Source organism: Manihot esculenta, chromosome 11, assembly GCF_001659605.2.
Source record: "Manihot esculenta cultivar AM560-2 chromosome 11, M.esculenta_v8, whole genome shotgun sequence".
Taxonomy (NCBI): Eukaryota; Viridiplantae; Streptophyta; class Magnoliopsida; order Malpighiales; family Euphorbiaceae; genus Manihot; species Manihot esculenta.
This window is the reverse complement of record NC_035171.2, coordinates 6,464,999-6,537,087: the sequence shown is the minus strand read 5'-3', so window position 1 is coordinate 6,537,087 and position 72,089 is coordinate 6,464,999. Positions and strand designations below refer to the sequence as shown.

At 35.6% G+C, this 72,089-nt stretch overlaps 6 protein-coding genes and 1 pseudogene across 10 annotated transcripts; 2 read left to right on the top strand and 5 right to left on the bottom strand.

Annotated features, from left to right (window-relative positions):
* The first annotated feature begins 26,773 nt into the window (after nt 1–26,773).
* LOC110607836 lies at nt 26,774–30,579 on the top strand. 5 transcript variants are annotated; one of them, XR_002486787.2, is made up of 4 exons: nt 26,774–26,871; nt 27,455–27,887; nt 28,414–29,984; nt 30,252–30,579. XR_002486787.2 is itself a non-coding variant. In XM_021746998.2 (4 exons), the coding sequence occupies exons 2-4, from the start codon at nt 27,492–27,494 to the stop codon at nt 29,807–29,809; spliced, it is 1,035 nt and encodes a 344-aa protein (XP_021602690.1). In that variant the 5' UTR covers nt 26,774–26,871; nt 27,455–27,491; the 3' UTR covers nt 29,810–30,497. The 5 variants fall into 5 exon arrangements, 2 of the variants coding, with proteins under 2 accessions (XP_021602690.1, XP_021602691.1); XR_002486786.2 differs by having other exon boundaries at nt 30,156–30,579; XR_002486785.2 differs by having other exon boundaries at nt 30,147–30,579.
* Nucleotides 30,580–31,237: 658 nt separating this feature from the next.
* On the bottom strand, nt 31,238–44,362 carry LOC110607835 (peroxisome biogenesis protein 1). The gene is made up of 17 exons (XM_021746997.2): nt 43,970–44,362; nt 43,710–43,883; nt 42,990–43,089; nt 40,859–41,347; nt 39,935–40,675; nt 39,384–39,475; nt 38,917–38,990; nt 38,508–38,730; nt 36,851–36,944; nt 36,587–36,741; nt 35,283–35,513; nt 33,761–33,961; nt 33,008–33,133; nt 32,865–32,926; nt 32,153–32,270; nt 31,709–31,990; nt 31,238–31,627 (listed from the first exon to the last, which is right to left on the bottom strand). Exons 1-17 carry the CDS (start codon nt 44,168–44,170, stop codon nt 31,589–31,591), a joined length of 3,402 nt encoding a protein of 1,133 aa, XP_021602689.1. The 5' UTR covers nt 44,171–44,362; the 3' UTR covers nt 31,238–31,588.
* Nucleotides 44,363–49,653: 5,291 nt separating this feature from the next.
* On the top strand, nt 49,654–52,086 carry LOC110607830 (stress-response A/B barrel domain-containing protein HS1). Its single transcript, XM_021746992.1, has 2 exons — nt 49,654–49,872; nt 51,644–52,086. Exons 1-2 carry the CDS (start codon nt 49,733–49,735, stop codon nt 51,831–51,833), a joined length of 330 nt encoding a protein of 109 aa, XP_021602684.1. The 5' UTR covers nt 49,654–49,732; the 3' UTR covers nt 51,834–52,086.
* Nucleotides 50,334–51,029, bottom strand: LOC110607829 (annotated as a pseudogene).
* A 4,920-nt stretch (nt 52,087–57,006) lies between the features above and the next one.
* Nucleotides 57,007–60,878, bottom strand: LOC110607831. Its single transcript, XM_021746993.2, has 3 exons — nt 60,720–60,878; nt 57,917–58,429; nt 57,007–57,806 (listed from the first exon to the last, which is right to left on the bottom strand). The coding sequence occupies exons 1-3, from the start codon at nt 60,787–60,789 to the stop codon at nt 57,268–57,270; spliced, it is 1,122 nt and encodes a 373-aa protein (XP_021602685.1). The 5' UTR covers nt 60,790–60,878; the 3' UTR covers nt 57,007–57,267.
* Nucleotides 60,879–65,762: 4,884 nt separating this feature from the next.
* Nucleotides 65,763–69,812, bottom strand: LOC122724996. The gene has a single exon (XM_043961391.1). The coding sequence runs from the start codon at nt 69,810–69,812 to the stop codon at nt 65,763–65,765; it is 4,050 nt and encodes a 1,349-aa protein (XP_043817326.1).
* On the bottom strand, nt 69,809–70,973 carry LOC110607833. Its single transcript, XM_021746994.2, has 2 exons — nt 70,079–70,973; nt 69,809–69,960 (listed from the first exon to the last, which is right to left on the bottom strand). Exons 1-2 carry the CDS (start codon nt 70,971–70,973, stop codon nt 69,809–69,811), a joined length of 1,047 nt encoding a protein of 348 aa, XP_021602686.2.
* Between the last annotated feature and the right edge of the window lie 1,116 nt (nt 70,974–72,089).

Below are 72,089 nucleotides of genomic sequence, written 5' to 3'. Positions count from 1 at the left end.
ATATCCAAATCCACAAACAAGAAGGAAAGGCTAAAGGCAAAAACCAGACATACTAGTCGCCATTAAAAGGTATGAAATTTGATCTCTCAGACTATTAGCTAAGAGCTGAGCTCGCAACTTAAGATCAATTCAGAGCTTGTAAATGAGAATACGTAAAGTATGTTACAAATACAAAAAGTAGAGATACATTCCAAGATATATGAAGAACAAGAGTAGTCTGGAAAAAGAAAACTGACATTTCATTAACATAGATATTACAATTTATCTTTCTAACGAGGTGGGAGGATAAACAGTCCTTAAAGGACTTACATCAGTAGGAATATCCTCGCCTACATTATCTCTATTTACAGCCACATCTGAAGGAAGCTCGGTATCCTTTGGATCAGAGCCCTCAACATTAACAACAGGGGCAACCTCTGACCCAAGGTGGAGGTCCTCCTTCTCAGAGTCCGGGTCATCTTCCTCTGACCCAAGGACTTCCACGTCCTCCCCCTCTAGCTCGGATCCCTCTAAGGGAGACTCAGCTGGCCGGCATATGTCCCTCCGGCAATCTCCTCGGGGCATAAGGAAATCATCCTCCCCATACAGCACTGGCTCGCCATCTGAGTCCACTTCGTACTTGCGAAGCTCGGCCAAAGGAGTATCAGGAGCGTGTCTGGCTTCTCTTAAACCGCGATTGTAGCCGGTCACATACATACGGAAGGCTTTCTTAAGAATAGCCGATTTCATTTCACCAAAAGCCTTATATTCATCGAGATGCTCCTCACAGGCCTCAGCTACAAATTCCTGAAACTCAGAAGAGTCCTTGTAGTCCTGAAGGTGAACCTCACAGGCCTGCTCGATCTTCCTTTTCAGCTCGTCAGACTCCTGATACTCCGCTATACATTGTTCGCGCACCAGCAAAGCCTTGTCCTCACCATGTTTTACTACCTTGAGCAGGGCTAAACACTTACTTTCCAGGGTCCTGACTTCATGGTTGAGCTGTTGATGGCGAAGCTTGAGCTCTTCAGCCGATGAAGCCAGGTCTCTGATACGATCAGAGCTCGTACTCAATTCCTGCTCAAGGACCTCCACCCGAGCTAGGGCCCCTTCCTTCTAAGCTTTCTCCTCCCTCAAATGAACTTGAAGCTCTTCAAAATCAGCCTTTAAGGCCTCATAATGACGCTGCACCTCCGTCATAGAGGACAGCTGCTTCAAAACTTCTTTACAACGAACCTCCACCGCAGCTGCCCTCTCATCAGATACTTTGAGAACCCTGCGAGTCTGAGACAGCTCTGCTTCTAAAGACTTGGTATGCTCTGCTGACTCAGCCGCCTTCTCATCAGCCTTTTTAAGGGCCTCCAGCGCAGAACGTAACTCCACCTGGAGGGACTGGATCTGCTCCCGAGCGGCTACCAGATTACCCCTCGCATCATTGGTTGCAGATAAGTTCTCCTCCAGACGCGCCTCTTCAATCCGGCGGTCTACAGACTCCTGGAGGGAGCGATCACGGACGTCCACCTCCATAAAGAGGCCCGTCACCTAGTACGGAAAAACAACTGTCAAGAAAAGGAAACAAAGCAAAACTGAAAAGAAGTGAAAAAAGTAATTTACCATCAGAAGCATTTCCCTGATTGTGGATCCGAGCTCCTCACGAGAGCGAGATCGGAAGGATGCTTGCTCCTTGGTAGAACTGGCTAAGAGACCAGTCAGGGCAAGAAGGCGTGGATCCGAGGCCTCTGTGATTCCGCCGAACATTCGCTCCCGGAGAAGTTCGGCAACAGCACCGGCCAGAGACTCGGAGGTAATGCCTGACGCATTCAGAACATTGTCAGTAAGAGATAACGAAGGCATAGCAGAAACACCTTTCTCCTTCCCAATGGGAGGAAGAGCTGGGGAAGATCCTGCAGCAGTCCTGGACTTCTTCCGAGCAGGAGACAGGGCAGATGTTCCGGAGGGGGCTGGACGCTTGTCCCCGGTCTTTGATGAAATGCCCTCAGATCCCTCAGGCTCAGTCCTCGCAGGGACAGGGGCATCTTGAGTAGAAACCTTTGAGATTTGGTCATCTAGGAGGATGATCTCCATCCCTGTCCCAGAGGCCTCCTTGTCTTCAGCAGCAGGGGATTTAGATTGTCCTCCTGGCACACCTCCAGGAGAATAGGCAATATCCTGCTCCACTTGTTCAGCACCTTGGGTCTGCTCCACAATAGCTAGGGAGGCTTCCCTCACGACCTCTGAGGAGGCTGGAGCAGACCTAGACCCTTCAGCAGGCCTCGAAGTTGAGCTCGATCCACCCCGGCTAGACAGCCGAGATGACTTGGTGCTGCGAGAGCTCGGCTTCAAAGCTCTAGAAGAAGCTTTGGCGAGAGGTCGGCTAACCTTCTTGGAGGATGCAGCTTGAACCATCTCCGCAGCAATCTCAGTCACTGAACGCCCATCCCCAAAGGCGTCGAAAATAGCATGCATATTATCCCGAGACAGGACAAAGTTCTTGGGGAACTTGATGTCATCCATTTTTACCTCAGAAGCTGCAAAAGAAACGAAATTATAAAGAATCAGCATACTTTCCGATATCATGAGCAAAGAAGGAACAAAATAGTCGGACAAGGCATTATACCCGTGTCCCGGATATCTCTAAGATTGGCCGCGAACATACACTTCTCGACGTCATACTTCCTCTCAACGGAAGTCAGTCGAAGCAGCCCGACCTGCTCAATAAGACTCAATGGGGGCAGATCGTTGCAACCCGGAAGGATCTCCCCCCAACTTAGATCCACCTCCCATGTTCGGGCGGACCCTAATTTTAACTCCGCCACAAGGAAGTTCTCCATCCATCCCTTTATGGAGTCCTTGTACCCTGTGAAAAGAGATAACCCAATACGAGGGGAGAAATAATAGAAATTTTGAACCGCCCTAACCAGACGGAAAAAAGTGACAAACAGACAGGCTGTAGGAGTAAACCCCCAACTCAGGCAGATAGACTCAAAACAGGACATGAACAAAATGGAGTTTGGGGATAACATCCGAGGGGTTACCCCGAAGTATTCAAAGACCTCAATAAAGAAAGGGGTAAAAGGAAATGGTAGACCGAATTCTCTCTGCTTCAAGAAAAATACTATGCGACGACCCTCTTGGGGATCTACTAAACCCGGAGGGGGAGGGTAAGGAAGGACTATCCTTTCATTTGACAGAGGTGCTCGAATGAAATACAACGGAGCATCTAAAAGTCTCTGGGAAATATACCTAGTTATGTTGGAGGGTGTAATATGCGACTCAAGGTTAACAATATCAGGAAGCTTTGAACTTGCCATGGAAGAACAAGGAAGCGTACCTGAGAACACAATAAGGTGAAAAATGCAGAAGGAATTGCAGGAAGACAGAGAGCAGAAAAGAGCTAGTTTCTTCAGAAGACAGAAGGAATTCGTGATGAAAGGCAATAATGAGACGGAACGCTGATCTGAACAGTTTTGTCTTGGAGCGGCGCGATCATTAATTACTCTCGAAGTTTACCCTCTCAACGGTTAGATAAATAACCGGTGAGAAGGTAAAGGGGCAAAAAGATGATCACTGGGCTTCTCCACATCCGTCAAGGGCCAGATCCGTGATTACAGCCCATCAATCAAGAGCCCATTCGCCACCTACATAATACAAGCCCAACTCGCCAGTCAGAGCAACTTAGCCCGCAAGAACAACTCAACCTGCAAAATTCACCACTTCACCACCTCCATGGTAAATACCAAGGAAACAGAGGGGCAAGTCATAAAAAGACTTAAAAGTACAAGCAAATGGGAGCATGATAAAGGTCAGACTTGTTTATCGCTTAAAAAGTTATAAGATTTGACTTATCGTTATTGAACAAAGGCTGCGAGATCGGAAAGAGGTGATAAGGGCACCTCGGAATCATACATAGCTGAGAGCTCAGAAATCAACTCAAGGATTAAAGACCGAGCTCACAGGTCGGATTAGTCCAGCTCGGAAAACATAACTTGAGAGCTCGGTCGGCTAAAGGAGGTTCAAAGCTCAAATCCATCAAGTAACGACCGAGCTCACAGGTCGGATTAGTCCAGCTCGGAAAACATAACTTGAGAGCTCGGTCGGCCAAAGGAGGTTCAAAGCTCAAATCCATCAAGTAAAGACCGAGCTCACAGGTCGGTTAGTCAAGCTCGGAAAAGTAAACCGACCGTCCAGTTGGTTAAGTAAGCCCGAAGCTCGGCTCATCGACTAAAGGCAAGAGTTCACGAAATATGGTCAGTTCAGCTCGGAAAAAATGAAACAACATTTAGTTGGCTAAAGCTACGAAGAACAGCAGTATCAATACTTCATCCATGACAGAGAAAGAACAAGTATGAGTAAAAAACAAGAATTTCATTAAAAGAAAAGTACATTACAGCACGTTACAAAGGCCTACACTACGGGAGGAAAGACTACCCTTAAAGGATTTACATAACCACATACATCATCATCTACGTTTACATCACTGACATCTGCTCTACTATCTTAGTCTTAATTCCGGGGACTATCCTAGTACGGAAAGCGAGCTCTACAGGTCGGCTGAGCTCTGTCTCGTTATTATAGGGGAACTGAACAAGTTGATTCCCATAAGCATTTCTCACTGTTCCCCTGGGCAAACGTTCGGTTACCCAAGTGTGATGCACGGTACATTCGGATAAGCTCAGATATTATATGCCGGCCGTGCACCACACATGAAAAACATAAGTCTTCGAGTTACGGCACCGAAGAGATCACAAAGCATACATTCGAAGAAATCGCTGGAGACTTGACTGAGTGCAGCTGATCTTAGTCCCTCATAACGTAAGCACCCCACACTGAAGGAAACAACAAGCTGATCTTTCTCGCCACTTCCATTTATATCAAAAGAAGATAACAGGGGCACCGGAGAAATTTCTTTCTCCCTCTTGAGGGAAGGCAAAGTTAGAGCAAACTCCCCAACAGCCCAGTGTAACGACCCGAAAATCGGACCGCTACCGGCGCTAGGATCCAGATCGGCTTAAGGCCGCCGGTGTAACGACCCCAAAATGGACCGTCACCGGCGCTAGGATTCAGGTCGGCTTAAGGCCGCCAGAACCCGTAGCAAGCCTGCTATACTCTCTGTGTACCTGTAAACCTCATACATGATCATACATTTTCATGAAAATAAAACTCTTTTCTGAACCAAGGCTTAACCTGTGCATGCACTATCTCTGTACTCTGTACTCATGTACTCTGTACTCTGTATCCCTGACTAGAGCTTGCTCTAGATGGGTAATTCATACCTGTTAAGCCTGGTTTTCACATACAGGAAAACATATATACATATACAGATCATGTACAAAACATACATCACTAGGTCAAGCAACAACTATTACATCTCTTTAATATTACATGTCCACTCTAAGCTATTACAGATCTCTTTTCTTTTCCTGTACTCTGCTGGACTGTCCCTGTACACTGTACACTGAACCTGCAAAACTGGGGTTAAGGGAGTGGGATGAGCTCTATAGCCCAGTGAGTAGAACAGTAAAACATCTCAGTAAAATATGATCTCATGGAATGCACCATAGCACAGACAAGCCACATCAAGAGTAAACCTGTCACCACACAGTCCCAGTAACTCTGTGCCAGGGCGTAGAATCGAGCACCTGGTCTTCCTGTCATATATGTATATGTGTATATAACACCTCTGTACTTACCATTGCCAGGGCGTAGTCAAAGGCTCCTGGACTTTGCTTTACCTGCCAGGGCGTAGTCAAAGGCTCCTGGACTTCACTATACCTGCCAGGGCGTAGGCAAAGGCTCCTGGACTTCCTGTCTGAGACTATTGGATCATTCAGCATTCACTCACATCACCAAATAACAATGCAATGCAACATATTCGTGAATACTAATGCAATCAACCTATGGCACAAATATGATGCATGAGATATGCTAAAAGCAGTTTGTGGTTCAATTAAAAGTCATAAGTTTAGTTCCACTCACCTCCGGCTATCTGGACTGACTGACTCTGCAGGCTCTGAAGCAGTACTCACTGCTGCTCTCTCTGGTTCCTCTGGTCTGTACCTATACAGATGGACTCAAATGAGGGACCAAACAAGCGTAGCAATAACTCTCTTAAACTCCCCAAGAAGCCCCTTAAACTCACTCAACTATCCATGCAAAGCATGCAAAAGAAAACTGGACAGGACACTTTCGGCGGCAGGTTCGGCGGCCGAATGTTCTCTCCAGAGACGAAACTCAAGCACCTTCGGCGGCACCTTCGGCGGCCGAATCCCCCAAACAGAGCCGAACATGCAAAAACACTCGGGGGCAAGCTGTGGCAGCCTAAGCCACCATGCAAGAGGTTCGGCGGCCGAATGAACCTTCGGCTGCCGAACCTGAGTTCATCCAGAACTCAGCTTCAACGGCAAACCATCTTCTCCTTCCCTTCAACCACTCAAACCATATATACTCCAACTCCTCACCACACATATACTCATGTATATGATCACAGGGGTCCAAAACTATCTAACAACCCCAAACAACAAAACAAACATAACACATAAGCAGGAATACATGCATAAATCATCAAATCTCCCATTAACTCCCTAAACATGCATCTCTCTCTCTTAACTTCCATAAAACCTTCAGAAAACATAAAACCCTGGTCAAGAGCATCACTTACCTCCTGAAGCAAGAAGCTAAACACTCTGAACAAGGGAAAACGGACCAACTCTTCTCACACTCTCAAACTCTCTCAACCTCACGTTTTGCTTCAAAACCTTCACAACTTGGTAAACGAGCAAACTCTTGCATGAGCTGCTCAAACTTAGCACAGAAAGCATAGGAGACGTGGCCAACTTCTGGACATGATCTGGTGATAACATCTGTCCAAAATGCTGACTAAGGATGCCCAACAGCTGGCTGGCCAACTCAGTTTCGGCTGCCGAATCGTATGCAAAACCATGCAACATTCGGGGGCCGAACGTACCTTCGGAAGCCGAACATTGGGCACTTTCGGCGGCCGAACTTACCTTCGGCGGCCGAACGTGGCTCCTCTGCCTTGGTTCATTGCAACTCAAAACTCACTTCCATTAACCTTAACACAAAACTATAACACCATAAACATATCAAAACACTTAGAAACCATAACTCCTACCCGTATAAGAATCCCAACACCCCGGATGCCACCAGACAACAGGAATTCCGGTGCCGGATTCTAGCCGGGTATTACATTCTCCCCTCCTTAAGAACATTCGTCCTCGGATGTTCCTAAAACACACAATTAACACATGAAATGGAGAAAACTAACCTCAAAACAAATATGGATACTGCTGGAGCATAGACTCCCGCGTCTCCCAGGTGCACTCTTCTAGATTATGGTGGTTCCATAGAACTTTCACCATCGGAATCTCCTTGTTTCTTAACTGTCTGATCTGCGTGTCCAGAATCCGCACGGGCTGCTCTATATAGGTGAGATATGTATGAATCTCCACCTCAGGCTCACTCAGAACCTGATTCGGATCTGACACAAACTGTCGGCGCATAGAAACATGAAATACCGGGTGAACCCTCTCCATAGAAGCAGGTAAATCCAGCTTATACGACACATTTCCGATCCTCTGCAACACCTCAAAGGGTCCAATGTACCGTGGAGCCAATTTACCTTTCTTCCCAAAACGAACCACTCCTTTCATTGGAGACACTTTCAGCAATACCCAATTACCCTCTTGAAATTCTAACTGCTTTCTGCGAACGTCTGCATAACTTTTCTGTCTACTCTGAGCTGTTTTGATTCTCTCTCTGATCATGGGCACCATTCTACTGGTAATGTCTACTAACTCTGGCCCTGCAAGAGCCTTCTCTCCTACCTCTTCCCAGCAAACAGGGGATCTGCACTTCCTCCCATACAAAGCTTCATAAGGAGCCATCCCAATGCTAGCATGATGACTGTTATTGTAGGCAAACTCCACCAAAGGTAGATGCTGCCTCCAAGAACCGCCAAAATCTAACACACATAGTCGAAGCATATCCTCTATGGTCTGGATGGTCCTTTCTGACTGTCCATCAGTCTGTGGGTGGAAAGCAGTACTAAAATCCAATCTCGTGCCCATTGCACTTTGCAGACTCCGCCAAAAGCGGGAAGTAAACTGAGGTCCTCTATCTGAAACTATAGACACTGGAACTCCATGTAATCTCACTATCTCATTCAGATAGACCTATGCCAGCTTATCCACAGAATAGTTACTCCGTACTGGAAGAAAATGAGCAGATTTCGTGAGTCTGTCCACAATCACCCATATCGAGTCTATCCTGTTGGACGCTACTGGTAAACCCACTACAAAATCCATGGCTATGTTCTCCCATTTCCACTCTGGAATCGGTAATGGGTTAAGCATTCCGGCTGGTTTCTGATGCTCTAATTTCACCCTCTGACAAACCTCACAGGCTGTCACGAACTGCGCCACTTCTTTTTTCATGGCTGGCCACCAATAGACTCTTTTCAGATCCTGATACATCTTGGTGGCTCCTGGGTGAACACTATACTTCGCATTATGAGCTTCCCTCATAATGTCTTCCTTCACACTGCCCCTAGCTGGTACACAAAGTCGACTCCCATAGCGAAGGATCCCTTTGCTATCAAAACGAAACTCTGCACTGGTGCCTGACTGAACAGTCCTGGCAATTTTCATCAACTCAGGGTCCTCATGCTGTCTCTGAGCTATCTGCTCCAGAAACACAGGGGTCACTCTCATCTGTGCTATCAACGCACCTGTACCAGACAACTCGAGCTGTAATCCCTCGTCAAAGAGCTTATAAAGCTCCATCACAACTGGTCTCCGCTCTGCTACTATATGGGATAAACTGCCTAGTGACTTCCGGCTTAGGGCGTCTGCGACAACATTCGCCTTACCCGGATGATACTGGATCTTACAATCATAATCACTGAGCAATTCTACCCATCTCCTCTGCCTCAAATTTAGCTCTCTCTGACTCAAGATGTACTGTAAACTCTTGTGATCAGTGAAGATCTCGCATTTAACCCCGTAGAGGTAATGCCGCCACATCTTAAGTGCAAAGATAACTGCTGCCATCTCTAGGTCATGGGTAGGGTAATTCAACTCGTGCTTCTTCAACTGTCTAGAAGCATAAGCTATTACTCGATCACTCTGCATCAATACACAACCCAATCCCACTCGAGATGCATCACAGAATACTGTGAACTCTTCATTATTGACAGGCAGAGCTAACACTGGTGCTGATGTCAATCTCCTCTTGAGCTCCTCAAAGCTCTCTTCGCACTGGTCGGACCAGATAAACTTCTGGTTCTTCTGAGTCAGTTTGGTCATAGGAGCTGCTATCTTTGAGAAGTTCTGAACGAACCTCCTGTAGTAACCTGCCAGTCCCAGAAAGCTTTTAATCTCCGTCACTGTCGTGGGTCTGGGCCAGTTAGCTACAGCCTCTATCTTCTTGGGGTCTACCTCAATACCCTCTGCGGATACCACATGTCCCAAGAAGGCAATGCTCCGTAACCAAAACTCACACTTCGAGAACTTGGCATATAAACCATGCTCTCTCAGTGTCTGCAATACTATCCTCAGATGCTGGGCATGCTCCTCTGCATCTCTGGAATACACTAAGATATCATCGATAAACACAATGACAAAGTGATCCAGAAACTCACTGAAAACTCTGTTCATGAGATCCATAAATGCTGTAGGGGCGTTAGTCAACCCGAACGGCATCACTAAGAACTCATAATGCCCATATCTGGTCCGGAAAGCTGTCTTAGGCACATCTGCCTCTCTGACTCTCAACTGATGATACCCAGATCTCAGATCTATTTTCGAGAAACAACCTGCTCCAGCTAGCTGGTCAAATAGATCATCAATCCGAGGTAAGGGATACCTATTCTTGATAGTGACCTTGTTCAACTGTATGTAGTCGATACAAAGTCTGAGGGATCCATCCTTCTTTCTGACAAAGAGCACTGGAGCACCCCAAGGTGAGGTACTAGGGCGGATGAAACCCTTATCTACCAAGTCCTGCAACTGTTCTTTCAACTCTGTTAACTCAGCTGGCGCCATCCTGTAGGGAGGAATAGAGATAGGTCTAGTACCTGGTAGTAATTCAATTTCAAACCCTATCTCCCTATCAGGAGGTAGTCCTGGCAAATCGTCTGGGAACACATCGAGAAACTCTCGGACTACTGGTACTGTGGCTGGTTCCCTCACCTGACTGTCTAGCTCTCTCACATGAGCTAGAAACCCCTGACAACCCCTCCTAAGCAAACGACGAGCCTGAAGGGCTGAAATCATACCTCTGGGTGTACCTCTCCTGTCTCCTCTGAAGACACACTCTGACCCATCCTGGTCTCTGAGACTCACTAACTTCTCTCTACAGTCCAACGTAGCACTATATGCAGATAGCCAATCCATCCCTAGAATGACATCAAAATCTGTCAAATCTAGAACCACAAGGTCAGCTGGAAGGCATCTACCCTCTATAAACACTGGACTGAAATGACAGACTGACACTGCCACTGATGGGTCACATCTAGGTCCACTGACCCAGAGAGGATACTCTAACTCAGAACTGATCAAACCCAATCTCTCTATGGCTCTCGAAGCAATAAAGGACTGAGAAGCACCGGGGTCCATCAAAGCATACACATCTGAACACCCAATGATGAGATTACCTAACACCACTGTGTTCGACGTGTTAGCCTCCTCCTGTGTCACTGTGAAAATCCGTGCTGGGGCTATCGGATTTCCACCTCGGGAACCTGCTGCTGAAGTAGAGGCTACCCCTCTCCCTCTACCTCTGCCACTAGTCTGAGGCATGACTGGAGCTGCTGGCCGTACAACTGGCTGTACCACACTGCCTGAACTCATCTGCTGGGATGGTGCAAAAGTCATCTGCGGACAATCCCGAGCAATATGCCCTTCCTGTCCACATCGAAAACAGGCTGTAGATCCCAACCGACAAACTCCTCCATGTGGTTTACCGCAGCGTCTGCAGACTGGAGCTGTGCCAGAGCTTGAGCCACTACCTATTCCCAGACCTGACTTGACTTTACTCCAGAACTTACTCTTTGTTCCTTTTGCTCTATCCCATCTTTTACTGCTTGGTGTGGGGACTTTAGAACCCGAAGCCTGTGCCTGTTTCTGAATATTGGCACTAGCTTCCATTTTCCTGGCTGCGTCTACTATAGTATGGAAACTCTCCTTTTCTGCTGGAAGAATCAAGGAAGCATACCTGGGATGAAGTCTCATGGTATATCTCCTTGCTTTCTTCTGATCAGTATCATAGGCTTGACCCACGTACTGAAGCAAATCCAGGAACTTATCTGTGAATTCATCAACAGTCATCTCATCTGTCTGTCGCAACTGTTCAAATTCAATTACTTTCATTTCTCTCGAACTATCAGGAAAAGCCCACCCTGCAAACTCATTGGCAAACTCTTCCCATGACATACGGTCCATTCTAGGCTCCACATAATGCTTAAACCAGTCTCTGGCCTTCTTACATTTTATTGTGAAACCTGCCATCTCAATGGCTCTCCTATCATCTGCTCCCAATTCACTGGTTATCATCCTAACTGCTCTGAGGTAATCAAATGGATCATCTCCCGTATTGTATTTAGGAGCATCCAATTTCAAGTATTCCGTCATTTGGACTTTACCTCCAGATGAGCTAGGTTCATGTCTGTCAACAACAGGGGCTACTGGTTCTGTTTGTGGTGGTGGAGGTGCTGGTTCATTTATTTCTGGGTGTGCTGCACTTGGATGCATAGGGGATGGTGGATACATAGGATATGGTGGATATGCTGGGTAATAATGAGGATATGGCATATATGGCATGTATGTAGGATATGGGTCAAAGCGAGAGTATTCCGACATACCCTCCATCGGATACTCTGGATCCTGAAACACAGCTGGATAATCAAATCCTGAGGCCTGACCACCTCCCAAAGATTCTCCCATACCTTCATCCATAGACGGATCAGTCTCCATAGCCTCCCTCTCTTCTTCTGATCTACCTCCCCTAGCTGTTCCTCTTCTGCTCTCGTCGACAGACCTTCTAGGGTCTATTGACGTACCTTCCCTGCTAGATCTCTGAGACCTTGCCCTTGGCAATGCAGGAGGACGAGCAGCTGGTCTCTCATTCTCTGGTGGGACTCCAGTCAATCGAGCTGATCGACGAGTTCCTCGCATCTTTACTCTGGAAACACAACATATAACATACCACTTTAGCACATAAACATCACATATCAATCATACACATACATCACTCATAGCAAATCATAGCAGATAGGACTCAAGACCCTATCCTAGTGGACATGATTTCCTATTGTGCTTGACCACTTCTAACCTGTCTGAGCCCAACACTGTCTCTATAGGTCCGATCATGTGAACCTAGGGCTCTGATACCAATCTGTAACGACCCCAAAAAGGACCGTCACCGGCGCTAGGATTCAGGTCGGCTTAAGGCCGCCAGAACCCGTAGCAAGCCTGCTATACTCTCTGTGTACCTGTAAACCTCATACATGATCATACATATTCTGTGAAAATAAACTCTTTTCTGAACCAAGGCTTAACCTGTGCATGCACTATCTCTGTACTCTGTACTCATGTACTCTGTACTCTGTATCCCTGACTAGAGCTTGCTCTAGATGGGCTATCTCATACCTGTTAAGCCTGGTTTTCACATACAGGAAAACATATATACATATACAGATCATGTACAAAACATACATCACTAGGTCACTAGGTCAAGCAACAACTATTACATCTCTTTAAGATTACATGTCCACTCTACGCTATTACAGATCTCTTTACTTTTCCTGTACTCTGCTGGACTGTCCCTGTACACTGTACACTGAACCTGCAAAACTGGGGTTAAGGGAGTGGGATGAGCTCTATAGCCCAGTGAGTAGAACAGTAAAACATCTCAATAAAATATTGTAACATCCTCAAACCCATAGCTAGAGCAGTGACATCACTAGGTATGGGTTAGGCTATTTCACTACTAAAGTAAGTGGCATTAGGGGAGGTGCTAGCTTACCCCGAGCTACTTAGGGGAGGTACTAGCATAACTCTAATCTGCTACTAACTGAATTATAGAAAACTCAAATATAGAAACGGACATATTCAGAAATAAAGTAGACAGTGTGATTAGCGAGTCGGGAACGAGTCACTTTTGGGAGGTGCTTAGGGTTTTCTGACGTGCTTGCTTGAGGTGTTTGTTTTAAATCCGTCATGCTTGCTTAAGTGGAAAGGACTTCTAAAGGCTAAAAGCATATTTTAGTAGGTCAATCTATGATTATTGAAAGTTTAAAAACTAAATTGAAATATGGTAAAAAGTTTAGTGGGTTAAAGTATAAATATGGAAAGTTAAAATATAAAAGTCAAATTTTACTTTCCATGTGTCACCTAGCTATTGGATGAAGAAATGACCAAGCAATTTGAAAAAGGGATTGTCATCTTCTCCATTTCACTTTGCCGTAGCTCACACCATAGGAAACCAAAGAATTTCTTTTCTTTCTCCCACCAAAGCCAAGCCAAAACCTCACCAAATCAACTTCTTTCTTTAACCAAAATTCATCCTAAGATCAAGATCTAAAGGAAGAGCCATATATTGAAGGGATTGAAGAAGAAAAGTTTAGGGTTCCATATACACCAAGCTTGAAAATCAAAGGTAAGTTTAGAAATGAGTAGGAAATAGCATCATCTCATTTCTTCATGCATGGATTTGAATTATAAAGCTTTAATTTATAGTTTATTCAATCCTTTCCTAAGACATAAATTGACCTAGGTGAAGGAACATCAAAGGGAAAGGAGATAGCTAGAGATTAGAAGAGGAAAAGAAAGGAGGAATTCAAGAAAGGTTTGGTGTTTGTATGATTTTTCTGTTTTTCCTTTGATTCTGCCATGAATAAGTGAAATTAGGGGTTGATTTTACTTGCTGGAAATGTTGTTTTGATTGTATAAATATGTTATATGAATGTTAAAATGATGTTTGAAAGGCTTAGAGTAAAGAAATTTAACATGAGAGCTAAAAGTGCAAATCTGGCAGAATAGGTTGTAACAGGACAGCTTGTGTTGATATTCTTATAACTTATTGTGTAGTTATTGAAATTAGGCCTAAGATATACCAAATGAAAGCTAAGACAAAGAGCTAAAACTTTCATGAATTAACCAAATTCTGAATCTGTAGGTAAGATGATGAAAATTTGAAGTGAACCTAAACTGGATGCAGAGTTAGTGCATCCGGAACAGTGTGTATTGATTATACTATAACTAATTATGTACTCAGTGAAATTTGTTAATACCAGTGCCAAATGAATCCTAAGAAGTATACCTAAAACTTTGTAGAAGACACTTAAGCTTGAATTTGTAAGGAAATGTATGAATCTGATAAGTTTTTTGATACTATAAACAGGTACTAATACTGGACTGATTAAGACCTGATTGAGCAGCTTGTAAAGAAAAATTCATAACTTAAGTTAGGATGATCAGAATTGCATGAATCATACCTTGTTGGAAAGATAAGACATAAATGTACATTTCTTATGAAGAAAATAAAGTTAAATTATAACGCTAAACTACTTGAAAAGTTGATGCAATATATGGCAGAATGTAGTTTTCTACATTAATTCAATAAAGTTTTGCACTATTTGCCATGAGTTTTCCATATTGTAAACCTTGGCATATGATATATGTACTTTGGAAAATGAATTCAAATAGCTTCAAATGGCATGCATTTTACATTGATACATTGAATTAATAGTGCTTGGCCCTGGTAAACGTAATAGGAGTCGAGGTTAGTATAAGGGTATGGCATGCCATATAAACATACAGAGTTCGCAGTACTGCTACCGATACATGATCTATATTTGAGGTTACATATCTGGTACCTCATAAGCATGGCCACAGAGCCCTGCTATCACAGTTTTGGCCTCTGAGCCTACCGTTCGGCACCTTGTGCCTACCGTTATAACTCCTTATCTACCTAGTCGATCCTACTATGTGTTTATAAGGGCTAAGATCTTAGTTAAGATTGATACTTGATTTTGTGAACTTATTAGTGAGTGTTAAAATGTTTGCATCTATTACATGCACTAAGCTGTGGTGATTTGCTATAAATAGAAAATGTGCAATAAAAAGGAATAAAAACAAATGTTTTTATTCTGATTATCTGTATACGTGAACTTGTTTGTTTTATTCTGTTATTGTTGCTATCACCCACTGAGCATTAGCTCAGCGTGTTGGTTTTTACCTCACGCAGGTTGTAGATAAAATAGGGGCAACGGAAGTTATCAGAGATCTACATCAAATATCAAAGCCATCATCATAGCTGGTTGTTTTGAGTCTCTGAGTCATAGTGCAGTTATATTTTGGCATGTACATATTTAATAGAGTGAGTTGTAAAGGTTATGTAATCAAAGAATAGTAAGATATCAAGTGACAGTTGTTAGTGTTATTATAAGTGTGATGTTCATATGTATTACAGGTTAAAGTGCTAATGAAACAGAGAAAACTCTGCCGAAAATTTTGGTGTAAAAATCTCACGCTTATTTTAATCTTGATGAAAGTTACTTACATAACTAAAATTGGTATTTACAGATAAAGGTAATTGTTTAGTCTTGATATGTCTAAAAGGTATAGTTTGTGACATTCCTTGCTCTGTCTACTCTTTGATAGGGTAAGGGGTGTTACAATTAGTGGTATCAGATCGGCAGAGTTTTCTCTGTTTCATTAGCACTTTAACCTGTAATACATATGAACATCACACTTATAATAACACTAACAACTGTCACTTGATATCTTACTATTCTTTGATTACATAACCTTTACAACTCACTCTATTAAATATGTACATGCCAAAATATAACTGCACTATGACTCAGAGACTCAAAACAACCAGCTATGATGATGGCTTTGATATTTGATGTAGATCTCTGATAACTTCCGTTGCCCCTATTTTATCTACAACCTGCGTGAGGTAAAAACCAACACGCTGAGCTAATGCTCAGTGGGTGATAGCAACAATAACAGAATAAAACAAACAAGTTCACGTATACAGATAATCAGAATAAAAACATTTGTTTTTATTCCTTTTTATTGCACATTTTCTATTTATAGCAAATCACCACAGCTTAGTGCATGTAATAGATGCAAACATTTTAACACTCACTAATAAGTTCACAAAATCAAGTATCAATCTTAACTAAGATCTTAGCCCTTATAAACACATAGTAGGATCGACTAGGTAGATAAGGAGTTATAACGGTAGGCACAAGGTGCCGAACGGTAGGCTCAGAGGCCAAAACTGTGATAGCAGGGCTCTGTGGCCATGCTTATGAGGTACCAGATATGTAACCTCAAATATAGATCATGTATCGGTAGCAGTACTGCGAACTCTGTATGTTTATATGGCATGCCATACCCTTATACTAACCTCGACTCCTATTACGTTTACCAGGGCCAAGCACTATTAATTCAATGTATCAATGTAAAATGCATGCCATTTGAAGCTATTTGAATTCATTTTCCAAAGTACATATATCATATGCCAAGGTTTACAATATGGAAAACTCATGGCAAATAGTGCAAAACTTTATTGAATTAATGTAGAAAACTACATTCTGCCATATATTGCATCAACTTTTCAAGTAGTTTAGCGTTATAATTTAACTTTATTTTCTTCATAAGAAATGTACATTTATGTCTTATCTTTCCAACAAGGTATGATTCATGCAATTCTGATCATCCTAACTTAAGTTATGAATTTTTCTTTACAAGCTGCTCAATCAGGTCTTAATCAGTCCAGTATTAGTACCTGTTTATAGTATCAAAAAACTTATCAGATTCATACATTTCCTTACAAATTCAAGCTTAAGTGTCTTCTACAAAGTTTTAGGTATACTTCTTAGGATTCATTTGGCACTGGTATTAACAAATTTCACTGAGTACATAATTAGTTATAGTATAATCAATACACACTGTTCCGGATGCACTAACTCTGCATCCAGTTTAGGTTCACTTCAAATTTTCATCATCTTACCTACAGATTCAGAATTTGGTTAATTCATGAAAGTTTTAGCTCTTTGTCTTAGCTTTCATTTGGTATATCTTAGGCCTAATTTCAATAACTACACAATAAGTTATAAGAATATCAACACAAGCTGTCCTGTTACAACCTATTCTGCCAGATTTGCACTTTTAGCTCTCATGTTAAATTTCTTTACTCTAAGCCTTTCAAACATCATTTTAACATTCATATAACATATTTATACAATCAAAACAACATTTCCAGCAAGTAAAATCAACCCCTAATTTCACTTATTCATGGCAGAATCAAAGGAAAAACAGAAAAATCATACAAACACCAAACCTTTCTTGAATTCCTCCTTTCTTTTCCTCTTCTAATCTCTAGCTATCTCCTTTCCCTTTGATGTTCCTTCACCTAGGTCAATTTATGTCTTAGGAAAGGATTGAATAAACTATAAATTAAAGCTTTATAATTCAAATCCATGCATGAAGAAATGAGATGATGCTATTTCCTACTCATTTCTAAACTTACCTTTGATTTTCAAGCTTGGTGTATATGGAACCCTAAACTTTTCTTCTTCAATCCCTTCAATATATGGCTCTTCCTTTAGATCTTGATCTTAGGATGAATTTTGGTTAAAGAAAGAAGTTGATTTGGTGAGGTTTTGGCTTGGCTTTGGTGGGAGAAAGAAAAGAAATTCTTTGGTTTCCTATGGTGTGAGCTACGGCAAAGTGAAATGGAGAAGATGACAATCCCTTTTTCAAATTGCTTGGTCATTTCTTCATCCAATAGCTAGGTGACACATGGAAAGTAAAATTTGACTTTTATATTTTAACTTTCCATATTTATACTTTAACCCACTAAACTTTTTACCATATTTCAATTTAGTTTTTAAACTTTCAATAATCATAGATTGACCTACTAAAATATGCTTTTAGCCTTTAGAAGTCCTTTCCACTTAAGCAAGCATGACGGATTTAAAACAAACACCTCAAGCAAGCACGTCAGAAAACCCTAAGCACCTCCCAAAAGTGACTCGTTCCCGACTCGCTAATCACACTGTCTACTTTATTTCTGAATATGTCCGTTTCTATATTTGAGTTTTCTATAATTCAGTTAGTAGCAGATTAGAGTTATGCTAGTACCTCCCCTAAGTAGCTCGGGGTAAGCTAGCACCTCCCCTAATGCCACTTACTTTAGTAGTGAAATAGCCTAACCCATACCTAGTGATGTCACTGCTCTAGCTATGGGTTTGAGGATGTTACAACTCTTCCCCTCTTAAGAAATTTCGTCCTCGAAATTTTACCTACTTTGAATAGCTGTGGATATTGTTGCCTCATCACTTCTTCACTCTCCCATGTAGCTTCTTCTGCCTTGTGATTTCTCCACAACACTTTCACTAAGGGAATCTTCTTATTCCTTAACTCTTTTATTTCCCTTGCTAAAATTTTCACTGGTTCTTCTTCATAAGTCAGGTCAGACTGTACATCAATGGTTTCAGCTGGAATGACATGTGATGGGTCAGATCTGTATCTTCTTAGCATGGATACATGGAAGACATTATGTATTCGGTCTAACTCTGGAGGTAAAGCTAGCCTGTAGGCTACTGGACCCACACGCTCAATTACATCATATGGACCAATAAACCGAGGGCTTAGCTTACCTTTCTTGCCAAATCTTAGCACTTTCTTCCATGGAGAAACTTTCAAAAACACTTTATCCCCAATAGCAAATTCTATATCTTTTCTTTTCAAATCTGCATATGATTTTTGCCTATCTGTTGCAGCTTTCAATCTTTCTTTGATAATCTTCACTTTCTCCTCAGTCTGTCTTATCAACTCTGGACCTACAAGTTTAGCTTCACTGAGTTCTGTCCAGCACAATGGGGTTCTACATTTTCTGCCATACAAAGCTTCATAGGGAGCCATTTTAATACTAGCCTGATAACTATTGTTGTAAGCAAATTCTACTAGTGGAAGATATCTTTCCCAGCTTCCTTCAAATTCAATTACACAACTTCTGAGCATATCTTCCAAAACTTGAATTACTCTCTCTGACTGGCCATCTGTCTGAGGATGAAAAGCTGTACTAAAATTCAATCTTGTCCCTAGAGCTTCATGTAGTTTTTCCCAAAATCTGGATGTGAATCTTGGATCTCTGTCTGATATGATAGAGATAGGAACACCATGCAGTCTCACAATTTCATTAATGTACAATTCTGCATACTTCTCCAATGTGTAATCCATTCTGATTGGCAAGAAATGCGCTGATTTAGTTAACTTGTCAACTATTACCCAGATGGCATCTTTCTTCCTTGGTGTGAGTGGCAATCCTGTTACAAAATCCATGGTAATTCTATCCCATTTCCATTCTGGTATAGCGATAGGCTGCAATAATCCTGATGGGACTTGATGTTCTGCTTTTACCCGTTGACATGTCAAACATTTTGTTACAAATTCAGCTATATCTCTTTTCATACCTGGCCACCAATAGTGCATCTTCAGATCTTGATACATCTTAGTGCTACCTGGATGCATAACATATGGACTGTTGTGTGCCTCTGTAAGAATACTCTGTTTCAACTCTCCAATGTTAGGTACACATATTCTGTCACCATAGTACAAGTAGCCATCATCACTTATCACATGCTTCTGCTTCTTTCCCTCTTGTACTTGTCTAGTCCATAAAGCTATTTCTGTATCTTCTTTCTGTGCTTCTTTAATTTGTTGCAGTAAGTTGGGTCTAACTTTCAATTCTGCTACAATAGCTCCATCATCTGCTATAGTCAACCGCGCATTCATTGCTTTTAATGCAAATAAGGATTTCCTGCTGAGTGCATCTGCTACCAGATTAGCTTTGCCTGGGTGATAATCTATAATGCAATCATAATCTTTCAGTAACTCTAGCCATCTTCTCTGTCTCAAGTTTAGCTCTTTCTGTGTGGGCAAGTATTTCAGACTTTTATGATCTGTATAAATGTAACATTTCTCACCATATAAGTAATGTCTCCATATCTTTAGTGCAAAAACTATGGCAGCCAGCTCTAGATCATGGGTAGGATAGTTCTTCTCATGTGGCTTCAGTTGTCTAGAAGCATAGGCAATCACTTTACCTTCTTGCATCAAAACACATCCAAGTCCATTGTGAGAAGCATCACTGTATATCACAAATTCCTTGCCAGAAACAGGTTGTGTAAGTATAGGTGCTTCAGTGAGCATAGTCTTCAATCTGTCAAAACTTGCCTGAATCTCACGCTTATTTTAATCTTGATGAAAGTTACTTACATAACTAAAATTGGTATTTACAGATAAAGGTAATTGTTTAGTCTTGATATGTCTAAAAGGTATAGTTTGTGACATTCCTTGCTCTGTCTACTCTTTGATAGGGTAAGGGGTGTTACAAATATGATCTCATGAAATGCGTCATAACACAGACAAGCCACATCACGAGTAAACCTGTCACCACATAGTCCCAGTAACTCTGTGCCAGGGCGTAGAATCGAGCACCTGGTCTTCCTGTCATATATGTATATGTGTATATAACACCTGTGAACTTACCATTGCCAGGGCGTAGTCAAAGGCTCCTGGACTTTGCTATATACCTGCCAGGGCGTAGTCAAAGGCTCCTGGTCTTTGCTATACGTGCCAGGGCGTAGTCAAAGGCTCCTGGACTTCCTGTCTGAGACTATTGGATCATTCAGCATTTACTCACATCATCAAATAACAATGCAATGCAACATATTCGTGGACTAATGCAATCACCCTATGGCATAAACATGATGTATGAGATATGCTAAAAGCAATTTGGGGTTCAATGAAAAGTCATAAGTTTAGTTCCACTCACCTCTGGCTCTGGACTGACTCACTTTGCAGGCTCTGAAACTCTGGAGCAGTACTCACTGCTGCTCTCTCTGGTTCCTCTGGTCTGTACCTATACAGATAGACTCAAATGAGGGACCAAACTACTGTATCAATACCTCTATTAAACTACCCAAGAAACCCCTTCAGCTCACTCTAAAACTCATGTAAACATGCAAAAGAAAAGCTGGACATAACACTTTCGGCGGCAGGTTCGGCGGCCGAAAGTCCTCTCCAGAGACGAAACTCAAGCACCTTCGGCGGCACCTTCGGCGGCCGAAACCCCCAAACAGAGCCGAACATACAAAAACACTCGGGGGCAAGTTGTGGCAACTACGCCACGATGCAAGAGGTTCGGCGGCCGAATGAACCTTCGGCTGCCGAACCTGAGTTCATCCAGAACTCAGCTTTAACGGCAAACATCTCCTCCTTCCCTTTAACAACTCCAAACATGCATATACCAACTCCTCAACACACATATACATAAGTATATGATCACAGGGGTCCAAAACTATCTAATAACCCCAAACAACAAAGCAAACATAACACATAAACATGTATCCATGCATAACTCATCAAAACTATCATGAATAACCTAAGCATGCTTCTCCTTCCTTTAACCCTTCAGAAAACATATTCAAGAACATCACTTACCTCCTGAAGTAAGAAGCTACACACTCTGAACAAGGGAAAACGGATCACCTCCTCTCACACTCTCAAACTCTCTCAAACTCACTTTTTGCTTCAAACCCTCAAAACTTGGTAAACGCGCAAACTTTTGCATGAGCTGCTCAAACTCAGCAAATAAACCAAGGGAGACGTGGCCAACTTCTGGCAACAAGTTGGACATAACACCTGTCCACAATGCTGACTAAGGATGGCTCAAAAGCTGGCTGACCAACACAGCTTCGGCTGCCGAATCGCATGCAAAACCATGCAACATTCGGGGGCCGAACCTGAACGTCGGAAGCCAAACATTGGGCACTTTCGGCGGCCGAACTTACCTTCGGCGGCCGAACTTGGCTCAACTGCCTTAGGTCCTTTCAACGCAACACTCACTTCCCTTAACCTTAACACATTTAAACACATCATAACCCTTAGTAACACATAACTCCTACCCTTAGATAGAATCCCAACACCACGGATTCCACCAGATAATAGGAAGTCCGGTGCCGGATTCTAGCCGGGTATTACAAGAACAATCTCGCTGGAGGAAAGAAGCAGACAGAAAAACGGAAAGGAAGGACCCCTTGTTCCAGCAGAGGATTAGAGAATGAAGAAAAGTTAGCATTGATATATACCCGGAGCCTGAGGCCTTAGCGCGAGGCAGAGCTATGCTAGACTCTAAGCTAGCGGTGTCAGAATTTTAAAAGATATTCATGGAAAAGGAAAGAAAGGACATGTCCAGATAATGATGACAGGAAAGCAAAGACAGCAAAGAACACGAAGAATGAAGAAAAGTCAGAAAGGGGAAAGAGCAGATAGGATTCGGAAACTGCACAACGACAGAAAGATGAAAGGATGTTATTAAGGCACCTGAACACGAACAGGCGCGGTCATAATGGTTCTTGATATTCACCCCCTCGGCAGTGGGAGCAATAACTACCGAGAAGGTGAAGGGGCAATTGATGACCGCTGGATTTCTTCACCCCGGATCAGGGGCTTGACCACAGCCCAAGGCCCATAACGTAGAGGCCCACGCACCTGATATGCACAACAAGCCTGGCTCATTCAACCTTCAAGGCTGGGCTCAACCAAGCTTCTTCACTCAGATCGGCCCAGTCCGCGACCAGCAGGCCCTCTCCTCTCAGGCTCCGCGTCCGGCCCGACTCTCGGCCCAGTCCAGTATCCAGAGCCATACTCAGACAGCCTAGCAGATCCGCTCGAGCGTACGCACGAGGAGAATCAGAGGCCGTTACGCATGGAGCAGGCGGCTGATACCCTCGTACGCCCGAATCTGTATGTCAGAGACGCGTGTCCCAATCATGGAGAGGTCTTTACACGTCACCAGCAAGTCTAGCGAAATGGATAAAAGGGGAACCCCCTCCCCAGAAAGTTTAAGTTTTATCTTTCAATACAAAAACCCTTGTAAAACCCTACTCTATTGGATCTCAGATCATCAGGAGTCTAATTTTTTTTTTTAAATAAATTGATTATTGTTAAAAAATTAATAAATTTAAATAAATCAATTTTAGTAATGTTATTAGGAATTTTTTTTTTAAACTAAATGTTATTAGGATTTAAAAGTTTATAAAATGGTACTATATTTTTAAAATAATAAATTATTTTTTAAGTAGTAAAAATTTGTTATTAATCAATTTTTCTCAACAGTCCGAGTATTAAATCCTCGTACAAAAAAAAAAAAAAAAATACGGAGCTTCCACTTTTAAAGAAAACAAAGTCACTTTTGAGGATAGGAGCTTCATCTTAGGAATAAAGGCAAAATATATTTATATTTTATATTTTTATTATCAAATATTTTAATTTTAATTGAAATTTAAAATATTTAAATTTTAAAAAATATTATTTTTAAATATTTAAATATTTTAAAAAAAATATACTATTAAACACAATTTTAAAATAAATAAATTTAAAAAATTCCTTTTGAACCTAATTTTAAAACTATGGATTTTAAAAATTATTTTTAGATATAATTTTAAAATTATGAATTTAGTAAAATTGTGTTTAAAAATAATATTTTTTAAAATTTAGATATTTAATAGATTATTATTAAAATTGAAGTGTTTAATAAGTAAAAATATTAAAATATAAATGTGTAAATATACCTTTAGCTAAATATAAGCTTAGAAGATTTATGTATAATTTAATTTATTATACTATTTTCATCTCGTAATTTTTATTTATTTACTTTTTTTAATTGTTTTGAAATTATTATTTATTTTTTTAAACCGTAATAATATATAAATAGTTTAGTATAACCTTATTTATTTTTATTTTATTTTTAAGTAACATTTTAATGTATTTAAAATGAATATAAATAAAAGTTAATAAAAAATATATATTTTTTAATATATATGAAAAATAAAATAATAAAAATTATAAAATGGAGAGATTATTTTATAAAAAATAATTTTACCTTTAATTTAATTTTTATATTATTTACCTTTAAATTTTTATTTATTAAATAATTTATTTTAAGATGCGAAAGCAAATAGATAAAAACAAATTATTCCAAAATTTAAAAAGTAAATAGTAAATAAAATAAATATAAAGTTTATAGACCAAAACTAAATAAGGAAAAAATCATGCAGTTTACCAATCTCTTCTTTAAACTAAATTTAAATATGATTAATGTGTGGAATATTTATGTCAATCTCAAACATGACTAAAATTATTCTAAACCACTCAAACTCCCCTCAAATTTGTTATCATTACTAAAACAATACCCCAATCTGTCTATTTTTATATATTTTATTAATAATATATATAAAAATATATTTTAAAAAATTAATATTCCTATAAAGTTATTTAAATATAAAATTTAAAATGAAAATATATAAAATATTATAAATTATATAGTTTATATTAAATTTACTATTTACCTAAATATATTTAATAATAATTACATGTAGAATTCAAATTCATATATTAATATCAAAATTCCATTCATTTTAAATTCAATTATATATTAATCAAATTCATATAATTCTATTTGATATTTTAAAATTTAGAGAAAACTGAATTTATAAAAATGTGTTTAAATTTAGTTTAAAAACTGTTATTCTACTGTAATTCTATTTATTCTTATCACGCAGTCTTATACATACAAATTTACCTTCTAATTCATGTTCGTCAAGCAGTGATTCTGCTCTCCATTATATTATTGATGCTAGTCTCTCTTACGAGAGGTTTAAATTTTAATCAATCCGACTTGCTTCAATTACGAACTGAATGATACAATGATAAATTGACCTAGGGATGTCAGTCGGGCGGGTTTTTGCGGGTACCCGATCCGCCCAAACCCTATTAGGACGGATTTGGATTTTTATAAAACGGATTTGGGCGGGTTCGGGTTTGAAAAATGCTACCCGTCTCGGATTCGGGTAGGGTTCGGGAATAGGTGCTCGGATACCCGTTACCCGAACCCGATTAGCTATATTAACAAAACTAAGTGAAGTAACCCTAATCCCTAATTCCTTTTTTCATTTTACTCTGCTTTTCTCTCTTCGTCGGCGCCTCTCTCCCTCGCTTCCCTTCCCATAGTTCCCAGTCAGCGATATCTCCTTCTCTCTCTCCAGCGGCGACATCTCCGACTTCCCAGTTGGAGACAACTCTTCCCTCTCCCCGGTCGGCATCGGCGATATCTCCTTCTCTCTCTCCAGTCGGTGACATCTACTCTTTTCAATTGACGCTTCTCTCCTCCACTTCACTGATGCTAGAGACAACCCTTCCCCTCCTCAATCGGCGTCGGCGACATCTCCTGGAACTCTCTTCAGGTTTACAATCAAATTTTTTGATAATCAAGATCTTTTGTGTGTATGTTCTTGAAAAATTTTTAGTTGCTATTAAAGATTTTTAGAATTTAGGAACTATTTATCTAATTATTTGGATACTGTTAAAAAATCTAATTATTTACTATTTGATTAATGTAATACTGTTGATTTTTAGAATTTATGGAATTAATCTGATTATATGATTATAAATCATTATTTGCTGGGTTGCTGAGTTACTGGTTCTTGTTATTGAACACACTGCTGGGTTTGCTGGGTTGTGCAACTGTTAGGTGTAGTTTATTTGGCAGTTTTTCTCATCGAATTGAATTAAAAAAATCGGGTTCGGGTATTGTGCGGGTATTGCTAAACGGGTTCGGGACGGATTCGGATAGTAAAAATAAAATATTAAACGGATTTGGGACGGGTTCGAATTTTGTAAATATAATCGGGTTCGGATTTGGGTACCCTGAATTTCGCGGGTACCCTACCCGTTGCCATCCCTAATTGACCTGCTTGCTGAATTGGATTTCAAATTTGTTTTCCTTCTCCCAAACCGGCCTCAATTCGAGCACAAAAAGCTCGGCCATCATTACATCACTATTGAATGGAATCCTTAAAAATATCTGTCGCTAATAATATAATATTAACTATTTTTTTTTATTTTACAGTTATATTAATTCCTTTTTAAGTACGTTATTACTTACTAATAATCTTCAAGAAATTGTTTTGAAAAGATAGGACAGGTAAATAAAATTGACAGAAAAAACAAATTGCATGACTATATGGAGGAACTTTTTATTTTTTTTATATATATTTATTTTATTTGTTCGCAATAAAATTATAATATATTTCTTAAATAATATTTTTTAATTCCATTATTTATATATTTAAAGATTTTTATTTTTTAATTAATTGGTTTTAAAAATTAATATACTAAAATATATTATATTATATTATTGTATAAAAAATTTATATAATTATATAAAAAATTATAAATTTACAACAAATACAAAAAACATGAAAGAAACTTTTAATAAAAAAATAGCACTCATATGCATAATTTGATGGTAAATATATCTGAGAAAAATATGAAAAATCTCAGATTTTATTCTCCTAATTTTTATTTTTTATTTAAAAAAAATAAATACATATATTATTTAATTTTTATTTACTTAAGTTTCAGTCTATTATTCTATTTTGCTTTAGATTTCTTTTGATTAATTTGTTTTTAACAGGTTTTCTAAAGACATTTTTTTTAAATAACGTTATGTGTGCTATAACTCGCTAGACAAATAAATTCCAGGCTGGAAACTCTTACTATACCAACGTGTAGAAACCTTATTAGTTCAACAAACACCACTAGATAAACCGCCTACTGTCTTAACTTCCACGTCATAACCCTATAACCGTCGGATAATCGTAAACCCTAATATAAATTCGTCTGAAGAGCCCAATGATCAGTTGTAACTCAAATCAATCACTCAAATCAATCTTTCAGAATCCGATAAACCTAATTTGAAGCACCGGAACATCAAGAAGCTGTAGACAAGGTAAGCTCTCTATTTTTCCCTGCATATTCAAGTACTTTTCCCATAGATTTCGAAAATTAAATTGGTATTTGATGCTGTATGTGTTGATTTTTCGTTTTTGCCTATCATTGTAGTTTCTCTTTGCGGGGTTCATATTGGATGATTTTGTTTGGGGATAATAGATGCTGTGTTTGGTTTTTATTATGCTCTTCCGATCTGAGTTTGTTCCCGTTTCTGTTTTTCTTTTTTCTTGACTTACTGTTTATTTTGAAGCTTTTATACAGTGTATAATTAAATTTTCCACAAATCAAATTGTTGAGTTTTCTTTCTAGGGTTTACGTTGAATTATTATTAATATTATTATTATTATTAGTAGTAGTAGTAGTTTTGTTCTTCCGCTGCGATTTTTTGTTTTAAACTTTGTTTTATTTTTTCTCTTTCTCAAATATCGTATATCGTAGGGATCAATATACTTAGTAACATGCGTATAGAGAAGTAATTTCTTTAGATTTCTCTGCCTTCTTTTTTATATATTGCTATAATATTGACAAGTTTCTATTTTTGTGCATTAAGCATCTAATTTTGAATTGTTTTGACATGGCAGGTTGGTGATTCCTGCTTGTGCTTAAATCATAGTAATCATGAGATTCAAGAAAGGCAGTAAGGTGGAGGTGTTTAGCAAAAAGGAGGTGTCCACTGGTTCTTGGCTTTGTGCTGAAGTAATTTCTGGGAATGGGCACACATATAGCGTGAGATATGGTTGGTTTCCATCGAGTGACAAAGCAGTTGTAGAAAGGGTGCCTAGGAAAGCAATTAGGCCCTGTCCACCTCCTGTGCAAGGGGTAGATTGGGTTTGTGGTGATCTTGTTGAGGCTTTTCAGAACCTCTCTTGGCAAACAGCAAGGATAATGAAGGTTATGGACAAGAACAGCTTTTTGGTTAGAATACTTGGAAAGTGTGAAGCTTTGCGTGTTCATAAATCTCATTTAAGAGTACGTCAGCGCTGGCAAGATGGTAAATGGATTGTGGTTGAAAAGGTAATTCTCTAATTGTGCATTTGTTTGTTACCTATAGTAGCATTGAAAGACCCACCCTTGCTAGTGCATGGGGAAAGCAGCTGCCTCGAACAAAAGTGCTGAAGTCTAGGACTCTTTGGTAGTTTGTAGGCCTTATGAGTCTGGCACTTCAGAGTTGTGCGATAGTCTTCCCCCCCCCCCCCCCCCCCCCCTCTCTACCTTACACCTTGATAGTCATTATCTGGGAAGTATTCAATGTTTTGATTTGTTGGTTGTTGATCATGTTAGTTGTTTGATACTTTGACTCTGAACTGCACTGAACTTGTGGGTCACTGTTTGTTTCTGGCCTGAAGTTCAAATATTTGCAACTCATTAATGGGTTGTAATGCAGCTTTTGCCATGAGATCATCCATATGGAGTATTATATCTACTTAATAGAATGTATTCATTGTAGTTTTTGGTTCAAATTTAATGCATAATTTTTTTTTTGCATCTTGTTGTCAATTTGCAATACCTAATTAGGCTCTATGTTGGGCTTTTGAAACAGGGTTTGGAGATTTGGCGCATGATTTTGGGTAAAAATCAGCCAACTATGGGGATAAATCAATACTTTGGAGACAATCATGGTCTTATAGGGAGAAGTATCGAAATTCAAAAGCATCATATGGTTTCAACAAGAAAATTGAAGAGAGGATCATCACTTGGCTTGTATGATCTTGAAGCTCATCCGGTAACTGCTCAAAAGAAGAGACTGGTTGAAAAAGATGGTAGCCATCATCCAATTTGTTCAGTGCATCCATCTCCGACTCTTGAAAAGGTAGACACTGATGTTTATCCAAATGTAGTATTGGGTAAAAATCATGTTCTCTCTTCCTTTAATGTTGGAACGGCTGAGTTTTCTAGAATGGATGAAAGTAGGGGAAATGATAATTCTCTTGTTGAGTCCTCAATATCTGTGCATACTGATACTTGTGCATCCTCTGTTGGTAGTTGTAGTGAAATGGGCAGGGATTCTCAGAGCTTGCCTTTTAGGTTTTGTTCGCCACATTTTAACTGTATAGAAGATTACTGTAGTGATGCTGAATCCTCATCTGGAGTGGATTATGAGAAAGAAAGATGTTCTTTGGATGCACAATTGGGAGTGGAATTCCATAGGTCAGAATTACGTAAGTATTGTGCTGTTATTGAGGAATTATATGCTTTAGGGCCTTTGAGTTGGGAAGATGAAGCAAAGTTGACAAATCTACGTCATGTTTTTCATATTTCAGATGATGAGCATTTGATGGTGCTAAGAAAATTGATACATTCTAATAGCATGCTTGTCAGCTGACTTGATTTAGTCTCCATTTTTTTTCTCCTCTGTATATTCTGTCATTGATATCGAGAGGTTGTACAGGACTAAATGGCATGATAGAAATGTATAATGAATTTAACAAGTGTCAAGTTATTCAGCTTATTCCTTTTAGTTTTCCTAAAATTTTATTTTATTCCATTGCCTGAATTTTTATTAAATATCAGCAAAATCACAGTAGTCATTTGTCATCATTTGTAACATTTCTTTGTGTATGTGGTAATTTCCACTTGTTCAGTTCATTGAACTTGTATTGTGGAGCAGTTTGTCAAATAGATTTTAAATAAATCTTCCGCTTACATGAGAAGATGATCATTTGCTAAATTAGTAAATATCGTACTATCCAAATATTTTGAGGATATGAGATAAATTTTTTTTTTTTTCAAATGTCAAATTACATTTCCAGTGCAAGTCCTCCAAAGTTTTGTGTGAGGTTAAACATTTGTGAATTGCACAACGTGTGGTTTTTTTATATGCAAGAACCAGAATTGTCAGGAGTTCTTTTGATATGATCATTTTACGGGATTTTCCATCAAACCTTTTTCATATCTCCTGTAATGTATGATGTTTAGCAGCATGGAGATTAAGGTGATGAATATGCTGATGCTTCACCCGAGCATATCATGGCCGATATTGGAGGCTTGCTTGTTAGTAGAAGCCTCATGATGATGGATGTTTCAGAGTTACCCTCGTACTCAGTTGGACCTTGGGGCAGCATCCACACTTGATTTCTCGCAGAAACTTGTGACTGGCTGCCCTGGCCATTGGTATGATGTTTTTTTATTATTTTATTTAAATTTACATTATCATGTTAATGAATATGAACATGCTTTATTCTGGTGGGTCAAAGGAAAAATTGGATTTATGAAAATTAGAAGCACTCTGTTGCATTAAATGTTTCATTGTTATGGTAAGTGCTTCTGTTGTAGTCTGTTCAGGTTTCAGAATTTCATGAACATCCCACTATCGGCGTTATTCATTAGATGCCGCTACAGAACATTTTTAAGCTGATAGATATACTGATGCTTCCCCAGGAAATCCAATGGACAATGTCCAAGGCTTTTACACGTGTACAGAATTCACCAGATGATGATGCATAATGTTCATCACTGTACGTCATGTATTTCCTACTGAAGTTGTTGTACCTATCAGCCTTGGCTGTTGTGATAAGTTTTTCCTTCTCTAATAGCACTAGCTTCCTTTGATGTTTTATTTCGTTGATGAAAATTTATGAATTTCATCTTAAGATTCCTTAATAAAAATAAAAATTCTGAACTTCATATTTGGCAGGGTACTCAAATATTAAGTTCAGTAGCTTGCTGTTCTGTGTATTCTGTTATACAAAGTTTCTTGTGGATTAGATATTCTGCATTCTCCTTTTTAAATATCTTGCTATCATGATGAAATTGCTCAAGGGCAAATCCTTAGCATAAGCGTCATGATTAATTAATTTAGCTTTCCCATTCGTTTTCAATTTCTTGTCTGATGGAAAAAAGCGAGTGAATTGTATGTACTGATAGGAAAAAAGTAGTGATTAGATTGAATTGAAACTGGTGTAGAGCTGCCAAACTCAATCCATTAGTTATGAGCCTGGTTCAAAAGAAGCCTGTATCTGACACCTATTGCGTGATTACGGGTCAATTTCTGTCTCTTGATCCGGTTTGCAGGTCAAACCGAGTAGGGTAGTTGGAGAAAAACAATTTTCTAAGTTACATTAAAACTAATACACGTATCTCAATTCTTAAAAGCACAGTAATTAACCAGTTTCTTTTTAAACCTTAGAACTAATAGTATTGTTTTGAAGTTGCCTAGATATTTTAATTATTTCGCTCATTATTTACTGCTAAATAAATAAACCAAGTAGTTAGTAGTTTGAAAAGATGAACTCTGCCCGTCTTTTCCGGAAGCGGAGGAACTACATATTTCGTTTCAACAAACCATAAAGTTTAGTAAATTTTTCATAAAATTGGAAATTGATTGACTAAAATTCACAACAGATAAATGTTTTTAAGTCGTAATACACACGAAACCAATTGTGTCGTATTTAATTTGATTCTGGTTCATCCATGTTTGAACTAGCGATGCCACATTTGTAGTTAATTTGGGAATTAACCAAGTTTACTTAATTATCCTTTACGTTTGCGTTATACGAATTCCCTTGACAATAAACGAACAAACCCTATACATAGCCTGATACATCAAAACAAGTTCCAAATATTGGAAATGAACGAAGGCTATACCTACTCAGCATGGAGGGAGGAAAATGCGGGTGACGGTATGTTCTCATCTTTCAATTAACGTGGCTTTTTCTACTAATCATTTGGGAATTCCCAACTCATTGAGTGTGACAGAGAATCGTTATGTTCATTTGTCATGCTAGAGTAGCTCTTTTGCCTTTTGCATCCCTTGACTGCAAGCAAATAATTTGTTAGCACTAAGCTCAATGCAGAGAAAGAGAACAAAAATGCATGAAAGTGTGAGAAAGAGGGACCTGAGCAGCAGCAGATTTCTTTGAATCCAAGAATTGGCTATATATGCTATATAGCCTCTGCTTCTCAGATTCAGAAGTGGACGGTCTTGCTTTGGAAGCAACAGACTTCAACAAGGCATCAGTTATAATTGGCATTTTCCCTGGTTTACCGCTATCTGCACTCAGGTGTTCATGAACTGCTGCAAGCTGTGCGTCTGACAGAAGAGCTTGGAGGTCAGCTCCGCTAAATCCTTCTGTTATATAAGCTATGGCATCCAAGTCAACATCATCGTCCAGCGGCAGCTGCATAATGCAGAAACAGAACATGAGATATCTTTTTGGACTCCTCAGAAGTCTGGAGAAACAATAACTCTCTAAAACTAGCACCAGAGCATGTAGAAGATGGTTGCAGTAAGGGAGAGAAAGGAAAGAGGAACACATTTATATCTGGGCTGTACCACTGACCTTTCTAGAAAGAACAGAAAGGATGTCCAGCCTCTCCTGCTGAGATGGAAAATCGCAGAAAAGAAGTCTATCCAACCGACCAGGTCTAAGCAATGCAGCATCCAGTAGATCTGGTCTACTGCTTGACAAAAGGGCATGAGCATGTGAACAAGTATGGGAGAGAGAGAGAGCACAAACAATAAAATTTTAGTTAAATTCATCCAATGGTTGTATCTGTTGAAGGAAAGAGATAGTAGATAGAATTGTATTGAGGTTTTTCTTTTGCAATGCATTAGTTCTGGCCTTTCTCTGTGTCACTTTCTTTCTTAAGTTTACTGAGATTTGAACATAACATCCATGTATCTGTTGTCATTTAAACTGAAGCTCATTTGCTGAATATCACCTAATAGGTAACATCACATGTATGATAAAAGAATCTGGTACACAACGATAGCAATGGACTCTATACCGTAGGAAAGATTAAATTTTCCTCCCAGCTGGATTTTTGTTCCCTAAAATACAGGCACTCAAGTGTTGTTATCAAAGAGCTACCCAAATCCAGTACGAGTTATGCAATTGAAAAGGAGATGAAGTGCTAATTGCAGGGTAATATTCAAATACATGTTTTTTGTTGAACTACAAAGAAAGGAATCTTCTTCCCTTGCATCAATATGCAGTAATTAGTACCAAGTGAGGAATTTAGATAACAAGACAATTCTACAACGAAACTAACCTTGTAGCAGCAAAGACGAAAACACCAGTTAATACTTCAACACCATCTAATTCAGTGAGAAACTGAGAAAGAAAAGGGATGTTGAAATCAGGAACTTAAATCATAAAAGAACTCAGGAAACGACAAGCAAATATGAGACTGACTTGATTAACAACACGATCAGTAACTCCGGTATTGTCATGCCCTCTTTTTGGGGCAATGGAATCAAATTCATCAAAAAAGAGAAGGCATGGTGCCGCTGCTGTAGCTTTCGCAAAGATATCACGAACCTGTAACCAAAGCGAGGGCATCACTAGCAAATTTTGAAAAGAATTTATGCCAGAAAACAACCAAATAAATCCCAGCAAAGGACACGCTAGTTAAGCATATTGCGGTTTCACTAATGGAATCACATGATCAATTGTCGAACGGTACGAAAAAAGGATTATAAATTTAACTGATACTAAACATGTGGTCAGAATCCTTATTTCCCTCGTACATATTGCATATATGTACATACCTAGCACCTTAGCACACCCTTGAACATGAACTCTTCTTATGTCACACATCATAACAAGTGCTTCACAACTTCATTTGGATTGATGCATCCAAAATGAGATCATGTCAAACCAATAATAATCAATTCAGTTCTACAAACCCTAAACCACTCCAATACACAAGTTGCACCCCCTAATTTATGACAAAACCTCAACTGCACTGTTTCCTTCAAACAGTCTCCTATCACAAAACTGATAAAATTCAAAACCATACAGGTCAAAGCCATATATGTTATGCAAGAAACAAAAGCACAGATAAATCAAAATTAAAATACTTAAAAAGCTTATGGACTAGAATAGGCATGAGTAAAACAAAGCACCATCGATATATATCCAAAACTACATTAACTAATCTCTTACAGCTTGCTCAGAAGCACCAATATATTTGTTCAACAGTTCAGGCCCTTTCACTGACATAAATCGTAACGAACAAGCTGCAGCAGCCGCACCAACAATGTGAGTCTTGCCACAACCAGGAGGACCATATAAGAGAACATTTGATCGCAATCTTAAAGGAGCTTTAGCAAAAATGTTTGGGAACTTTGAAGGCAATTCAATCATCTGCCATTGGCATACAGTAAAAAACGTAAATATAAATGAGTACATAAAAACAAGAACTTCAAATCCAATATAAATCAAGAAAAAAGAGAGACAAGAGGAAAAAAATCAACTTATTAGGCTCCACTTTTTCTTGGAAAATATTTTCCAACAAAAAAATTTACGCATCTGGACTTGGGACACTCAGTAAAATTGGTCAATAGAAAATATTTTCCTTGTCAAAAGAGAAAATTATGTCACCTTTAAAGAAAATAACTTCCTCTTTTGAAAATAAAAATAACTTCCTCTTTTGAAAAGAAAAAAACATTTTCAGACTTTTAGAATTTTACCAACACTGTTGGACTTCCTATACATGAATCTTATTATCACTCTTTAATTCTAAAAGTTGCAATCAAATAATGGAAAATAAGTTGCTTTCCTGAAATCTTTTTTATATATAAGTTATTTTCCGCAAAACAATGGAACCTTAATGGACAAAAATATGTTTCGGAACTGGTAAAAGTTAAAACTAACAGGACCAATTTTTATTTTTATTTTTTATTTTTAAAACTTCAAAAGCCAATCATGTAATAGAAAACCAACTTAAGAGCAACATACCAACACAATTCAAAACTATCCCTAAATAGATAGCAAGTAAACAATATACAAAATATAAAAAGATCAATTACAAAGATAAGAAAATGGAACCTGTTAAAAATGAAAGAAAGCTAAGCAATGAACCAAGCAAAAATGGAAAAAAGCATATAAAAATGGCCAACTCATATTTTTCTTGAGAAAATGAAAAACAGTTCACTGATAGCATTAACAGTTCCTTAAGATGTTGAAAGATAAAAAAGTAACTTTAAACTAATTTTTAGTACCTGAACATATTTAAGAAGGTGCTTTTCTTAACATCAACTCTAACATCAATACCAAACACATTCAATAGCAATTTATAATGAAGAAACTCACCAGGACTGGGAAGAATCAACAAGAAAAGTAAAAAGAAATTAACTATTTAATGGCTAAAACCATTACCTATAAGAAATTCAAATAAAAAAGATTACTTTATGAAAGAAAAAGAAAATCAAGAAGTATAAATTTCTTTGGAAATAAGTTTTTAAAAAATTAAACAAAAAAGTTTGACGCTATTGCATGTATATCTTTTTTTCCCACAATACCAACCTGACTACATATTCAATTTGCAAATGAGACAGCAGTTGTATTCAACTTTGCAGGTTGGCCCAGAATGCAAATAAGGTTTTGGCAACCAAAAGTACTTTATATGCAATACTTGAAAAGTGGGAAAACATGCACGCAAACCTTTTTAATCATTAATTTATACCTCTTTAATAGCACTTCTTATGTCTTTCAGACCGCCAACATCATCCCACCCAGAGCGACCACCTTCAGGAGCAGATTTAGTAATGTCGCGCATGGCAACAGGAAGGAAATCATGCATTGCCCGAGAAAAATCATCCCTGACCAAAGTAGGTACCTCGTGCTTTTCCAAAGTACAATGAGAAGGCAGAAAGCGTCCAATTGCAGCATGTACAGTTCTATCAACCAATATTTCCTGATGAAACGAAACTGACATGTTTAAAACTCAAACTTCACATGTCAGGAAGTCATTAAGAGAACAACTTTTAACTGTAAGTCCTCCTCTAACAAGCTTTACACTTAGGGTTCATTACTTCATAGTGTTTATAATACACCCGGAGTTTTCACTTTTCACCATAATTACTAGTAGGTCACTGTTTTTAGACTAGAACTATGACATCTTTGTATTTTGATTTTATTTGCTGTAAAGTCCATCTGTTAAGATTTGTAGTATTTTTATGTTAATCGACCTTAACCCTCTCCATTATTTTCCTTTCTTCTTTCCTTCTCTACCATTCTCATGTTTCCTACCTTTTTTCTTCTATTTTTCTCCTTTAAATTCTTTGGATTTGCTTTTTAACTCGTTGTAATCTAGTGCTTCAATGGATTTTCAGCCAGTACTTGTTCATTTTTTTCTATAAACAATTAATTTAAAATTATAATTTAACTGGAATAACCATGGCAATGTACAAAGAGAAAGCCAACATTCAGATCTACGGTCTACCAGCCAATTTTAGGGGCAGTGTAGCACTCCACTTTATATGAGAAGCAATCCATACTCAGAAGCCAAATATATGAGAACCAAATCATTTTACATTGATGATTCATCAACCAACTTGATGTGCAAGAGTAGTTGTGTACTTTCTTTTTCTTATATTTCTTTTGATAAGTAAAATATTTCCTTAACTTTCACCAACAGCAATCTGAGAAAATCAAATATATGAACAGTTGTCTCATGTCACTGCATAAAGATGCTTCTTTTTGTTCATGACCTGCCCCATGCTTCTTTCCTACCACTGGCCAATGGTCAACGTTTTAACTAACTGTTCCAAAAAGAGGCCTTAAAGTTTGTGAACTTTTAGTACATATCAAAAGAATGGTATACACATTTTTTTTTTGAAAATTGTATAAGCAGCTTTCAGAAGGCACAAAGCAGGGAGAATGAAATCAAGGGGAAAATATTCAGCTTGAAAATAAATTAGCCACCATCAAGGAAATTCGAAGAAAAAAAAAATCATTGTAATTTGAATCAGAAGTGAAAACCAATACCAGATCATATGCATCGTAACCATCACATTTGGAAGCTACATCTAACAAGATATTTTCAGAACATTGAAGGGAACGCCTCCGGATTTCATGCCTTAGTATAGCCTGGCGTTCTGAGGCAGCAGGAGCGGGCAATTGTACATGAAAGTCGAACCGACCTGGTAACAACCAGTCAATACCAGCATAACAAATGATTAAAATAAGAGAAAAAGGAAACATTAGTAACTCAATTTCTTCCATGTGTGAGACTGGGCCAAAAATAAACACCTGAAGAGCTTAATGACTGTGGAATATTCTCCAGAGTCTGCGCGGAAGCTATAAAAGCAAGGGGTCCAATTCCGCATGAGTGCTTCCTTTTTTCCTGTTTAACAAAATGTTAACTAATGAGGATTGAGGAAAAAAAATTGAAACTAAACAAAATCATGCCATACTAACATCCAGCATCATAAAGGTTTAAGTAAAAGCATAACTGAGAAGTATCCTTTATGTTGTAACATATGTTTGCACCAAATTCATAAACCATTACACATAAAAACAGACTATGTCCCATCAAATGGTAAAGTGGAGGTCTAAATATAGTCACTTGAATTTGGGAAAATTCTGATGGATAAAGAGTAAGAGATTACTTGAACTCTATTATCTTAATTATCATTACAACGTTTGCACCTTTGTTTTCACCCCCCCCCCCCCCCCGGCACAAAAGAAAAAAGAAAAACATAAGGAGAAGAAAACGAAAAGAAAATAGTGAACTGAAGGTGACCACTTATGTGGTTTGTTCATCATCCACTGCCAGAAAACTAACATGACAATATTGACAACAATATCAAAGAACAAAACTTGTAACTTCCAGTGAAGTGGAAACAAAAAGGCCAAGATAGGATAGAGGCAGAAAAAGAGAACAAGAAGATAAAATAAGAAGCAAACAATGTGCATGAAAATTTTGGAAGAGCAAAGTACATCCATTTTGCAAGACATTCAGTGTAAAGTCATCTAGAAGATAGAAATAATTTACTAGCTATTCTTGCTCTATCATGTAATTGAACCACCTAGTCCAGCACTATAACTTCAGGTTGAAAAGGTGCTATTATATTTGGCAATCCACCATATAACAGTTCATTTACTTAAGTTGGGTGTTGGGCAAAACCATTTCACAGCAAAAGAGCCTCTAACTAATAACAAACCAGCGTACAATCACTTTTGCTGCTTCAACAAGAATCTACCAATTTTCAGACAAAAAGAGGATTCAATTAAGGATAGAAGAACGAGAATTATAAATAATAATATTAGAAATGTTTAGAGTGTCGGCTCAAAGAAAGCAAAATGGTTGAAACAGGTAGCGTCTACTAAGGTTTGCTCCAGAGTTGTATTGAAGTAAAAGAAGATCCACCATTAAGACCTAGAGCTGTACTGCACCCAATTTAGGTTTCTAAAAAAGTCAGCTAGTCAGCTGCCACAACTTGTAGCTTTCTTACAAGTTACAACCTTTATGCAAAAATACTCCACTAAAACCTAATCAAATTCTTCTACCCAAAACCCAATTTAAGTATGACTATATTTGTAGCGTTTCATAAAAGAAGCTTAAAAATGTAAAACTAAAGTTTCAAGAAATGATCTCGAAATTGTGCTTCAATGTTTTCTATTCTCTTGAATGCTTTGCTTGAGGATTCTTTTTTTCTTTTCTTTTTAACTTATTCCTGTAGAAGTAGATTATGCAACCAAAAGTGAGAAAAGATATCAACATATTAAATTTTTGCAAAGAACCGATTTCTCTAGAATCATTTGAATGTCATGCTGGCATTATCAACAAAACTGGATATATCACAAGCAACAGAAAGTACAATTCAATAAACCATCACTTGCAACAGCTTCAGTACTACCATTCCAAGACTAAAGGGACTACACTACAACCAAGACAATTTATTACCCCATATTCGTCCATAATGTCTGTGAGAAATTTTGTAAGAGAAACAACGGAGGTTAACGATTGATGCCCTTCTGTGTCAGAAGGGGATGAAATAATGCTATCAAGATCATCAAAGATAATGAGAGATGGTGCTCGATCCAAAGCTTCAGATATGTAACCAGAAAGCGCTTGACGAATGGTTGAGGCCTTTTCTAGAGCAAGGCCAGAGCAGCCTACAAACACTCTGCAAGAGCCACATATTAGAGTAACATATAACCCAAGATTTTACCCTCACCGACCCTGTTGTAGATAAATAATTTCACACAAAGCAACAAGATTAGCACTTGATTTATCAGCAAGGGAAAAAAACAAACAACAACAAATAAGAGCAAGAAAGGAATCACACAAATGTTCTGAAATGATTACTTACATGTGTGCTAAAAGCTCTTGACATTCTTCAAGGGACTTTGCAACTGCTCTTGCTAAAATAGTCTTACCAGAACCCTAATAGAAAAACACCACGAATTTGAATTGCTAACGTATTAACAATACATTTGTTTTTAGTTGTGAAGAGCAAAAAGATAAAATGAGGATTTCACCATATATTGCTTTTGTGCACAAGAAGAGAGAATCCTTAGTTTAAGGAGAATATTTAGATAGAACATATCATGAATAGCCAATAAAAAGGCATATGCATTTTAGACCATATAAGATATTTATCTGCAAAAATTGGATGGTAATTTGTTTGGTATGATGCAGATAGGTTAATCATGTGAAGGGATCCATTATTTGTCCATGACATCTAAAGTACTGATAGATAATGAGATTCTTTTCCATGCGAGACATTGAAAGACATAAAAATTTACAAGTTTACAACTAGCACAGAAATGAACTTACATGAGGTCCATAAATCAAAACATGTCCAGGGAGAGGAAGATTGTAATTACTGAATAACATCCCAGAAGCAGGAGACAGTAACACCTTAATTCCTGCATTTAAATCAAAATGCAATCAGGGAAACTAAAAGTTTTTTTCCAGGGGAAGGACTAAATATTGTTTCATTTAGTCTACACATGATACACTAGTATTAGGATTTCCTTTTTCTGTAACAAAAAATTTTATTGAAGAAAAAGTACAAAGCAGCAGTCCTCTTTCAAGTACAACAATATGTTGGCAAATGAATTTAGTGTACTGATAAAACACCATTTCAGCCACAACACTGGAAGTGAATCTAAAGCAAGAATAAATAAGTCGATTTCTAAATCTTGAACCAAGCTTTCAAATTTCCTAATTTTCATGTTTATTTAGTGTTTGTCAATAGGTGGACAAGAAAACTAATGAATATATATTTGTACATTTGATGCTTATTGATTGTTGGAGTTTCATTTCATGAGTATTTCCCCAAAATCTACAAGCAATTGCAAGGAACTTTAAAGAGAAATACCTACTATTAATTACATCAGTAGCAGTTGTTCCCATCCAGCTTAAAGAAGATATATTTGTACTAAAGCCTTTGACGGGGCTTCTCTCCTTGAGTGTATACAAGGATACAGGGTCACCCAACTTCAGTTTTCCAAACAACTCCATGCCTGCTAAAATATCCCTTTTGCTTTTGTCAAAGGTAAGCTTGTATGAGTTAACTTTTCCAGCATGTAGAGATTCCCCAGAAATGGTCAGCAAAAATAGAAATTCAAGTGGTACTTCACCAATGTTTTTTCTGTTCTCAACTGATTCATTTGAAGCCTGTACCTTAAACTTATCAAAGTCACATCCTTTCACTTCAAAGTGTAATACAGTTTCTTTTCCTAAAACTAATGAATTAGCTTCCACTCCAGAAGTTGAAACAATAGCATCAAGTTGTGCAAGAAACCAGGCTTGAAGAAGTCTTCTTAATCCCTGTCTATTATCAGACTGAGAAGTGGTATCTAAATCCTCTTTACAATGCAAGTCATGTGAAAGAGCAGTAACAATTTTGTCATGGATTGAAACATCTACAGTACCCACATAGGTGCCTGAGATGGTTTCTGAAAGCATGTTTCTTGGCTTTCGACCTCTATGACTATCAAGCACTTCAAGACCATTCTTCTCAATAGACTTATCCTGTCCAGGCATCTTAAAGTAGCAAGGAGAAAGCGATAGAGAGGCAATATCTTCCCTCAAATCTGATTTGCACATCTTTAAATAAACCCCTGCAAGCAAGAAAATAGTATCAATCCAGGAGCTGTACATAGCAAATGAAATAGCAAAACTAAATTACTCAAGTATGAAAAATTAGGAAAAGGACGCCTCTCCTTCCTTTAAAACATTTCAAAAGTCAATCAAAATAACAAACTAAAAGGAATTCTCATTAAATGCATTAAGGGAGTACATACATGAGTGCAGGCTCACTCTCAAATACAGACAAAGAGACTGTGCTATCATTAGATGTCCTTTAGCCACTGAATCTGAAAACAAAATGCGAACAATTGCTTGGCGATATTCTTTCTTATCAGTCAAAGTATCATTATTAATTTCCTTAAGGGTAGAAGAAGTTTTTGTCCTCATAACATCATTTTCAGGTGTTCTCATGGTCCCTTTGGATGATAATCTTGGTACAACAGTAACCAACTGATGAGAATCCAGTGAAATTTTTTTGGCAGTTTCAGGATGCATGTAAGCAACAGAAGAGAGCACAATACCCAGCTCAACACCTTTGACCTCACTTTTGTGGAAGAATCTTCTATCTGAATCCTGGAGACGCAATAATGCCTTTGCACTATTGAACTCTTTATTAGACGACTGTATCACAGTATCTTGTTTGTTTACATCCGTTTTGCGTCTCTTTGGAGCAACAGCAACTTCAGTTCCTGGCACAAGTTGAACTGAGAACAATCCATGGGTCAGTCACAACTCTGTAAACCATGAAAGAGCCAATTATGCAATCAAACCATGTTTATCTAACAAAACATACTGCACCAAACTAAGAACATAAAAGTTTTTGTAAATAAGATCCACTTGTTACAAAAGATCTAAGTCATAGTTGGTACTGCAGGGTTATAATATGTGTATGATACATGGTACACCAATTAATGAAATATAGAATTTGTAGAGTTAGACTTAACTTGTATGATAATTCAATTAGCAGTACACCAATTTAATTTGAAGCATAGTTACACCAATTAATGAAATATAGAATTCGTAGAGGTAGACTTAACTCGTATGATAATTCAATTAGCAGTACACCAATTTAATTTGAGGCATGTAAACTATGTTTATTGACTATATATAACAATTAAATAATTAAATATGTGACTAATAGTTTATAACATTTATTTTTGCTAAAAAGATTTTAAATCTTAATAAAAAAAATAGTCATTTACACTCCCAAGTTAACACTGCCACCTATTCTGCTAACACTTAAATCCAAGATCCACTATCTCACTTGAAGTGTTTCAAAATGTATTCTCTTCTTTTTATTCTTTTTGCTATAGCCTTTCTTCGTCGTCGTCCTCCTCTTCTTTTCTTTTTTTTTTTTTTTTCTTGTGCATGCATGCTATTGCACACATCCATATTCGTTGATCTTTCTTCTTTCTTCCTTCCATCTTTTCATATTTTGCTGGAACTTTTATTTTGGCGAATCAGATCACGTCCCCAAGCGATTTGGGATGCAAAACTGTCACGTTTTGGTATATAGTAATTAGATAGTGGTTCCAGGGGGTGAGAGAATCTGGTAACTATGATTTAAGAAGAAATAATCAAAATTAAAGGGAGGATGATTGGTTGGGAACTGTATGCTGTAGATTGCTGAGCTGGAATAGTTAGTTGTGAGTAGTTATAGTTGGAAAAGAGCTGTTATAAGTGGCGGGAACAGTTACATTGTAATATAGTCAAGTATAAGACAGAATCTTTAACAGAAGGAGATATTCAAAAGATCAATTACTTCACTCTTCTGTATTCTACTCTCTCTCTCTCTCTCTCTCGATCCCTAATGTCTGTTCTATCTCTTCCTATTCTTTCTATTTCTTCTTTAAATATTCTTCTATCAGACCTATTAGGGCTTAGAATCTAACAATAAATTTGTTAACTTAATTAAGGGGCACACAAAGAAATAGGTTTCTTTGCACGTAGGACCCTGGAAAATGAAGCCCAAGAAAATTCAACTAACCCACAGCAGATTTTAACATCTTGCATTACAGGGTACAAAGGATCTTTGGTGCAACAAAGCACTTAGAGACTCTAGAAAAAGAAAATTGAATTAATAATTATCAATTGCAATATCTTCGGAGAAATTTTTGCACAAATTTAATCTTTCAAGGCACACGGCCACAGTTTGCTACCAAAAAACTTTTCTACTCCTAGACTACTAGCAGTAGTGCCAGTACTATTACTGCCAATAACAGAGGCTGTGGATGTGAAAAATGGTATTTAGTTTTCATAGTAACATCATCATGTTTTATATCTTCAACGGAACCCGGTGCCATATGCACAAATATCATGAGAGAGTGTCGTTGCACAACATCTTACCCACCACATTCTTGGGAAATGTTGAAACCACAAGAAATGTGACAGAAGTATGACCATGCAGCCACAAAGGAAATCTCATTGCTTGATGGACAATCCTGACCTGAATTAGCAAAGAAAAATGCCAAGTTATACACTTTTTACCAAATTGGACTTAAGTTATTCAATCACACGATTCACAAGAGCCATCATATCCGTGTGAAAGCTACTGAAATTACTTCACAAAAGCTCCAAAAAGTGCGTATTGAAAGCCAGCAAGCTTATAAAGCCATTTGTTTCTAGATTCTTCTCAGAAAGCCTCGCGAACAGCACGAGGCAAAATTGACTAATATAAGTAAGTTATCAAATTTGACTTCCAGTTCTCTCTGCCTACACCAAGAGAATCCTTTCTCTATCCTTTCTTCTTTGACAAAGAATCAAATGATCAAACGGTGAACATAATGGTGATTCTAATATAAACAAAGCATAGGCAAGGATTAAGGGGGAAAAAATAAAATAAAATTCCCGCGCTACGGATCAATGATAACAGAAAATCATATATTAAAAGCAATTCAAGAACCCAAATGCACCACCATAATTTTACTTTGTTGTCAGTAAAAATTGCATTGCTTTAGTGACTTCTAACAACATTATCTCATTAAGTTACATCAATTAATGGGAATGTAATCTTAAGTGAAAGTGCATAAGAGACACCAGTATCAACAGGTGTGACTCAGTGACTACCTGCTTTAATATGGCTGCCTCCGCTTGCTCCGAGTTAAGTTCTAAAACTTCCCAATCATCCTCACTACTGGGCTCTATAGTTACCAATGTAGCACTTGCCACATTTGAAACAGCTCTGACTTGAACACTGGTATGGTCCGGCAAGGAAATGCAATCCGCAAACTGTCGAGAAACCTTCATATACAGAAAACATTGAAATCGGAACCAAATGTGAAAAACCAACTAATAAAATTGAGGAAATGGAGAGAGGGAGGAAGTACCTCAATAGCGAAAGAAGAAGAGGTAGCGCCGGACCAAGCTACAACCCATTGGTTGTTTATGCTTGGAGAGCGAAGCTCGAGGGTGAGAACTTGAGGGAGGATACCACCAGGGCGAGTGGATTCGAGGGTTTGTAGTAGTTGGAAAGGGAGGGATACAAAGCAATTTTCAATTCCACCGACATGCCTCACTTCAAACTCCATAGAAGACGAAGAAACAAGAGAATTGGATATGGAAAAGTAAGAAGAGCGAGAGCGGAGGTGCCAGGATAGGGGGGAGTAAGCGCCTCTCTCAAAGACTCGGTTCTCTCTGTAGTCTTTAGCTGGACATTTTGCAGAGTGACGCGAGAGAAAGTTAGATAGAGCCCAACTGATTGTTTGCGTCTTTCGAGGCTTTCCAAATTTCTACACCGAGTGTTTTTTTTTTTTTTTTTGAAAATATTTCTACATTGGAGTTTGGTTTTGATTTAAATCTCTAGAAAAATAATTTGTGTTGGTTAAAGTATTTTATATTTAACTATAAATTTTATTTTATAAAATAATAAAGTTTTGATTAATTAAATATATCATTTTGTTATCTCTAAATAAAACGTTTTCTCTTTTAAAATTAAAAAATATATTTTTTTATTAATTATCTTATTATATAAATTTAAAAAATATTATTAATATTATTAATAGTGCTATATACAATTAACAAGTTTAAGAATTTCTATATAAAAGATTTTGTTGATATTATTTTATAAATTATAATAGTTAATATTTATGAAACTAATATATTCAATATTTATTTTCAATTTATCTATGATTTATTATATTTATTTAGAGTATAATATATTTATAATATAAATAAAAATGAGATAAATATTTATTATTATTATTTAAAAAATTTATTTTTTTAATTATGATAGGAAGTTATTGAGTTTGAGTGAATACTAATATTTAAGAATTTCAATTTGAACTACTATTTAGTAATAATAATAAATTTAAAATTATCTTTTATTATCATGCAAAGTATTTTAAAAATATAATTACATATTTAGTAAGAATTGGAAATCGTTCAAATGATAAATTATAAGTTAATATAAATTAAATTAAAATAATTATATGTATATTAATTTTTATTTTGATAAATGGATGAGATAAATATATAAATTTAAAATTGAGACTAAAAATATTTTAAAAATATTTAAATAAATATTTACTAAAATTAAAATTGAACTCTAATAATTTAATGATATATATATTTTTAAAAAATAAAATTTAAAAAATAATATTCTATCCATCTCTTAATCCAGAGCTCATAGTTTTTTAATACTTAATCGATTTAGCGCTATAATTATTTTATAATTAATAGTATTTGTTAGTAGGTATTATTAGTAATTAAATAAGTTTTTAATAATTTAGCTTTTTATTATCTGGTGAGCTCTTATTTGCTGACCTGCATTAGCTTTTAATTTAAAATTATTTATATATTATTAATTATGATAAAAAAATTATTTTTTAATAAAAATTTTAATTTTAAATTATTATGAAAAAATGTAAATAATTTGATAATATAAAATTATTAGATAATTGGGTGTTGTTTTAATTATCAATAATTATATTTGAATATTAAATTAAAAAAAATAATATTTATTATAAATAAACATTTAAATTTTGGTTATATACATTAATAAATAAAAATATCAAAATTAATAATATTATTGAAATAAACTTAACTTTTATAATATTAAAATATTAAATAAAAATTTTAAATAAAAAAAATAATTATGGAATAATAGACGATAATATATAACAATTAAAATTATATATATATAGATATATATTGCTTTTAAAATTATTAACAGTGATATTTAAAATATCATTTTAAAGTGGATGATAATTCAATTAAATTTATAAATAAAAATTATAATTATTAATGTGATAATTTGGTAATATAAAATTATTAGATAATGTTATAAATAATTTGATAATTAAATAAAAATATAAATAATTTGATAATATAAAATTTTTAGATAATATGGTGTTGTTTTAATTATTAATAATATATTTAACTTTAAAATAAAAAATTATAAATTATTAAAATAATAAATCATAATATTAAAAATGAATGTTAACGATTTATAATATTAAAAAAAATAAAAGAATGTAATGTAATATTTATTAAAAATAATTAATGTTATGATTCCATTTATTAAAAGATAATAATAAAATAATAAATAATTTAAATAATAAATTTATTTAATTTATAAAAATATATTAAATGTTAGATTATCAGAATAATATTAAGATATTACATAATAAATTTAAATTTTAAAATTTTTATTACTATTTATACTTAAATTATTATAATTAATTTTATTATAATTTAAATTTATAATATATATAAATAAATAAAATTTATAAATATTATAATGCATTTAAAAACGTTTTGTTCGGATAACACTAGTTGTTTTAAAATCATGTGTTACCTTTGAAAATTTTCTCTCAAAACGTATTGTAAGAATGCATTCTTAAATTGATGTCCGAAATATGCAAACTTAAGTCTTTATTATGCTTTCACATCTGATAGGTAATTTTATGACGCGATTACCTTTTTAAAGGGAGAAAACAAGGTAAAATAAATTACGGTATTTGAAATTTAGTATAAAAGAAAAGTAAATTATATTTTAATTTTTTTATTAAAAGAAATAAGGGTAAATTATATTTTAATTTTTATATTTTAATATAATTAATAAAATAGTCTGTATTTTAAGTTTTTTTTTGTGATCCCTTTTATGACTCGATACTCTCGTATTTTCCTCTTTCTTAAACCTAACTTCTTTTTTCTCTTTTTCTATGGAAGATAATCTGCGTTAATTGAGTATCGATAAAGAAAAAAATGTTGTTGTCCCTATTAAGAGTTTCAAAAATATTTCGATCGTCACTTATAATTTTTGTATAGTAGGGATGTTTCTCACATACAATCCAATTAATTTTCAAAATATGCAGACCTCTTTGGCAGATTTATGGCATCCTTTAGAGTGGCATCTATTATGGAATTAGAGATAAAAAGATATCTGTTTCGGTTTTTTAATAATGTTGATTTTGAAAATATAGTGAATGAGGGCCCTTAGTTATACAATCAATTCTTCCTTGTTTGGAGGAGATACAAGGTAATGAAAACTCTCTTCATATCCCTCTAACTCATTCTGATTTTTGGGTTCTGATTAAAGATCTCAATTCTGGTTATTATAACGAGACGTTGGCTAAATTGATCGGAGATTTTGAGCTTGATGAGGAGAGTGCAGGCCGAATAACGACACCCTGTGAATGTTAATTTAATAGAGAATAGTGAAGCGGCTCATCCCGTTAAAAGTCATGATAGTCGAAAACAATGATTGTCCTGTATTGGAACTGCCGAGGACTCGGTAATCCTCGGACAGTTAATGCATTGAAAGATTTGATTACTAGTTACAAGCTGAACATTTTATTTTTGATGAAAACAAAAACTCTTAGTTCTCGTATAAAATTTTTTCGTAATTTTTTTACATTTTGATGATTGCTTCTCGGTTAATAGACAAGGATTGAGATGAGGTATTTCGTTAATGTGGAAGAGTTATGTATCTGTTTGAGTTGGCTTTTCTTCAAATTTTATTGATTCGAAGTAATGTTCAATGGAGGTTTACTGGTTATTATGGGTTTCTGAAATCGCAATGACAATGTCGGTCTTGAAACCTTATTCGAATTTTATCTCGTAGAAACTCTCTTTCATAATTTTTTTCAAGAGACTTTAATGATTTATACTTGAGAGTTAAGAAAGAATGAGGAGCATTTTTGTCAAATTATCTTATGCAAGTGTTGAATTTTAAATGATGGTAAATCTTTGTTAGACTCTTTCTGTTAGATGGGTTCGTCGCAATGTTACTCTAACTACTCATATTTTGGCCAGAGAATCTATTAGGCATAATTGTCTCTTTATTTAGAATGATATCTCTTTTTATTTGATGGAATTTTATTAATATAATCAATAGTTTTATTTTAAAAAAATAAAAAAAATAGTCTGTATTTTAAAAATTAAATACTTAAACTCTTATATAATTAGTCGATTAAAATTAGAGGTTTTTATGTTTATTTTTTGCGGTTAAAATTGTGGAATTTTTTTTAAATAAATAATTCTTAAAATTTAAAATTATACATTTAAATTATTCTATAATCGGTTCATTTTCATCTATTATAATTTAAACATTTTAATTCTTTATTTTTTATTTAAAAAAACACTTAAATTTTCATTAATTTTTGTCTATAATATTTTATGTAACTAATTTTTAATACTTTTTATTTTTTAATTTTTATTTATTAAAATATTTCAATACATATAATTTTAAAATTTTCAAAAAATATTTATAATTCTTGTTATTTTTAAATGGTATCAATTAACATTTAAGTAAGTTGAAAACTTTTATAAATAGTATTTAGAAAGTTGTGCTTTCAAAAATTTGATCATTCATTAGTTTTGAACTAATGTTTATAAAAAATTTTAATTTTAGACCCATTAAATATTGAGAAATTTAAGGATTCAATTTTAAAAATATAAAAATTGATTCATTAATTATACTAAAATTTAAATATTAAAGTGTAATTTATACAATATAAAAATTTTCATTTATGTTGAAAAAATTTAAATATTTATAAGGGCATTTTAATTATTTAAAATATTTATTTTTTCATTGATCAACAAAATTATAGATAAAAAAATCTCTAATATAGACGGATTAATTGTATATAAATTTAAGTGTCCGATTTTAAAAATATAAAAACTGATCCATTAATTATATTAAAATTTAAAATTTAAAATATAATTTATGCAAGAAAACTACATTTTATAAATATATTAGTGTTTTAATTAAATAATTTTATAATAACAAGCAACCTGTGAATGTTTAAAAACATTTAAAGATATAAGTTTAATTAAACCTATATTTTTATTCAAGAGCGAAACAAGTCTAATTTAAAATTTTGAGTTAATTAAATTACTGTACTGTTATTTAAGAGTTAAATAGGCCATTATCTAATATAATATTATTCTTTTAATAATAAAATTATTTTTTTATATGATAAAACTTTATTTTTATAATTTTAAAAATTATTTATTATATTTATATATTTTTTAAAATTTTTATGATAATTAAAATACTAAATTTTTAATATTTTAAATTATAAAAATAATATTTTATTATTTTAAAAAATAATATTATATTAAATTAAAACTTATTTCACTTTTAATAAAAATACAGATACTTATTAATTCAAAATTTTAAATTAAATTTATTTAACTCTTAAGTGAAAATATTAAAATTTAATTAAATTTATTTTCAAAAATTTAAAGATGCAATATTTAATTTTTCTTTTATAAAATTGCCATTGAAAATTTTTCCTTTATAAAATATTATAAATTCAGATGCCTTAAAAAGTGCAAGTAAACTAAGATCCTTATTAAACAAAAAATCCTACTGTAAATGGAACAGATTTTCACTTTTTTTCCCTTGAAAATTTCTCATCCCCCTCCCTCTGTCAACTTTTCAAAGTAAAGTTCATAATTTTCAAGTATATAATTAGATATATCGTGCTTAAAAACCTAGGATTATGACCGTAAAGCGACGTCGTTATTGTCAATAATTATTAATTAAGTGCTCATTGAAGTCGTACACTGAATACGAATCAGATGAATAAATACATCCCAAAAGTGAAAACTCGGCACAGACGGTGAGAAATCGGAGAAAGACAATGGAGGAAGCGAAGGGAGTTGTAAAGCACGTCTTGCTAGCGAAGTTCAAAGAAGGAATTTCATCTGATGAAATCGAGAAACTCATCAAGGGGTATGCCAATCTCGTCAATCTTATCGAACCCATGAAAGCTTTCCACTGGTAACACCTCGCTCTCTTTTCTGAATTCAAATTTGTTTACTGGTGTGATTCTATTAGCAATCTAGCACTTGTATAACTTTAATCGGAGTTTTTTAGATTAGTACAGTGGATTTTTTGTTTTGATGTTCCAGTATCTCTCTCGATTGTCTTGATCTGATTCTAAGTTCAAGATTTAGCTATAGATAACTGCCTTTCTTTCCCCTCCAATTCATGGCAAAGTTGACCTGTTGTCTACTTTCTTTCAACGACCTGTCGTTTGAAGTGTGAGAGAAATAAGTAAACAACCATGACATGATCTGGACCAATTTATCCATTTTGACATCTTGAAGGACAAGGACCACATGGCGTCTTTTTCCTGCAGCATTAACCTGTTTGACAAAAGGATAATTTTTTGCTTTTTAGCCTTAACCATTCTTTGGCACAACTTGAAAGGACAGATATGAGATAATTATTAGGTAAATTATACTTTGTTTACTGAGTTTTAGCCATAATTAACATATTACTCCTTATATTTTTGGAATCAAATATTTAAATTCCTAAACTTTACAAGAAAGTCTTTATGTTAAAATTGTTGTTAGTAAAATTTGAAATGACCATAATACCCCTAATTAAGTTATAAATCTCTAAAGAAAATACTCTCACACACAAAATCCCTTGCAGACCACTTCTTACTACCTTCGTTTCCCCTAGCAAACTCTTGGCTTCCTCAGTGCATCAACTTCTTTCAAAAGATCAAATTTCACTCCTCTCTTTTTTTATGTTCTTCTACGCACTTAGACACCAATTCCCCATCCTCTTTCTCTCTCTCCAACAACTCCTAGTGGAGTTCTATATAATCTAGGTTATACCTAAAAGATATAAAAGAGAACACAATAACGAGATCCATGATCTTTTGCAGGAGGACTCACTTTCACGTGGGTCTCTGGAGGAGGATTGCAAAGAGGAGCAAGGTAATGGAGTGAAATAGAATGAAGAAGATATAGAGCTGTGTGATAGCTTTATGGGTTGAATCCATTTGGATCTCTCTAAAATTGATCTTTAGAATTAGCTCCTCTTCTTTGAGCCATTGCCTTAACAGGAGATTGTGAGTTGGTGTTTCAGCTATCCGGTGTAGTGGATGTGGTGGCTTTCGCTTCATGATTACAGGGTTTGTGCTTTAGTCTGTCGTGATAGTGGATTTGTGTAGAGAGAGAGACAACAATAAATATAGGAAGTTGTGGGTTGGGATAGATGTTGAAGAGGAGGGTATTTTAAGTATAAAGAGTTGTCTCTTACCATTAACTATGATTTTTTTGTTGACCCAACAAATTTAATTAATAGGACTTTTAATTTGATAGTTGTAAAATTCAGGAATTTTAAGTGTTGGATTTTGAAAATAAAAGGACTGATCCGTTAATTATATTAAAATTCGGGTACTAAATTATAATTTATCCTAATAATACTTATTATTATTTTAAGAAAAGAAGGAAAATATAGTGGAAAATAATGTAATTTGGACTCTTGATACTGTGAAAAGAATGAAATGTATAGATATTTCATGCTCTGACATGTACTTTTAGCTGAAATGATCCCTTTATAACTGATGAAAGTTGATTTGAGAGATTTGCCACTCTTTTTTATTTTTGTGGGCTCATGCATGTCATGTACATCTTTCTTGCAATATGAGACCCAGAAAAATAATGGTGATTCTGTTGTATGAAGAACTTTGATTATTGCAACTTCACATATCTAACATTTTCTACCATTGAAAATTTTTAATATCATGTGACAGGGGTACTGATGTGAGTATTGAGAACCTGCATCAAGGTTTCACTCACGTCTTTGAATCTACCTTTGAGAGTACTGAAGGAGTTGCAGAGTATATATCTCATCCTGCACATGTTGATTTTGCCAATTTGTTCTTACCTGCTTTGGAGAAAGTTGTTGTGATTGATTACAAGCCTACTACTGTTCGCCTCTAAACTTTGAGGGTAATGGACATTATCTATCATCTTGCTAATTTTATCTTCAAATGTAAATTTGCTGTTGATTGCATATGGAATTGCACGCGGAATAAGGAGTTTGTGTTGTTGGTGCTGAACTCCCACCAATTTTAACTGCATGTTAGTGTTTCTTAATGTTATGTTAAATGGGATTGTTGTATCGGCTGGTATAGTTCGTAATCGAAGAACTCTTTTGTTTGAAAATGGTCGAATACTTAGATTATGGAACCCATTTCTTGTGTATTTACTGCCATTATATTTGCTTGGAGAAAGTTGCAAAACACACCGAGTAGAAACTGATAATCAATATAATTAATGAAATTGTTTAAGGTGTTCATTAGGCAGTTCATTGACGCATATGATTTTGCCGTCCTTTCTCTAAACATTTCTAATAACCTGATGTGTTGAATGCGGACAGATATTCATAAAAATGCTATATTCCTGCAAGTTTATTCAAGTTTAAACAGATTTGCTACTCATTGATGAATTCTTCCACGGTGCTATGGCAACAAATAAATGCAACCCATAATTTGCAAGGCGCGGCTGGCATTTTTCATTGCTCAAAAATTCAGATTCAAGTAACTGCATCATAACTAGTTACATGATCCTAGATATATATCTAATACCCTAGTTATGATCCTAGATATATATCTAATATCAAATCTCCACTCAGAAAATTTTTAGTGGATTCAATTCACCATGAACTTAATGTATACATTGATGCGGAGTAATTAGCCTTAGACTTTAAAGCAGACTTGGATTGGGTATAATTTCTGCTGCCGACGTTTGTTGGAGGTTAACGATAACTTTTCGAAAAAGGAATTTTGAGACGCGCGACTTTTAAAAATGTAACGAAGGTCGAAGGTCGTAGGTTTGGTCACAAAATATAAGGCGAAAATTCTATCGTTTAAGGGGTCAATTTTGTATTTTTATTATTTTTTTGTGGATATAGATTGCTTTACAATTTTGTTAAGTCGTCCTCAACAGTTTAATGTTGATGCATTGCATAAGGAGAAGAAGAATTTATACATATTTACTTTGAACCAGAAGAAGATTACATTTTGCTTTCTGATTCTGCGAAACATTCGAAAGTGGAAGGAAAAACTGCTGTTGCTGTTTCTATGGGAATACAAAAGCTATCAGACGCAGATGAGAAATCTAGAGTCACACTGGCTTTATTAGTGAGAGTAAAAGGTGCAGTGGAGGATGCACCATCTTTACCACCTCCCGTCAAAAAGCTGTTGAAGTAGTTTGCATCGTCTTTACCACCTCCCGTCAAAGAGCTGTTGAAGGAGTTTCATAAGATAGTGGAGGAACCGTCAAAGCTTTCACCTTTTACGAGATATTCAACATCAGATTGATCTCATTTCTAGATCAAAATTATTGAATTTGCCTTATTACAAGGTGAGTCCAAAGGAGAGCGAAATCCTCTAAGAATTGGTTGAAGAGTTATTGAAAAAGGGGTATATTTGGAAGAGCATTAGCCCCTGCGGAGTCACTGCCTTATTGGTTCTAAAGAAAGATGAAACTTGGAGAATGTACGTGGATAGCAGAGCCATCAACAAAATTATGGTTCAGTATCGATTTTCTATTTCTCGGTTGGATGACATGTTGGATTAGTTATCAAAGTCTAAAGTCTTCTCTAAGATCGACCTTAAAAGTGGCTACCACTAAGTTCATATTAAGGAGGGGGATGAATGGAAGTCAACATTCAAAATTAAGGAAGGTTTGTACGAATGGCTGGTTATACTGTTTGGTTTGACGAATGCACCTAGCACGTTTATGTGACTTATAAACTAGGTTTTGCATAATTTCTTATGCAAATTCGTGATTGTTATTTTGATAACATCTTGATTTTTAGTCGAAGCGAAGAACATTTATAGCACATTCGTCAAGTCATGACAACATTGCAAGAAAGTGAGCTAGTTATTAATTTTAAAAAATGCATCTAAATGACGGAGCACATTCTGTTTTTTGGATTTGTTGTTAGTACAGAAGGGATACATGCTGATGAGAAGAAGGTAAAAACAATACAGAACTGGCCCATTCCTAAAATTATTTTAGAAGTTCGCAGCTTTTATGTACTTGCTACTTTCTATCGACGGTTTATTAAAAATTTCAGCAGCATTATTGCCCCTGTCACAGACTGTTTGAAGAAAGAGAGAGTGCAAAAATTTACTTGGACTGACACTGCCAACAAGAGTTTCGAAGAGATTAAAAAGATAAGCTTATTTCTGCCCCTACTATTGCTCTACCTGATTTTGATAAACTATTTGAGGTTGAATGTGATGCTTGTGGAGTTGTGATTGACGGTGTATTATCGTAGTCTAATAGGCCTATTACCTTCTTCAGTGAGAAATTGAATGATGCTAGGAAGAAATAGTTTACTTATGAGTTAGAATTATATGCAGTATTCCAGCCCTTTAAAACTTGAGAACAATATGTGATGGGGCGGAAGTTTATTATTTACACAGATTATCAATTTTTGATTCACTTTAAGACTAAAAAACATGTGAATAAGATACATACTCGATGGACAACTTATTTTGGACCTTTTCATTATGCCATAAAATATAAGGTTGACCATAGTAATAAGGTAGCAGACGCTTTGAGTAGGAGGGCTGCTTTGTTGATTACAGTTAGTCAGGAGGTTGTGGATTTTAAATTTTTGAAGGATTTGTATACTGCAGATGATGATTTTGCTAATATATGGGCGAAGGTCTATGCTTGCCAGCCTAATAATGGGTTCTTGATATATGATGGCTTTCTTTTTAAAGAAAATATGTTATGCATTCCTTGCTCTTGTCTGCGAGAAAAATTGATTCAAGAGGTCCATGGAGGAGGTTTGAGTAGTCATTTAGAGCGTGATAAGACTATTACTGGTTTAGAGGAGTGTTTTTATTGGCCACAATTAAAAAAGGATACAGGTCGGATGGTCCAGAAATGCCCACTTTGTCAAACTCAGAAGGGTCATTCGCAGAATACGGGCTTATACACCCTATTGCCTGTTCCAGAATATCCTTGGGAGGACTCGTCTATTGATTTTGTTCTTGGCCTTCCACGTACTCAACGTGGATCTAATTCCATTTTTGTTGTTGTTGACAGGTTCTCCAAAATGACGCATTTCATTTCTTACAAAAAAATTAATGATGCTTCTCATATTGTCAAACTGTTTTTCTAGGAGGTTGTTTGTTTACATGGCATTCTTAAGACCATTACTTCTGACAGAGATATGAAGTTTCTAACTCACTTTTGAATGACTTTATGGAAGCTTTTTGAGACTGAATTTTGATACAGTAGTGCTGCCTATCCCCAAATTGATGACCATACTGAAGTAGTGAACCACACTCTTGACAATCTTTTACGTTGCATCTGCAGTGATAAGAAAACTGCTTGGGATTTTGCTCTTACTCAAGCAGAATTTGCTTACAACAATTCTGTCCACTGCTCTACAAAGATGTCACCCTTTACAGTTATGTACAGAAAAATTTCTATGCATACAGTTGACCTTATTGCCCTTCCTATAGGTTTTCATAACAGTATTGCAGCAAACAACTTAGCAAATCAGCATGTGGAAGTTTTCAAACAGGTACAACAATGTCTTACGGAAGCCGATGACAAGTATAAAACTGCAGCTGATAAACATAGGCGTTTCAAGTCCTTCAATATCGGTGATCAAGTTATGGTGTATTTGCGCAAAAAATGTGGTGGAGGACAAAAAAAGTTTGACCCAAAAAAGATTGGTCCATTCCGAATTATGCAAAAGATTAATGATAATACCTATGTTCTTGACCTCCCAGATTATATGAATATTTTCAAAACGTTTAACATAGTGGATCTATTTCAGTATTATTCTACTGATGACAACTCGAGGTCGAGTTCTTTACAAGTAGAAGGGAATGATATAAATCAATTAGTCTTAAATTTTATAGCAGACTTAAACCGGACATAACTTTTGCTACTGACGACCGTTAGAGGCCCAAAATAGCTTTTCGAAAAAGAAATCCGAGACGCATGACTTTCAAAAATATGGCAAGGGCTACACGCTTATCACAAAGTTCGAGGCGAAAATTCCATCGTTTAAGAGGTCAATTTTATATTTTTATTATTTTTTAAAGATTTTTTCATAATTTTTCATATTAGGGTTTTGCTATTATAAATAACCATTTTCTTAGTTATTTGAGACATTTTTCAACTTTCGAGAATTCAATAAGAGATTTTGATTTCTAGCCTTTCGTTTTCTAAATTTTATCTTACTCAAATGTTATTAGTTAAAATTTATGAGGGAGTCTAATCAGTCCTATTTCATACATTAAAGTGAATTTTTTTTTTCACGAGGAATCCACTTGTCTGTGTGTCTGGGTCCACGGTGAATTGAGTCTTTTGGTCCACGGTGAATCGAGTCTAAATAAATATTTCCTCTCCTTATGCACATAAGTATATATTAAGGGGTTGATCTTATTTAAACAAGTGGATTTTTCCGTAAGTGAAGCTGATATAGGACTGATTAAATTCCGTCAGGAGTTTTAACTAATAACGTTTTAGTTAAAACAAAATAATAAAAGGAAAAAAAAGTTTTATTGAAATTCTTGAAAAATTGAAAAAAGTATCTGTAAAAAAAAACTATTTATAATAAAAAAATCTTAATATGTAAAATTATAAAAATATCATAAAATATAAAATTGCCTCTTTAAACGGTGAAATTTGTCTCGAACCCTTGTCACACTTTTGAAAATCGTGTATCTCAAAATGCACTTTCTGAAAAGTTACTGTGGGTCTCCATCGAATATCGGCAGCAAAAATTAGGGTCAGACCAAATCTGTTGTAAAATTCAAAACTAATTGTTTCGTATCATAAGCATATTTATGGAATTTCTTTGCAAATATTTATGATGCTATGCTTATTTCACAAACTTCTGCAGACTTGATTTTTCCATTCATTCTGCTTTAGCTATGCACGAGACCTTGTAGTAGCAGTTTTAACCATCTACATTGTTAGCATACTAAGGCTAGTATTTTAAAAACTAAATGTTTAGAAAATTCAATACTAATTTCTCGAAATTAATAGTGAATTTGGTTATTGTCTCCTTGAGATTAAGTGGTTTATAAATCCAAAAAAGTGACAAACATAGCTTGAATTTGACTATAGATCAGAAGTCCGAAGAGCATTCAGTCCCTTAAATAGGGATTCTCAATATAATGCATGATGAATAGGGCAGAAGCAGACAAATCTTCATGTAAAAAACACAATAGATACATAAAGGGGGGCATTAATTCTAAACAAATATCAAGCCATCTCCATCCTATGACAACAATCCTATTTATATGATATATTGAAAATAGTAGCATAATTAGGCTCAAATTAGAGAAAAGATGACAATTGCATAAGCAATGCAGCTAACTAATTAACCTGATTACAGAAGCCGACGTGGTGTGCGAACACTAAGCAACTTGATATCATCTAATACAGGACCGCAGAGAGAACCAGAGTTGTCGCTTTTCATGGTGTAAAATGAGCTCAGGAACATAACCCTTGTGTGCGTTGACACAGCCTTGAACTGGAATCTGGCACGCTTGAACCCTCCTTTGCCCTTAGATTGATAAGGAACTTCAATTTTATCCTTACCTGCATATGCCTCGATCACCATCGATCCTTCACATGAATTGTTAGAATCACCCACACTGAAGGTTAAGACATAAGTCTTTCCGGGTACGGTTTTAACTATTTGCGCAAGAGCGCTTTCTTTTCCTGCCACAAGTTCAATAGCTCGTTTTCCTTCTGGGACCCAAAAGTGATCTGAGTCTATGTATTTTACTGCCTTGAGAGATTCAATAATCCAGCCAGGTAGAGGACTGTGATCATCTTCAATTTTGGGTGGAATTAGGACACCCCAGTCTGTGTTGGGGAACACATATGGTCCCTCTTCAAAATTTCCATTCTTGAGCAAGTTGCCTGCAAATAATTAGAAGAACAAGATAAGTCATATGGTGACCAATCAAGAACCTTTACTAAATTTAATTGGCGAAATTTAATTGTGGTATCACAAAAGTGAATAAGATTACCTCTGGTACGTTTTGGATTGGATAGAAACTTTAGAGCAATAGAATCAATAAGTGGGCCACAGGCAGGATCCTCCTCCACACCTGGGTTATGGATGGAGATCTCAACTTCAGATGCATCAGCCTGGAAAGCCCAAGCATATGAATCCCACCCATTGCTGCTGTACATTGTTTGCATTGGCAGGACTCCCCAATCATTTGGTTCTGAATTTGGTGAAACAGATAAGTTTAGCTTCTCCTCTTGAGCACAGGTACGAGCCACGTTGAAAGTTATTGAGTAATAGCTGTTTTTTGTGACCTTAATCTTCTGCTTGATGGATGCTTCATTGCCTAATCTAACTGCAAAGGCTCCACCAGGTACAACTAGTAGCATGTCACCTTGTTTTTGGCCTGATTTTATGTACTCAACGTAGCCTGAAATTTCCCAGTTAGGGATAGCATTCTTTGCTGTTACTACTGTTCCTTTCATTTGGGATGGCTTTGGGCCATACTCGAAGTCCCCATTGGGCAATAAACCTGAGATTCAAATAAATATTTAAGCTGTTAAACGCATCATCCTTTGTTGAATTTAGGAACAAATTTGATGCAGTAAGCTAATGTGAGACGTTCATTGGTCATGGTTACCCTTCATTTCTTCAAATTCTAATACTTAAATAAATGTCTAGCAAATCTAGACTGTATTAGCCTTCCAATCTAAGTCATCATTCATAAATTAATGCTTTGGTGTTATCACATGTTAGCCCATGTGATTAAAAGAGATGGGTGATATATATATTGTCCTTCCACACTTCCCTCACCCTCAAACAAACTTGGTGACATAATTGTACTTGAAGTTTATTGAATTGGTAAGAGTGAGATCTCAAAAGCTTTGGATCCTTGTGAATTTTCTTTTCCTACAAAAAGCATTTGTTTATGGGCGAAAAATCTTTTCGTCTTCACTTAGAATACTTCATTAACATGCCAAGTGGTAGGGGTGAGCATTCGGTCGGTTCGGTTCAAAACTGAACCGAACCGAATAAACTGAAAATCAAAATTTTAGCATTTATGAAAATCGAATCGAACTGATTTTAGTCAGAAATCGAATCGAACCGAACAGATCTGATTCGGTTCGATTCGGTTCGATTTGATCGGTTTCGATTTTTAATAATTTTTTTTTTATTTTTTACACTTTATTTTTAATATTTTAAAATTTAATTAAAATATTTTAATTTTAATATGATTTAATTTTTCTATATTATTGAAAAAATATATTATTATCACTAATTAGTTCGGTTCGATTTTTTCAGTTTTTTTCTGATCAAAATCTAACCGAACTAAAATAACCAAAATTTTTGAAATTAAAAATCGAACCGAACCGAAATATATAAAAAACCGAATTAAATTTTTAAATCGATTCGATTCGATCGATTTTTTTAATTTAAACCGAATACTGCCCACCCCTACCAAGTGATAACTTGGCATTGAAAAAGTCTGGGTAATAAAGTATTACTATTTATGTTTAAAAAAAATTGTCTAACTTAATTTGGTTAAGTGGTTAAAGATATTTAGATATATTTATATTTAAACTTTCGTACTATTAAATCCCTACTTAAAAAAAAATTATGTAAAATTTTCACTTACTAAATATTTAAATTCAAGATCTATCAAGTATCTATAAAACTTTTTCTTTTTTTTTTTTTTTTTGAAAGAAAAAAGAGCATAAAATTTTTAGATCTTTTTGTATTACTAGCTGACATCCAACAACCACATAAATGAAAATAAATGCTAATAAAGAGGTACAGTAACCAAGTTGAGATTGATATGACAAAGTCACCCTAATTAGATTAAAAGCTTGGATCAGTGTCAGAAGGTTTGGGAAGGAAACCTGCATGTTGCAATAATCAATGACACTTTCATAAATGCATCTGCGATGGCATTTCAAATTTTCAATAGCAACTTTTAAATGTGGGCATGCAATTCACTATTTATGATGGAAGGCAAAATTTACTTTATCTTTCTTCTGATAGGGTGAGAGGAGAGTAAATGAATCAACAACAGAAGAATTTATGTTATTCTGTTTCTTTCAGTAATTAAATGCTTCCTGTAATATTTAATAAAGAAGAACAGCCAATAAAGAGGAGGGAAAATTGATGAAAATGCTAAAAATAAATTAGCTATCATTTGAATTTATTACTAAAAAGGAGGAGTAAAAGCATCATTTGATCGTTGGTACAACAGGAATTTAATGACAGAGAACAGTTAATATAATGGTCCAAAAAGAAAATTAACCAATACTGTATTATTACTTAGCATTGTTAGAGATCCAACAGTCCAAAACACTGGGGAGAACCAAAAAACTGGGGAGAAATTTTCTTAGGCATTGTGAAAAAACAGAGCCACAATCTGAACACAATAAATTTAAATACACTTATACTTGAGCGTAGCTATAATAAGCTGGATCCTTTAATAAGAAAGAGCTTAATAGCCATTAAATCAAATATTCATCCAATTCTTTTTGATGTGCAAATTTTAATTCAGTCACCGTTTGCAGTTTTCTCTAACAGCATTGCTAAAGAGAAATATGGTTGATTGATGCGCTAACTAGACTTTTTGAGGATTCAAAATTTTCTTTCTTGTTTATTATGTATAGTTTTTCTCCTTAAACAACCTTATTGCCCCGAAATTCAAATGTGAAATCTTCTAATAAAAATCTTGAGTTCTTGCTGCTGAAATTCAAAAATATGTATGCAGAATGTATAATGATACGGGAGAGATGCATTGGTTAATGGAGCAGAGAAATCACTAGATAAACATTTTCGAGGCTTACCGTCGGTCACCGAGAAAGCGACGTGACAGGCGGTGGAAAGTAGAAGGAGCAGCACGGTGGCTCTGTACATTGTGGCTGCTGAAGCCTCGGCGAGAGAGAGAGAGAGAGCGAGGGAGGGAGGGAGGGAGGGAGGGAGGGAGAGAAAATGTGTTTTGTGCATGGGATCAGTCTCCAGGCGAGCATTGGGTTTTATGTGCTTTAGCTTACGAGAAAGACACTGATTTTGAGATTAATTTACATGAATGCCACTGGAACGATCCTCTTTCTCTGCGTTACTTTGCCAATGTTCATGAATCAATGAAGCAGATAGATCAATTATTTGTGAATTATTTGTTGATTGAAACCTAAAGTTATGCTTGGGAAGCAAGAAAATTAAAGAAAGGAAATTAATTTATTTTCTTAGGGATAAAACTGAATTTCATTGAACATCTAATTAAGTGGGTATAAATTACTCCATTAATTGGTAATTAATTTATCTAGAGGTTTATATGACTTGAGGCTTTATTATTATTATTATTATGGAACAAAATTGGCCAGAGCATGGGCTACCCTAATAATTCAAAATTTTATTTTTCAGCCATAAATTCTAATTTCTTTAAATTGACAAGGGCAATTTATAAATTTAATTGTATTAATATTAATAATTTTTCATGTCATTTAAAATTATAATAAACCTTATCTAAAATATGGTAGTAAAGTGGATTTATATATAAATATAATATTTAAAATTTTAATTAATTAAACATATAAATTAACTTATGCATTTAATTGCATATAAAAATGATATTAAGTGCATTTTAATTTTTTAATTATTTAGAAAATATTTATTTAGATTAAATTTATATAAATCGATAGTGTAAATTATAATAAAATTTACATAAAATCTTATATACACTATACATTTTAAATTTAATTTAGTAGACAATTATCTAAAAAAATTCAAAATTTGGTCATCTTTTGGTGAAGTTTAATTGAAGAGACAGGGAATTGAAATGCACATGAAGTTATTGGGAAGCTGTTGCAATGTCTAACCATTTGGAGGATAATTTTTTATATAAAATTATACTTCAATCATAAAAATGCCTAATGCACATGGGCTCTGTAAAATATGGTCTGTCTGCTACTTCTGAGAAGGTGACTTGTGTCCCCAAGATGTACTAATCCATCAATTCACATCCTTACCTTTCTTTTATTTTATTTTTTTTCTTTTTCTTTTATCAACTAGTGGTATATAATTACTTCTCCATTTCGACGTTACATATCTCTCTCATTTAGACTATACGTACGGATGAGTAAGAGTACTTCTCTATGCAATACGATCATTTAATTCATTCCGATACACCTGTTGATAGAGTTGCGAGGTGACTGAGCCTACTTTTTTAATCTCTTATCATTATCATACCAGACTATCCTTGAATAGACCCGCGCATATGGTCAGTCCAACTTGTCCCACATCTTCGGATTGGATTGTGTAATGTTAGCCAATTTACTTGAGTGCGGCTTGATGGTTTTGGGTCTGTATTTTTTTTTAAGATTCGGTCTCACTCCAAAAAAATTCGATAGTCATCATATATTATAAAATACATATTTACCCCTAAATTTTATATAAAAAATTTCATAGTAATCCAAATTTTAAAAATCTTTTCTCTGAATTCAATACTTTAAAAAATTAAAATAATATTAATTTCAATATATCATAACATAACTTCAAAATCTGCCTTAATAATATAATAAAACTTGATTGGTAAATCTGAATAGTTAATTAATATTGTCGGGGTGTGCCTCGTGGGAATCAACAGGAAAACATATGAGAATCAAAACATGATGATAGCCCAAATCAAATGGATTGGGGAAAAGAAAAGGGATCATTTCATTCAGATCTTATATTGCAATGCAGAGGAAACCCATGTGCAAGAGAGAGATCAGATTCATATTAGATTAATGTTTCTTGATCTATACTTGATGGATTTTTAATTTCATGTATATCTGGTTCTGTTTCTTTATGGTCGGCAATTATGCAAATATCAATTAATTAACTTTGAGTTGCATGTGCACATAGTGAATGCAAGAAGGGAAAGCTGCCAATTCTTTCATTTATAGAGATTAATATTTAATATTTATGATGCTCGGTTTTAGTCTGACCCATAACAGGGCACTGGAGAATAAGATCTTGGGATAGAATTTCATTTTTCATCCCGTCGATATGACCATTGTCAGAAGAAGAAATGAAGAAGTAAATTTTACACGCATTTGTATTCATTTGATTAATAAATAAATAATTATATTAAATAAATTTATATTAAATTTGATTGGAATAAGTAAATTAAGAAAAAAAGATATTTCAAAACTATTTTTATCGAGGGAAGTAACTAATTCAGTGATAATACATCAAAATTAGGCTCCTTTAAAATTATAATACGTATATAGAAAATTTAGAAGAGTCGTGTAAATCTTTTTATTCGATTTAATTATACAGTAAAAAGTTCGATTTATGGATTACAAAGATCAAACTATCGGTACCTCTGAATTCATCAATATCCAGAATAAATAGTTCGACTATTTTAAAATTCATATCACAAATTAAATATAAAGACTATCAGTTTCAGTGATCGGAGGTTGCCTTTCGATATAAATTAAGTGAGTCGAGTATGATCTAACGAGACTGATTAGAAAGCCGACCTCCAACATATTGGTCACTTTCTCAGTACTATTATCAGAGTTATAATTGCATATATAGTAAAACAAACTAAGGTGACGTATATGATGGATATAATATGAGCTAACTGATTTCACATGTATTAACCAATTGCCAACCATTAATAAGCCGTCATACCGTCACAATATATTTTCATCCAATTTGATGGAATATACGTCAGAAAGCACCAAGACGATTGGGGTATACATACCCTTTAATCAACCGGTTAAACTTCTCTTGATAAGTTGTATTGAATTTGGCAATTTATCTTTTAATTTATTATATTTAAAAATTATATAATAAATATTATTATTTTTTACTATTGAAAAATAATTTTATTTTTTTAAAAATTAATCTGTATAACAAATAAAATTATATTATACCTCACAGTAAATAAATTTTTTAAAATTATATTTTAAAAAAATATATTTTTATAGAATAGAATATTTTGAATTTTTAAAATTACATTTTAAAAAAATATATATTTTTAAGAAATAAAATATTTTGAATCAAACAAGATCTGATCATGAAGTTGTCGGCAAAGCGAAGTTAAAATTTATTCCGCCCAGTGGATTAGAGCTTCGTTGAATGGTCTCCATGACTATAGATTTGAGGCGGTTTGTATTCTTGTGCATACATGTTATGGTCAGTGGTCAGATCAGCCCAATAATCATACGAATAATGCAGATGCCTTTGCATATTTATATATATATATAGAAAATTTAATTTAATTACCTTATGGAGCCTGCCACTTGTCATTGACATATTATTGTTGTCATAAGAAGTTAATTTTTATATTTTTAAAAATTTATTAAAATATTTTTTTTATATTAACAAAATAATTTATTTTTATCAATTTTTTTAAAGAAAAAAATAAAAATAAAAATAAAAAAATAATAATTTAATATTTTATTATATTTTTAACTATAGAAATAATAAGAGTTAAATAGAAAAATTATTTTGATAATAACTTATTAATAATGATAATATCTAATAACTAACTAATAAATTTTTCAAAATTAAACAAATTCTTTATTTTAATGGGAATTCTAAGTTTATGAATTTGATTGCTAGACATTTTCCTCCAATTCCCTGGATGGGATCTTAGAGATTTGGATTTTGGACAAAACCTTCTTGATTTCTGACATGATTACGCATATTAGCACATAAAAAAATTCATGATTTTCCTAATTACTCCTTTTAATAATTAGGATCTTTATAGTTCTTATGTTTTTGTGGTAGAATTTGCCAAAGGCCAGTGACATTTTAATTAATACGAGACATTCTTAACAAAATGAGAATAAGTGTTAAAAAAAATGATCTGGCATTTTGACATTTAAAAATTTACAATTCAAATTACTTTAATGGCATTAATTTTTGTTAAAGATATTGTTTAAATTCAAAAATAAAAATAAAATCAGATTTTTTAATACTAAAAAGCGGCAAACAATAAAATTTAATAAATATTGAATTTACAATATTCAATTTTAATTGATTAAAAAATCACTTTTTTTTTGAAAAGAAATTTCACTTTTTTCTTATTGGCAGTTTGTTTCATAGAAACATATAATAACAATGTAGAATATAAAGTTCAGCTCCAGATTTACGAGTTTGCTCCTCCATAACTAGCCTTGTACCTCCGTAACTTCTATGTTCCTTATTCCTTTCTGATCATAATCCTTTAGATTTATTCGGATGAAATATCACTCTTTAATCTAATTTATCCGTGTGAATTGAATTAGATTAATTTAAAATTTCAATTTTATATATTTTTTAGTTTAATTTTAATTTTAAAAAATATCATCAATTTAAATTTAATTTAGTTTTAATAAAAAAATTTAATAAAATCGAACTACTTAATTAATAATACTAGTTACCTTCAATTCTAGTAAACCCATATTCCTAATTTCATCTTCTTCCCACTACAGCTGCTTTTTTTTTTCTTCGACTTGTAGTCAAAACTGTCCCTTCAAATCCGCTAAGTTGATCACTTTTTAAGGCAAAGGTGGCTCCGGCGGGACACTTCGCTGATTTAGTTTGACGACTGTAGCCCTTATGAGAAGCACTAGAATTTAGGGGGTGCCTCTAGAGTAGTAATTATTGAACGCAAAAGGACATATTTCACTATAAAATAGAGATAGATTCTTTCACTGTTATTCTATGGAGAAATCTTCGACGTTCTAATGTGGTTCTCGATTTTTTATTCCTCTCCTTCATTGAAATGCTCGATCAGTCCATATTTCTTTTCTTTATTTTGACTTGCTCGTGAGTTAGAGGAGAATGGATTATATTTTTCTTTTTACCCTACGTTTGATCTTTTTTTTTTTTTTTTGAATCAAAATGAGAGCTTAGCTCATATTATTAATATCAAAGGATAATGCGTCGTATAAGAATAAAGGAGGGCATACCCCCCAATCAAAATCAGACAAAGAACCAGCCGCCCTTGCAACTGTATGAGCAACTTGATTCGCTGATCTCCTAATAAAAGCAAACGAAACATATTGCAGCTCATGAAGAAGAGCCTTACAATCATTAATCATCAACTCAAAATATGAAGAATAAGAGTGTGGAGAATTCAAAGCGTTAACAACCAGCTCACAATCCGTCTCCACACAAACCGGAAAATAATTTTTAGACTTCAACCAACTCAATGCCTCCCTAAAACATAACACTTCACCCAATAGAGGATCCATTAAACCAGGCACGACCATAAGTTGACCTTCACAACAGTATCCCAATGAATTTCGGACCACCATACCCAACCCATATGAACCATTAGTCTGTACTGAAATGTCAATATTGCATTTATAATGTCCAAGGGGAGGAGGTTGCCAAACTGCTGCAGCTAGTGGTTTTGTACGAGAATCTGAAACTCGAAAATGTAACCGAGCGAGCTGCCATTCTTCCAACACTGCTCTAGCCCTATTAACCACGTAAATAGGCTGCTGAAAAATCTGATTCCACACAACATCATTACGGTGTGTCCACAAGCTCCATATCAACATAAAAACCTCTTCACGTTGAGACATAGGCAAAGAAGTAAGAACATAAGACAACATAGTGTTAAGAGAAGAAAAGGATACCCAACCTAAATTTGACAGCAACCAACAAGATCTTGCAAAAGAGCAACCATAGAGAACATGAAAGTCTGTTTCCAGACCAACACCACAAACAGGACAACACTCATCAATATCCATATGACGAACTCGAAGATTATGTTTACAAGGCAAAGCATTTCGTAAAATATGCCAAATGAGAAGCTTTACCTTAGCTGGAACAGCAACTTTCCAGATGAGATGCCACGGGAAACTATGATCAGATATAGCAGCAAGATTATCCTCCATTGCCACACGATAGCCTTCCTTCACAACATACTCACCCTTTCGATTTAAAGCCCAGCACCAATCATCATCGCATTCCCTAAGCGATAAAGGAATACGCAAAATGTTGTCAGAATCATGCTGCTGAAAATGAGTCCGAATTAACTCGGCATTCCATGTCCTGTTCAAAATCAAATCGGAAACCATAACAAAAGGCATGTTCTCAGCGACCTCAGTCCGAATATAAGGATCACCTGCTTCTAAAATCCAAGGATCAGTCCAAATGTGAGTGGAACGCCCATCCCCAATCCGTCGCCTGCAGCCATAAGTTAAAATAGAGCGAGAAGCACAAATACTTCTCCAAATCTGACTCGGACCATTACCCACAGGAGCTTGGAAAAAATCAGAATGGGGAAAATACTTCGCCTTTAACACTTTAGAAGCCAAAGTATTAGGATACTTCAAAAGTCTCCAACCCTGCTTAGCCACTAAAGCAAGATTAAACTGTCGTAAGTCCCGGTACCCTAAACCACCAGCGACCTTTGGAATTGCAAGTCGTTTCCATCGAAACCATCTTATACCACCACCAGTGTTATTTCCATTGCCCCAAAAGAAACTATTCATTATAGTCTCAATATCTTTACAAGTATCCACCGGTAACAAAAACAATGACATAATATAATTGGGAACTGACTGCGCAACAGTACGCAAAAGAATATCTTTCCCAGCCTTAGAAAGAAATTTCGTCTTCCATCCTTGGATACGCTTCGCCACTTTGTCCACCACATAATTAAAAATTAATTTCTTATCTCTGCCAATGACCGAAGGCATGCCAAGATAATTACCGTGATTTTCCACCTCCTGTACTCCCAAACATTGACAAATACTTGCACGAAGAACATAATCCGTATTAGGAGTAAACATCACTGCTGACTTATCATAATTTATCCTCTGCCCAGATGCTTGTTCATAAAGAGACAAGCAATACTTCAACTGATGCGCTTCCTCATCCGAAGCTCTAGTAAAGAAGAGGGAGTCATCTGCAAAAAATAAATGAGAAACCGGAATGGCTCTCTTTGTAACAGTAGCACCATGCAATCGACCCTGAGCCTGGAATTTAGACAAAACCGCTGATAATCCTTCAGCACAAATTATAAAGAGGTAAGGGGAGAGAGGATCACCTTGACGCAAACCTCTTTCTGGAATTAACGGGCCATAGTCATCACTGCCTCTCATAAAAAAATAAGAAACGGAAGTAACAATTTTCATGATGCGAGAGACCCAGGACTCATCAAAACCCAATTTTAACATAATAAGCTTCAAATAATTCCATTCTATACGATCATAAGCCTTGCTCATGTCAGTCTTTAATGCCAACACCCCCCGCTTGCCTTGCTTCTTTTGCTTTAAAGAATGGAAAAGCTCATATGCCACAATAATATTATCAGTGATGAGACGATGCGGAATAAAAGCGCTCTGAGCTTCAGAGATGACTTGTGGAAGAACAAGCTTCAATCTGTTAGCCATAGCCTTGCACACAATACGATCAACCACATTACTAAGAGAAATCGGTCTCAAATCTGCCACCCTTTCAGGAACAGACTTTTTAGGAATTAAAATGATATTAGTTCTATTACAACCAGGCATCAAACCATCTCCATTCAAACAATTAAGACAAGCAGTAGTGACATCAGACCCAACTATATCCCAATATTTTTGAAAAAATCCTGGGTTCAAACCATCAGGTCCAGGAGATTTATCTGGATGCATTGAGAACAAGGCCACCCGAACCTCCTCAGCTGAAAATGGAGCAATTAACATTTGATTCTGCTGATCAGTAACCTTCTGCTGTACATGTGAAAGAATTGGCCCCATATCACCAGGCGTAGACGTAAAAAGCTGCTTATAAAACTCAACAATTACAGACTGCAAACCAGAATCCCAATCCACCCAAACTCCCTCATTGTTTCGTAATCTAGTAATAAAATTCTTTCTGTTCCGATTAGACGCAGAAACATGAAAGAACTTTGTATTAGCATCACCTTCCCCTAACCAATGTTGTTTCGCCCTCTGCTTCCAATATAATTCATTTTGAAGAAGCATTTTATGATATTGATCCTCTAATCGACGTAAATGAGCAAAATCAAAACTAACCTGCCTTCGAAACCAAGATAATCTCTTCTTAATCAATTGAAGATGTTCTCGAAACTCCTGATGACGATTACCAGCCCACTGACCAAGATATTTTGCACAAGAATCAATTCTGGAGGGCAAAGATGACATATTAAAATTCCACCCCTCATACACAATCCGGCGACACTCAGATTCCAGGGACCATGAGTTTTCAAAACGAAACCGTTTATGCCCAAATTTATGAAGCCGCACCCCTAGCGTCAAGAACAACGGCAGGTGATCTGAGGCCGGATTATCTAACACAAAGAGCCTGGCCATATTAAAAATAGATTGCCAGTGAGAAGTTGACACTGCCCGATCCAATCTCTCCTGAACAAACTCCAACTCTCTCCTGTTTTCCCAAGTAAAGCGGCTACCAAGGAAGCCAAGATCATGCAAACCGCAATCATCAAGCGCTTGACGAAACCCCTCAAGTAACCAACGTGGATGATCCCTTCTGCCTCGTTTTTCAGAATGATACAAAATATCATTGAAATCTCCCAGCACGCACCAAGGTAAGATAGATTTGGATCGAAGAGAACGCAATAAATCCCATCCCTGACTGCGTTGAGCTCTATTTGGGAAGCCATAGAAGCCAGTTAATCTCCAAGACGCCATACCCTCAATACACACTTCTACATCTATGTGATGTTGTGAATAGCTAATTAGTTTGGCCATCCCAACATCTTTCCAGAACAACGCCAGGCCACCTCCTATTCCAACTGGATCAACAACAAAAGATCCCTTAAAGCCCAACTGCTTTCTAACCTTTAAAACACTACTTTGTTTTATTTTTGTTTCAATAAGAAAAACAAAACTGGGTTTCTTATCGGACACGATGTCCTTTAGGGCCCGAATTGCTCTTGGGTTCCCAAGCCCGCGACAATTCCAGCTTATAGTACTCATTGGGCCAGGCGGGCCTGAAAACCAGAGCCCGCTCCATCTACGTTTTTTGGATCTGCTTCCAAAGTCTCCGAAATAACCTCCTCATCCATTATATCCGCTTCCAACTCATTCATTCTCCTACGTTTTTGTTCTGTAACCATTAATTGATCTGGATCAAGATTTTCAAAGTGGGAAAACAACTCTTGCCCGTGCACGCTACTACTAGCAAAAGGATCAGACTCAACAATTTTTTGAATTTTGAAAGTGTCTCGCATCAACAGACTTGCCTTTCGGATCCTTATCCACATCCTGCATATCCCTATCCTTCTCCGCCGTCAGACCCGCCCCCGGACTCGCCTGTAAACCACCAACCTCCTCCATTAGGAAATCATTTTCAGACCTAAGCCATTTCGCACCTATCGCCGGCGGCTGTCGAACCGCGGCTCGTAACCAAGGACCATAAGCAAATTTATCTCGTGGAAAATTAGGCACATCAAATAACTTAGAACATGATCGATCCGTATGCCCAAGGATTCCACAGAAATAACAAAAAATGTTGAGCTTTTCATATTTAAAATGGACCCATTGCCATGCACCCTTAGGTTTCCTCACTTGCAGCTTACGCTTCAATGGTAATCGCACATCCACATCAACCCTAATACGCATATACTCATGCCAGACTTGTGTAAAGTTTTTGGGATCAGCTGCAATGAAAGAACCAATAAAATTTCCAATATCCTGAGCGTACTTCTCAGACCAAAAACCCAGTGGAACATCATGGACTTGTACCCACATGGCTAACTTCGTTAACTCCACCTGTCTTGGGTTCTCCTCTGGCTTTAACTCACGTAACAAAATGGGTATTTGCTGGTAATTCCATGGACTATATCTCAAAACATTGTCAATATCCCAAGGATGAAAGAACTGGAACAAGAAAACATTATTTCCCATTTCTTTAACATGCACCCCTTTGGTAGGTTTCCAAGCAAGAGCAAGAACATGTTGAAATGAATTGAAATTTATAGGTCTTTCCGTCAAAACACGCCCCACCAAACAATACCGCTGGAAATGAACAGAGGAAGATTTGTCCCCTGTAGCAGACTCCTCAGCATAATCCAACCTATCCTCCTCCTCCCGAATGTGCAAACGACCGTAAATTTCTTCCACCAAACGATCCTCCATACCTCCACACTTTAAAGAAACAGAAAAAAATAGAAGAGAAGAAGAAGACGAGTGAAAAAAGGAAAGACTCTAGAAAAATCGAAAACAAGATCAACCACACTCGGGAGAAGAGAAAAAACTTGCTATGCAAAGCAAGAGAAAAAAAAAAAGAATTTTTACGTTTGATCTTTAATTGCGTAGGAAAACTGGAGAAAAATTAAGAAAAAATCAAGAGAAGAGAAAAAGAAAAAAAATTTAATTTACTTTATGGTCTTTGGATAGATAAGTAATTGATTAAATCTATTATTTAAAAATTTAAATGCGATAAATAGAGAGAGAAATTATTTTAAAATAGTAATATCCCTCTTATCAAGTGATCTGACTTTTAAAGGTAAATCTCTATTACCTTTTAACAATCACAATATTATTCCTTCAAAAATTACATTATAACCAATTAAAATGATTCTCTAGAAAAATTAATATCAGAGTTTGAATAAACTCTACATGTGAGACAAATAATTAATTATATAAAGAGAAAAAAAATCTCTACCGTATTTAGGTCATCAAAGATGGACTCGTCGGTTTTTCCCTCTAAATTTTATATGTTTTTACTCTCTTTGTCTATTTATATATTTGATATACTTATTTTGTTGATTATTTATTTTGAAATTGATAATCTAGATCTACTATATAATGTTAAGTGTTTCTTCGTTCGTGTAATTTGAATTACAATGTATTTTGTTTGATTATTTAATGATTTTTATTATTTGCATGGTTTAAATGAAGCATGGAACTTGGAATTAATTTTGCTTATGAGTATTGCTGAAATGGTTTAGGTGAATTTGGAAGGGACGCATTCAATACTTCTTGAAAATCAAAAACTAAAATTTCATCTTCTTTACTGCTTTTATTGGTTAATTTCTCCACCATCTTAAATTACAAGCATTTTTATTATGCAAAATTGTTGTAAATAAGAATGAGTCTAAATATTTCAATTTCACAATTGTGGAATGTTGGGAGATGAGGTGCCAAAGATCTGAGAGAGGATGTTTGATTTGGCTTGAAATCTTTAGGCCTTTTGTTTCATATTTCTACCCATCTCTATTTTGTGTTCTTATTCTCTATTTCTATTTTATA

Coding starts and splice junctions, on each gene's coding strand:
- LOC122724996 (XM_043961391.1), bottom strand. CDS start 69,812: ATGAGTACTATAAGCTGGAATTGTCGCGGGCTTGGGAACCCAAGAGCA.
- LOC110607836 (XM_021746998.2), top strand. CDS start 27,492: ATGAGATTCAAGAAAGGCAGTAAGGTGGAGGTGTTTAGCAAAAAGGAG. Junction 27,888..28,413: donor AATGGATTGTGGTTGAAAAG/GTAATTCTCTAA, acceptor CTTTTGAAACAG/GGTTTGGAGATTTGGCGCAT. Junction 29,033..29,789: donor ATTCCATAGGTCAGAATTAC/GTAAGTATTGTG, acceptor TATGATGTTTAG/CAGCATGGAGATTAAGGTGA.
- LOC110607833 (XM_021746994.2), bottom strand. CDS start 70,973: ATGGAGGATCGTTTGGTGGAAGAAATTTACGGTCGTTTGCACATTCGG. Junction 69,961..70,078: donor TGTGGATAAGGATCCGAAAG/GCAAGTCTGTTG, acceptor ATCTTGATCCAG/ATCAATTAATGGTTACAGAA.
- LOC110607831 (XM_021746993.2), bottom strand. CDS start 60,789: ATGTACAGAGCCACCGTGCTGCTCCTTCTACTTTCCACCGCCTGTCAC. Junction 58,430..60,719: donor CGCTTTCTCGGTGACCGACG/GTAAGCCTCGAA, acceptor TTTGAATCTCAG/GTTTATTGCCCAATGGGGAC. Junction 57,807..57,916: donor CAATCCAAAACGTACCAGAG/GTAATCTTATTC, acceptor AATTATTTGCAG/GCAACTTGCTCAAGAATGGA.
- LOC110607835 (XM_021746997.2), bottom strand. CDS start 44,170: ATGGAGTTTGAAGTGAGGCATGTCGGTGGAATTGAAAATTGCTTTGTA. Junction 36,742..36,850: donor ACAGTCATTAAGCTCTTCAG/GTGTTTATTTTT, acceptor GGTTGTTACCAG/GTCGGTTCGACTTTCATGTA. Junction 32,271..32,864: donor TTCGTCTTTGCTGCTACAAG/GTTAGTTTCGTT, acceptor TTTGTCAAGCAG/TAGACCAGATCTACTGGATG.
- LOC110607830 (XM_021746992.1), top strand. CDS start 49,733: ATGGAGGAAGCGAAGGGAGTTGTAAAGCACGTCTTGCTAGCGAAGTTC. Junction 49,873..51,643: donor CCCATGAAAGCTTTCCACTG/GTAACACCTCGC, acceptor ATCATGTGACAG/GGGTACTGATGTGAGTATTG.